The sequence below is a fragment of the Aotus nancymaae genome, unplaced genomic scaffold, assembly GCF_030222135.1.
Source record: "Aotus nancymaae isolate 86718 unplaced genomic scaffold, 86718_ANA_hifiasm-v0.15.2.pri h1tg000087l, whole genome shotgun sequence".
Taxonomy (NCBI): domain Eukaryota; kingdom Metazoa; phylum Chordata; class Mammalia; order Primates; family Aotidae; genus Aotus; species Aotus nancymaae.
Window position 1 is genome coordinate 557,444 of NW_026988502.1, and position 71,466 is coordinate 628,909.

Genomic DNA, 71,466 nt, shown 5'->3' on the forward strand with positions numbered 1-71,466 from the left:
ACCGCTGGACATGGGGCCTGTCCTCACTGTGTGTCCTGCTGTGATGTGGAGGTGTGGACACCGGGCGCAGCCTTCCTCCCTCTATTTCCTGGTGTAATGTGGACCCCTGGACATGGGGCCAGTCCTCCCTCTGTGTCCTGGTGTGATGTGGAACCATGGAGACGGGGCCTGTCCTCCCTCTAAGTCCTGGTGTGATGCGGACCACTGGACACAGGGACTGTCCTCCCTCTATTTCCTGGTGTGACGTGGACCTCTGGACATGGGGCCTGTCCTCCCTCTGTGGCCTGGTGTGATATGGAACCCTGGACACGGGGCCTGTCCTCTCTCTAAGTCCTGGTGTGCTGTGGACCCCTGGACATGGGGCCTCTCCTCCCTCTGTGTCCTGGTGTGATGTGGACCACTGGACATGGGGCCTGTCCTCCCTCTGTGTCCTGGTGTGATGTGGACATGTGGACACAGGGCCCAGCCTTCCTCCCTCTATGTCATGGTGTGACGTGGACCCCTGGACACGGGGCCTGTCCTCCCTCTGTGTCCTGGTGTGATGTGGAACCCTGGACACAGTGCCTGTGCTCCCTCTAAGTCCTGGTGTGACGTGGGCACCTGGTCATGGGCCCTGTCCTCCCTCTGTGTCCTGGTGTGATGTGGACATGTGGACACAGGGCCCAGCCTTCCCCTTCTATGTCATGGTGTGACGTGGACCCCTCAACATGGGGCCTGTCCTCCCTGTGTGTCCTGGTGTGATGTGGACCCCTGTATATGGGACCTGTCCTCCCTCTATATCCTCATGTGACGTGGACCTCTGGACATTAGGCCAGTCCTCCCTCTGTATCCTAGTGTGATGTGGACCCCTGGACACGTGGCCTGTCCTCCCTGTATGTCCTGGTGTGATGTGGACCCCTGGACACAGGCTCCAGCCTTCCTCCTTCTATGCTCTGGTGTGACCTGGACCCTGGGACACGTGGCCTGTTCTTCCTCTGTGTCCTGGTGTGACATGGACACCTGGATACATGGCCTGTCCTCCCTCACTGTCCTGTGTGTGATGTGGACGTGTGGACACATGGCCCAGTCTTCCTCCCTCTGTGTCCTGGTGTTACGTGGACCCCTGGACACGGGGCCTGTCCTCCCTCTGTGTCCTGGCATGAGGTGGACCCCTGAACACCTGGCCTGTCCGCTGTCGGTGTCCTGTTGTGATGTCGACCCCTGGACACGGGGCCTATCCCCCCTCTGTGCCCTGGTGTGAGGTGCACTCCTGGACACGGGGCCTGTCCTTCCTCTGTGTCCTGGTGTGACGTGGAACTCTGGACATGGGGCCTGTCCTCCCTCTGTGTCCTCGTGTGATGTGGAACTCTGGACATGGGGCCTGTCCTCCCTCTCTATCTTGGTGTGATGTGGATGTGTGAAGACAGGGTCCAGCCTTCCTCCTTCTGTGTCCTGGTGTGACGTGGACCCCTAGACACGAGGCTTGTCGTCCCTCTATGTCCTAGTGTGCTGTGGACCCCTGGACATAGGGCCTGTCCTCCCTCTGTATCCTGGTGTGATGTGGACGTGTGAACACAGGGCCCAGCCCTCCTCCCTCTATATCCTGGTGTGACCTGGACTCCTGGACACCTGTCCTGTCCTCTGTCTGTATCCTGGTGTGATGTGGACCCCGGACACAGGGCCAGTCCTCCTTCTGTGTCCTCGTGTGATGCGTACCCCTGGACATGGGGCCTCTCCTTCCTTTGTGTCCTAGTGTGATGTCGACCCCAGGACACGGGGCCTGTCCTTCCTCTATCTCCTGGTGTAACAATCACCCCTGGACACAGGGCCTGTCCTCTCTTTCTGTCCTGGTGTGATGTGGACATGTGGACAGAGTGCCCGCTCTTCCTCCCTCTATGTCCTGGTATGATGTGGACCCCTGAATACCTGGCCTGTCCTCCATCTGTGTCCTGGTGTGATTTGTACCCCTGGACACGGTGGGGGGGGTTGGGAAGCTGAGGCAGGAGAATTGCTTGAACCCAGGAGGTGGACGTTGCAGTTTCACCTCACACCAGGACAGTTCGAGGAAGGCTGGGCCACGCATCCGCACTTCCACATCACATCAGGACACAGAAGGAGGACAATCCATGTGTCCAGGGGTTCATGTCACATCAGGAGACAGAGGAAGGACAGACCCCGTGTCCAGGGGTCCACATCACACCAGGACACAAAGGAAGGACAGACCCCACGTCCAGGGGTCCGCATCACACCAGGACATAGAGGGAGTAAGGGCCCCGTGTCCAGGGGTCCACATCACACCAGGGCACAGAGGTAAGACAGGCCTCATGTCCAGGGGTCCTGGTAACACCATGACATAGAGGGAGGAAGGCTGGGCATTGTGTCCACATGTTCACATCACACTATGACATAGAGTGAGGACAGGCCCCACGTCCAGGCATCCACGTCACACCAGGACATTGAAGGAGGACAGACCCGGTCTCCAGGGGTCCACATCACATCAGGACACAGAGGGAGAACAGGCCCCGCGTCCAGGGGTCCACATCACACCAGGACACAGAGGTAGGACAGGCCTTGTGTCCGGGGGTCCACATCACACCAGGACACCGAGGGAGGACAGGCCCCCATGTCCAGGGTTTCACGACACACCAGGACATAGAGGGAGGAAATCTGGGCCCTGTGTCCACACGTCCACATCACACCATGACACTCAGAGAGAATAGTCCATGTGTCCAGGGGTCCATGTCACACCAGTACACAGAGGAAGGACAGGCCCCGTGTCCAGGGGTCCACATCACACCAGGATACAGACAGAGGTCAGGCCAGGTGTCCAGGATTCCATGTGAAACTAGGATATAGAGGGGGGAAGTCTGCGCCCTGTGTCCATACTTCCACATCACACCAGGATACAGAGGGAGGACAGGCCCCATGTCCAGAGGTTCACATCACACTAGGACATAGAGGGAGGACTGGCCCCATGTCCAGGGGTCCACATCACACCAGGATACAGACAGAGAACTGGCCAGTTGTCCAGGAGTCCATGTCACACCAGGACATAGAGGGAGGAAGGCTGGGCCCTGTGTCCACACATCCACATCACACCAGAATACGGAGGGAGGACAGGCCCCATGTGCAGGGGTGCACGTGACACCAGGACACAGTGAGAGGAAGGCTGGGCCGTGCGTCCACACTTACACATCAAACCAGGACACAGAGAGCGGACAGTCTATCTTTCCAGGGGTCCGTGTCACACCAGGACACAAAGAAAGGACAGGCCCCATGTCCAGGAGTCCACATCACACGAGGACAAAGAGGGAGGTCTGGCCCCATGTCCAGGGGTCCACATCACACCAGGATACAGACGGAGGACCAGCCAGTTGTCCAGGATTCCATGTCACACCAGGACATAGAGGGAGAAAGGCTGGGCCCTGAGTCCACACGTGCACTTCACACCAGGACATAGAGGGAGGACAGGCCCTGTGTCCAGGGGTACACATTACACCCGGACACAGAGGGAGGACAGGCCCCATGTTGAGGTGTCCACGTCACACCAGGACATAGAGAGAGGACAGGTCCAGTGTCCAGGGGTCCACATCACACCAGCACACAGAGGGAGAAAATGCCCCATGTCCAGGTGTCCACATCACATCAGGACAGAGAGGTAGGACAGGCCCCATGTCCAGGGGTCGACATCACGCCAGGACAGAGAGGGAGGACAGGCCCCATGTCCAGGGGTCCACATCACACTAGTACACAGAGGGAGGACTGGCCCCGTGTCCAGTGGTCCACATCACACCCGGATACAGATGGAGGACAGGCCAGGTGTCCAGGAGTCCATTTCACACCAGGATACAAAGGAAGTAAGGCTGGGCCCTGTGTCCACACGTCCACAACACACCAAGATACAGAGGGAGGACAGCCCCCATGTCCAGGGGTCCGCATCACACTAGTACACAGAGGGAAGACAGGTCTGATGTCCAGGGGTCGACGTCACACGAGGACATAGAGGGAGGAAGACTGGGCCCTGTGTCTACACATCCACATCACACCAGGAAACACAGGCAGGACAGTCCCCGTGTCAACGTGTTCACATCACACCACGACATAGAGGGAGGAAGGCTGGGCCCTGTGTCCACACGTCCACATCACACCAGGACACAGAGGAAGGACAGGCACTGTGTCCAAGGGTCCACCTCACACCAGGACACAGACGGGGGACAGGCCCCGTGTCCAGGGGTCAACATCTCACCAGGACACAGACGGAGGACAGGCCCCGTGTTCAGGGGTCCACCTCACACCAGGACAGAGAGGGAGGACAGGCCCCGTGTCCTCGGGTCGACATCACACTAGGACACAAAGGAAGGAGAGGCCCCATGTCCAGGGGTCCGCATCACACCAGGATACAGACAGAGGACAGGACAGGTGTCCAGGAGTCCAGGGCACACCAGGCATAGAGGGAGGAAGGCTGGGCCCTGTGTTCACACGTCCACATCACACCAGGATACAGAGGGAGGAAAGGCCCTATGTCCAGGGGTCCATAGCACACTAGGACATAGAGGGACGACAAGCCTCGTGTCTAGGGGTCCACGTCACACCAGGACACAGAAGGAGGAAGGCTGGACGCTGTCTTCACACATCCACATCACACCAAGATAGAGAGGGAGGACAGGCCCCATGTCCAGAATTCCACATCACACGAGGACACAGAGGGAGGACAGGCCCCATGTCCAGAGTTCCACGTCACACCAGGACACAGAGGAAGGACAGGCCCCATGTCCAGGAGTGCACCTCACACCAGGGCACAGAGGGGGGATAGGCCCCGTGTCCAGGGGTCGACATCACACCAGGACACAGACAGCGGACAGGCCAGGTGTTCAGGGGTCCACCTCACGCCAGGACACAGAGGGAGGACAGGCCCCGTGTCCAGGGGTCCACGTAACACCAGGACACAGAGGGAGGAAGACTGGGCCGTGTGTCCACACGTCCACATCACACACACGACAGTGAGGGAGGACAGGCCATGTATCCAGGTGTCCATGTCACACCAGGACACAGAGGAAGAACAGGCCACGTGTCCCAGGGTCCAGGTCACACCAGAGCATAGAAGGAGGAAGGCTGGAGCCTGTGTCCAGGGGTCCACATCACACCAGGACATACAGGGAGGACAGGCCACGTGTCCAGGGGTCCACATCACACTAGGATACAGAGGGAGGACAGGCCTAATGTCCAGAGGTCCACGTCACATGAGGATATAGAGGGAGGACAGGTCCCATATACAGGGGTCCACATCACACCAGGACACACAGGGAGGACAGGCCCCATGTTGAGGGGTCCACGTCACACCATGACATAGAAGGGGAAGGCTGGGCCCTGTGTCCACATGTCCACATCACACCAGGACACAGAGGGAGGACAGGGCCCATGACCAGGTGCCCACGTCACACCAGGACTTAGAGGGAGCACAGGCACTGTGTCCAGGGTTCCACATCACACCAGGACACAGAGGGAGGACAGGCCCCGTGTCCAGGGGTCCACGTCACACCATGACATAGAGGGAGGAAGGCTGGGCCCTGTGTCCACATGTCCACATCACACCAGGACACAGAGGGAGGACAGGCCCCATGTCCAGTGGTCCACATCACACCAGGACACAGAGGGAGGAGAGGCCCCATGTCCAGGGGTCCACAGCACACCAGGACTTAGAGAGAGGACAGGCCCCGTGTCCAGGGTTCCATATCACACCAGGCCACAGAGGGAGGACAGGCCCCATGTCCAGAGGTCCACGTCACACCAGGAAATAGAGGGAGGACAGTCCCTGTGTCCAGTGGTCCGCATCACACCAGGACTTAGAGGGAGGACAGGCCCCGTCTCCATGGTTCCACATCACACCAGGACACAGAGGGAAGTGAGAACCCATGTCCAGGGGTCCACATTACACCAGGAAATAGAGGGAGGAAGGCTGCGCCAAGTGTCCACACCTCCACATCACAGCAGGACACACAGTGAGGACAGGCCCCATGTCCAGCGGTACACGTCACACCAGGAGATAGAGGGAGAACAGGCCCCGTGTCCAGGGGTCCACATCACAGCAGGACACAGAGGGAGGATAAGCCCCATGTCCAGTGGTCCCTGTCACACCATGACATAGAGGGAGGAAGGCTAGGCCCTGTGTCCACACGTCCACATCATACCAGGACACAGAGGGAGGACAGGCCCCATGTCCAGGGTTTCATGACACACCAGGACATAGAGGGAGGAAGGCTGGGCCCTGTGTCCACACGTCCACATCACACCAGGACACAGAGCGAGGACAGGCCCTGTGTTCAGGCGTGATTGTTACACCAGGAGACAGAGGAAGGACAGGTCCCTTGTCCAGGGGTCCATATCACACCAGGACACAGAGGAATGACAGGTCCCATGTCCAGGGGTCCACATCACACGAGGACACTGAGGGAGGACTGGCCCCATGTCCAGGGGTCTACATCACAACAAGACACAGACAGAGGACAGGCCAGGTGTCCAGGAGTCCACGTCACACCAGTCCATAGAGGGAGGAAGGCTGGGCCCTGTGTCCACACGTCCACATCACACCAGGACACAGAGGGAGGAGAGGCCCCATGTCCAGGGTTACACATCACACCAGGACACAGAGGGAGGAGAAGCCCCGTGTCCAGGGGTCCACACCAAGACACAGTGGGAGGACAGCTGGGCCGTGTGTGCACACTGCCACATCACACCAGGACACAGAGGGAGGACAGGCCATGTGTCCAGCGGTCCATGTCACAGCAGGACACAGAGGAAAGACAGGCCCCGTTTCCAGGTGTCCATGTCACACCATGACATAGAGGGAGGAAGGCCAGGTCCTGTGTTCACACGTCCACATCACACCAGGACACAGAGGGAGTAAATGCTCCATGTCCAGGGGATCACGTCACACCAGGACAGAGATGGATGAAGGCTGCGCCCTGTGTCCACACGTCCACATCAGACCAGGACACAGAGAGAGGAAAGGCCCCATGTCCAAGGGTCAAGGTCCCACCAGGGCACAGAGGGAGGACAGGCCCCGTGTCCACGGGTCCACATCACACCAGGACACAGAGGGAGGACAGTCCCCATGTCCAGGTGTCAACGTCACACCAGGACATAGAGGGAAGAAGGCTGGGCTCTTTGTCCACACGTCCGCATGACACCAGGACACAGAGGGAGGACAGGCCCCATGTCCACGGGTTCATGCCACACCAAGACATGGTGGGAGGAAGGCTGGGCCCTGTCTCCACACGTCCACATCACACCAGGACACGGAGGGATGACAGGCCCCATGTCTAGGTGTCCGCGTCACACCAGGACATAGAGGGAGGAAGGCTGGGCTCTTTGTCCACACTTCCATATCACACCAGGACATAGAGGGAGGACTCTTTGTCCACACTTCCATATCACACCAGGACACAGAGGGAGGACAGACCGCATGTCCATGGGTTCACACCACACCAGGACATAGAGGGAGGAAGGCTGGGCCCTGTGTCCACACGTCCATATCACACCAGGACACAGAGGGAGGACAGGCCCCGTGTCCAGGGGTCCACATCACACCAGGACATAGAGGGAGAAAAGGCCCCGTGTCCATTGTGGAAGACCGTGTGGCGCTTTCTCAAGGATCTAGAAATAGAAATTCCATCTGACCCAACAATCCCACTCTTGGGAATATACCCTAAAAAACTACAAATCCTTCGACTCTAAAGACACATGCACACGTATGTTCATTGCAGCCCTGTGTACCATAGCAAAGACCTGGAACCAACCCAAATGCCCACCAATGATAGACTGGACAAAGAAACTGTGGTACATGTACACCATGGAATACTAAGCAGCTATAAAAAACGATGAGTTCGTGTCCTTTGTAAGGACTTGGAGGAATCTGGAAACCATCATTCTCAGCCAACTGACCCAAGAACAGAAAGCCAAGCACCGTATGTTCTCACTCATAGGTGGGTGTTGAACAACGAGAACACGTGGACTCAGGGAGAGGAGCATCACACACAGGGGACAGTTGGGGGGGGTAGGGGAGAGACAATGGTGGGTGGGGAGGGAGCCAGCCAGTGTGCCACATTCCTCTAAACAAGGTGTGAGGTGACACCCACTGAAAACCCCAAACCCCTCCCGAGGAAAGGCCTGCAGCCCACAGCTGGAACAGAGAAGGGGAGGCCTACCTGGTCCGGGCCGGTGTCCTCGTCAGCCTTCTGGGGTGTGGTCTCAGGCTCAGGGTCCTCACCCACATCGCTATCGGCCTCGTCCTGGGGGGTGACCTTCGGGACCTGGCTGTGCAGGGCCGTCTCTGGGTGCGCCCCCCGCAAAGTGGGGCTTGGGCCAGCCTCTGAGCCCTCCTCACAGTGGAAGGCTCGCAGCCCAGCCCCGTGATCCAGCTTCCTCAGTATTCGCGCTGTGCACCACTGAGGACGACTTGTGGCTTACGTCCCAGGACAAAGGGGGCATGTCCTTTCTTGACAGTCTTGGCCGGGCACGGTGGCTCACGCCTGTAATCCAAGCACTTTGGAGGCCAAGGCGGGCGGATCACCTGAGGTCGAGAGTTCAAGACCAGCTTGACCAACATGGTGAAACCACGTCTTAACACCAAAAAAAAAAAAAAAAAAAAAAAAAAAAAGAAAGTCCTACTGTTTGAAAACGAAAACGAAGCCGTTCTCCGGCTGCCTGCCCTCCAGGAGAAGCTGCGCCCCCTCAGGCTCCAGGGCTCCGGCCGCTTGCCGCCGCGCATTGCCGGCGCGCACCTGGAAGTCTGGAGTTCGGGCCCCGCCTTAGCCGCCCCCTCCATCGCCCCGCCCCACCGCCCCGCCCCGCCCCGCCCCACCGCGCCTGCGCCCCGCTCCACCGCCCCGCCCCGCTTCACCGCGCCTGCGCCCCGCTCCACCGCCCCGCCCCGCTCCAGCGCGCCTGCGCCTCGCTCCACCGCCCCGCCCCGCTCCACTGCGCCGGCGTAGCGGGCGCCGGGGCTGCAGTTGCAGTCGGTCGGGCGCAGTGCGCGGTTTCGCTGCCGGCTAAGGAGCCGGCGGCGTCCGCGGCGACGGAGCGGGATCCAGCAGGCGCCTTTTGGCTCGGGCTGGGGCCGGCGGAAACGCGAACGTGCGACGGCGGCAACCGCGGGCCTGTGGACGGCGGCCTCAGCGGCCAGCAGGTAAGGTCCGCGCGGGGCGAGCGTGGGTCGTGCAGGCCCGTGAGGGGGTGCGGGTTGCGAGCGGGCCAGGGGTGCGGCGGCCTGGCCGGGGGCGCAGGTGAGTGCGGCTTGCGCGGCGCCCGGCGGAGCATTGTTTTTCCAGCGGCGCCCGCACCGCGCCCACTGCCGGCCGGGCCGCGGCGGGGACCCGGGCGGGGCGGGCCTGGGTCTCGGGGCGGGCGCGCGCTCCTTTTTCGCCGGCCCATACTCCTCCATCCCCCCATCTCCGCCGCCCCCCGCCAACGTAGCCGCCACCCTCCTGTCCCCACTTTCCTGGCCGCTTTCGGCCCGTTAGCTCGCGCTTTGTTTGAAGCAGAGCTGGGAGGCCCGCGGGCTGGGGGCGGCGGCGCTGTGCAGTCGGGCGCGGGGACGGGGAGCGTTGCAGAATCCCGGGGCGGGGGGAGGGGCGGGTAGGGTCACCCTGGGGACTCGGGCCTGCCCTCGGACCACCCTTCCTAGGCCCGGGGGATGGCCGTGGTCCTTGCAAGCTGTAGGTTGCCGGAACGCCCACCGGCCAGTCCTCGCGCCGGCGCAGCCCCCTTCCTGATGCGCGGGGCGAAACTTGCATGCTCTAGAGAGCCAGGCACTTTTCTTCTTCTTAGTGAGTGACCTTGGATGTATTCGTCTAGGAATGAATGTGTTGACATTTGCAATGCGGGACTGCGCGGCCCCTCTGGTTTGGCTTTCTCCAGCATCTTATTGCTTTGATTGTGCGTTCTCGATTTTACAGAGGTTTCTTTTGAGTAATGGCTTCAGTAATGTCAACCCATAGGCATTTCCAAGTTTGTTTATGCAATTGTTTTTACATTTCTCTTTTTTTTTTTTTAAATTGCATTTTAGGTTTTGGGGTACATGTGAAAATCATGCAAGGCTGTTGCATAGGTGCATACGTGGCAGTGTGATTTGCTGCCTTCCTCCCCTTCACCTATATCTGGCATTTCTCCCCATGCTACCACTCCCCAACTCCCCACCCCTCCACTGTCCCCCCCCCACTCCCCCGCAACAGACCCCAGTGTACAGTGCTCCCCTCCCTGTGTCCACGTGTTCCCTTTGTTCAACACCCGTCTATGAGTGAGAACATGCGATGTTTGATTTTGTGTTCTTGTGTCAGTTTGCTGAGAATGATGGTTTCCAGGTTCATCCATGTCCCTACAAAGGACGCGAACTCATCGTTTTTGATGGCTGCGTAATATTCCATGGTGCATATGTGCCACATTTTTCCTGTCCATTCTATCATCGATGGGCATTTGGGTTGGTTCCAGGTCTTTGCTATTGTAAACTGTGCTGCAGTGAACGTTCGTGTGCATGTGTCCTTATAGTAGAACGATTTATAATCCTTTGGATATATGCCCGGTAATGGGATTGCTGGGTCAAATGGAATTTCTATTTCTAGGTCCTTGAGGAATCGCCACACTGTCTTCCACAACGGTTGAACTAATTTACACTCCCACCAACGGTGTAAAAGTGTTCCTATTTCTCCACATCCTCTCCAGCATCTGTTTTCTCCAGATTTTTTAATGATCGCCATTCTAACTGGCGTGAGATGGTATCTCAATGTAGTTTTGATTTGCATTTCTCTAATGACCAGTGATGATGAGCATTTTTCATATGCTTGTTGGCCTCATGTATGTCTTCTTTTGTAAAGTATCTGTTCGTATCCTTCGCCCATTTTTGAATGGGCTTGTTTGTTTTTTTCTTGTAAATCTGTTTTAGCTCATTGTAAACTCTGAATATCAGCCCTTTGTCAGACGGGTAGGCTGCAAAAATTTTTTCCCATTCTGTTGGTTGCCGATTCACTCTATTGACTGTTTCTTTCGCCGTGCGGAAGCTGTGGAGTTTGATTAGGTCCCGTTTGTCTGTTTTGGCTTCTGTTGCCAATGCTTTTGGTGTTTTGGTCATAAAGTCCTTGCCTACGCCTATGTCCTGAATGGTTTTGCCTAGGTTTCCTTCTAGGGTTTCTATGGTGTTAGGTCTTATGCTTAAGTCTTTAATCCATCTGGAGTCAATTTTAGTGTAAGGTGTCAGGAAGGGGTCGAGTTTCTGCTTTCTGCATATGGCTAGCCAGTTTTCCCAACACCACTTCTTGAACAGGGAATCCTTTCCCCATTGCTTGTTTTTATCAGGTTTGTCAAAGATCAGATGGTTGTAGATATGTTGTGTTGCCTCTGACGCCTCTGTTCTGTTCCATTGGTCTATATCTCTGTTTCGGTACCAGTACCATGCTGTTTCGATTACTGTAGCCTTGTAGTAGAGTTTGATGTCCGGTAGTGTGATGCCTCCCGCTTTGTCCTTTTTGCTTAGAATTGACTTGGCTATGCGGGCTCTCTTTTGGTTCCATATGAAGTTTAAGGTGGTTTTTTCCAGTTCTGCGAAGAAGGTCATTGGTAGCTTGATGGGGATAGCGTTGAATCTGTAAATTACTTTGGGCAGTATGGCCATTTTCACGATAGTGATTCTTCCTAAGCATGAACATGGAATGTTTCTCCATCTGTTTGTGTCCTCTCTTATTTCGTTGAGCAGTGGTTTGTAGTTCTCCTTGAAGAGGTCCTTTACATTCCTTGTTAGTTGTATTCCTAGGTATTTTATTCTCTTTGTAGCAATTGTGAATGGCAGTTCGTTCTTGATTTGGCTCTCTTTAAGTCTGTTATTGGTGTATAGGAATGCCTGTGATTTTTGCACATTGATTTTGTATCCTGAGACTTTGCTGAAGTTGCTTATCAGTTTCAGGAGATTTTGGGCTGAGATGACGGGGTCTTCTAGGTATACAATCATGTCGTCTGCAAATAGAGACAATTTGACTTCCTCCTTTCCTAATTGAATACCCTTTATTTCTTTTTCTTGCCTGATTGCTCTGGCTAGAACTTCCTGTACTATATTGAATAGGAGTGGTGAGAGAGGGCATCCTTTTCCAGTGCCAGACTTCAAGGGGAATGCTTCCAGTTTTTGCCCATTCAGTATGATATTGGCTGTTGGTTTGTCGTAAATAGCTTTTATTATTTTGAGATACGTTCCGTCGATACCTAGTTAATTGAGAGTTTTTAGCATGAAGGGCTGTTGAATTTTGTCGAAGGCCTTCTCTGCATCAATTGAGATAATCATGTGGTTTTTGTCTTTGGTTCCGTTTATGTGGTGAATTACATTGATAGACTTGCGTATATTAAACCAGCCTTGCATCCCCGGGATGAAGCCTGCTTGATCATGGTGGATAAGCTTTTTGATGTGCTGTTGCAGTCGGCTTGCCAGTATTTTATTGAAGATTTTTGCATCTATGTTCATCATGGATATTGGCCTGTAGTTTCCTTTTCTTGTTGAGTCTCTGCCGGGTTTTGGTATCAGGATGATGTTGGTCTCATAAAATGATTTGGGAAGGATTCCCTCTTTTTGGATTATTTGGAATCGTTTCAGTAGGAATGGTACCAGTTCCTCTTTGTATGTCTGGTAGAATTCGGCTGTGAACCCATCTGGACCTGGGCGTTTTTTGGGTGGTAGGCTCTTAATTGCTGCCTCGACTTCAGACGACCTTGTTATTGGTCTATTCAGGGTTTCGACTTCTTCCTGGTTTAGGCTTGGGAGGAGGCAAGTGTCCAGGAATTTATCCATTTCTTCCAGGTTTTCTAGTTTATGTGCATAGAGTTGTTTGTGATAATCTCTGATGACGGTTTGAATTTCTGTGGCATCTGTGGTGATATCCCCTTTATCATTTTTTATTGCATCTATTTGGTTATTCTCTCTTTTCTTTTTTTTTTTTTATTAATCTGGTTACTGGTCTATTTTGTTGATCTTTTCAAAAAACCAGCTCCTGGATTTATTGATTTTTTTTTTGTAGGGTTTTTCGTGTCTCTATCTCCCATCAGTTCTGCTCTGATCTTATTTATTTCTTGTCTTCTGCTAGGTTTTGAGTTTTTTTGATCTTGCTCCTCTAGCTCTTTCAATTTTGACGATAGGGTGTCAATTTTAGATCTCTCCTTTCTTCTCATGTGGGCACTTATTGCTATATATTTTCCTCTAGAGACGGCTTTAAATGTGTCCCAGAGATTCTGGTATGTGGTGTCTTTGTTCTCGTTGGTTTCGAAGAGCATCTTTATTTCCGCCTTCATTTCGTTGTTTATCCAGTCAACATTCAGGAGAAAGTTGTTGATTTTCCATGAGGCTGTGCGGTTCTGGGTTGGTTTCTGAATTCTGAGTTCTAACTTGATTGCACTGTGGTCCGAGAGACTGTTTGTTATATGGTTTCCGTTCTTTTGTATTTGCTGAGGGGTGATTTACTTCCAATTATGTGGTCAGTTTTTGAGTAGGTGTGATGTGGTGCTGAGAAGAATGTATATTCTGTGGATCTGGGGTGGAGAGTTCTGTAAATGTCTATTAGGTTTGCTTGTTCCAGTCTGAGTTCAAGCCCTGGATGTCCTTGTTAATTTTCAGTCTCGTCGATCTGTCTAATATTGACAATGGTGTGTTGAAGTCTCCCACTATTATTGTGTGGGAGTCTAGATCTCTTTGTAAGTCTTTAAGAACTTGCCTTATGTATCTGGGTGCTCCTGTATTAGGTGCATATATATTTAGGATCGTTAGCTCTTCTTGTTGCATTGATCCTTTTACCATTATGTAATGTCCTTCTTTGTCTCTTTTGATCTTTGTTGCTTTCAAGTCTATTTTGTCAGAGGTGAGAATTGCAGCTCCGGCTTTTTTTTTGCTCTCCATTTGCTTGGTAAATCTTCCTCCATCCCTTTATTTTGAGCCTTTGTGTATCCTTGCATGTGAGGTGGGTTTCCTGGATACAGCACACTGATGGGTTTTGGCTTTTTATCCAATTTGCCAGTCTGTGTCTTTTGATTGGGGCATTTAGTCCGTTTACATTTAGGGTTAATATTGTTAGGTGTGAATTTGATCCTGTCATTTTGATGCTAGCTGGCTGTTTTGCCCACTGGTTGATGCTCTTTACCATTTCGTGTGTTTTTGGAGTGGCTGGTACTGGTTGTTCTTTTCTGTGTGTAGTGCCTCCTTGAGGAGCTCTTGTAAAGCTAGTGTGGTGGTGATGAAATCTCTGAGTACTTGCTTGTTCACAAAGGATTTTATTTTTCCTTCACTTAGGAAGCTTAGTTTGGCTGGATATGAAATTCTGGGTTGGAAGTTCTTTTCTTTAAGGATGTTGAATATCGGCCCCCACTCTCTTCTGGCCTGTAGGGTTTCTGCTGAGAGATGTGCTGTGAGTCTGATGGGCTTCCCTTTGTGGGTAACCCGACCTTTCTCTCTGGCTGCCCTTAGTATTGTCTCCTTCATTTCAACCCTGGTGAATCTGACGATTATGTGCCTTGGGGTTGCTCTTCTAGAAGAGTATGTATCTTTGTGGTGTTCTCTGTATTTCCTGGACTTGAATATTGGCCTGCCTTGCTAGGTTGGGGAAGTTTTCCTGGATAATATCCTGAAGAGCATTTTCCAGCTCGGATACATTCTCTTCATCACATTCAGGTACACCTATCAAACGTAGATTAGGTCTTTTCACATAGTCCCATATTTCTTGTTGACTTTGTTCATTCCTTTTTACGCTGTTTTCTCTAATCTTGCCTTCTTGTTTTATTTCATCGAGTTGATCTTCGACCTCTGATATCCTTTCTTCTGCTTGGTCAATTCGCCTGTTGAAACTTGTGCATGCTTCGCGAAGTTCTCGTGTTGTGTTTTTCGGCTCCCATCAGTTCACTCCTATTCCTCTCTAAGTTGTCCATTCTCGTTAGCATTTCGTCAAGTCTTTTTTCAAGGTTCTTAGTTTCTTTGCATTGGGTTCGAACATGTTCTTTTAGCTCGCGGAAGTTTCTTATTATCCACTTTCTGAAAGCTGATTCTGTCATTTCATCACACTCATTCTCCATCCAGTCTTGTTCCCTTGCTGGTGAGGAGTTGTGCTCCCTTGGAGGAGGAGAGGTGTTCTGGTTTCTGGTGTTTTCATCCTTTTTGCACTGGTTTCTTCCCATCTTTGTGGATTTATCCACCTATCGACTTTGTAGTTGCTGTCTTTCTGATTTTGGTAATTTTAAGTCTGCGGCAGCAGAACTCATAAACCCCTTTTTTCTTTCCCCAGGTGTTCTGTCCCGGGGAGTTAGGGCTGTATGATTTTCCGCTGTCTTGCTGCCGTTTTTCCTGCCCACAAGGTGGCAGCCTAGTCACACTCAGCCTGCAGAGGCTTCGCTGAGCTGCTGTGGGCTCCGCCCAGCTTCCGTGTGAACTTCCCTGCAGTCCTGTTTATATGGGTGTAGTTAGAACTGCTTCCGCTATGTTGGCCCGCCCCTGTAGTGACGGAGTCTCTGTAGTGGCGGGTTGCCTTGGTTGCTGCAAATTGCCCTGGGAACTGCAGGGTGTTTCCGTAATGGAGGACGCCCCTCCTCCACAGAGCTGGACCATCCCGGGTTCAGTTGTGTTTCCCGTGGCGCGTTTTTGCCCGGGAATCTCCTGGCTTGACTCCCCGTTTCAGCTCCCCTTGCTGGCTTAGAGGGGACTCAGTCTCACTCACTCTGCACATGGAGCCGCTGCCCCGGGGAGCAGGTCGAGCGGCCGCGCCGGTCAAACCAGCGGCGCTGGCGACCCGTGGGGCTCCTCCGCCTGTGAATCCCCTGGTCTGTGGGCAGTAAAAATCCATCTGGAAATGCGGCGTCCACTCACCCTCTGCACTTTCTCTTGGAGCTGCAATCCCGAGTTCCTCCTAACCGGCCATCTTGGATCGATCCCTCTCTTTTTAGTTATAAATTTTGAATTAGATTCTGTGTTTTTGGAGAGATTTTCCATACGTGGTGGAAGTGTTTTTAATCTTGGTAAATATGGATTATTTGTCTATTTTATCACGTTCGTCGGAAAGCTATACCGAGAACATTTTGATGTTTTAAAGGCTTTCACTCTCCGATGACTTGTGTGAAAGACGACGTACATACTAAAACGGGAATGCCTGTCTTTTTTTCTATTGGAATTTTCAGGAGGGAATTCTGTGCAATCTGAAAAGATTGATGGAGGTTACAGTAATTGCTTTCTACATCGCTTTTGTTAAGCAGTGAAAATTAGACCCACTTGGAGATTTAGACCTGGACACACTGAGTTTTTGAACACTCTCGAAGTGCAATTTGGGAAAGGGCAGGTGAAATGAGGCTTCTTCCAACCTCCCCCTTCCCTCCTCAGCTTGGTTAACAGGCAAACACCAAAATTTGGTAATAGCTGGTAATTTACAGAACGTTGGTTATCACATTTGATAATTATATGTTAAGGTTGTACAATATGTGTATGTCAGAGTTAGGGGTAGTAGGTCATAGAGTCTCATGAAAAATACAACTTCTATATAATCTTCTGAGTAGCGAGATGGTAAGTGTTACGACGGTTATGAATTGTCCAGGCAGTAGGGCCGGTATATGTCTTCAGTCATGTTTTTACGCCTGCAATCCAGGAAACAGTGTAAATGGATGTTTCCTGAAACAGCCATAGTCGCCTGCCAACATGCCCAGCTAATTTTTGTATTTTTAGTGGAGACAGTGTTTCACCCAACTTGGCCAGGCTGATCTTGAACTCCTGACCTCGTGATCCACCTGCCTCAGTTTCCCAAAGTGCTGGGATTACAGGCGTGAGCTACCGTGCCTGGCCGAGATTTATCATCTCTGTGTGCTGGTAACAATTCTAGCCTTCTCTTTTAGCTACTTTGAAATATACAATACGTATTTGCTAACATATTGCAAATACGTCGCACCATTGCACTCCAAGCCTGAGCTAACTATGGTGACCGTACTCTGCTATAGAACGTTAGAACTTACTGTTTCTAACTGTATGTTTGTACCCGTTAACCAACCTCTCTTCCTCACCCCCATCCCTTCCCAGCCTCTGATACCTGTCATTGTATTCTTTGTTTCCATGAGGTCAACTTTTTTTTTGTTGTCGTTGTTGTTTTTAGCTCCCACATGTTTGTGAGAATGTGTGATGTTTTTCTTCCTATGGCTGGCCTGGCTTATTTCACTTAACATAATGACCTGCAGCTTCATCCATGTTGCTGCAAACAAGGTGATTTCATGGTTTTTTCTGGCTGAATAGCGTTCCATCGTGTATATATGCCACGCTTTCCTTGTCTGCTCATTGTTGGATACTTGGGTCGATTCCATATCTTTGCTGTTGTCAATAGCGCTGTGATAAACATGTGAGTGTATACTGATTTGATATACCGATTTCTTTTATGTTGGTTAAATAGCCAGTAGTGGGATGGCTGGATCAAGTAGTGGTTTTGTTTTTAGTATTTTGAGAAATCTCCATACTGGTTTTCATAACGACGTTACTAATTTCCAGTCCCGCCTCAGTGTGTAAGAGTTCCCTTTCCTCCGCATCATGTCAGCATCCGCTGTTTGTATTTTTAAGAATAGTTATCCTAGCTGTGGTGAGGTGGTAGGTATCTCGTTGTAGTTTTGATTGGCACTTACCTGGTGATTACTGATGTGATCATTTTTTCATATATCAGTTGGCCATTTGTATGTTTTTTGATGTCCTTTGCCCGTTTTTTAGTGGGATTATTTGTTGTTTTTCATCGTTGGTTATTTGAGCTCGTTACGTATTCTGGATTTTAGTCCTTTGTCGTGAACAGTTTGCACACGTCGTTTCCCATTCAGCAGGTTGTCTCTTTGCTCTGTCGTTTGTTTCCTTTGCTGTGCAGAAGCTTATTGAAAGAGATGGATGGAGCATGGTGGCTCACGCCTGTAATCCCAGCACTTTGGGAGGCTGAAGCGGGTGGATTACCCGAGATCGGGAGTTTGAGACCAGCCCGGCCAACGTAGTGAAACCCCATGTTTACAAATAATGGCGAAAAATTAGCTGGGTGAGATGGTGGGCGTCTCCTGGTTTCAAGCAATTCTCCTGCCTCAGCCTCCCAAGTAGCTGGGACTACAGGAGCATGCCACTATGCCTGGATCATTATTTTTTTCTTTTTTTTTTTTTTTTTGGTAGGAGTTTTGCTCTTGCCGCCCAGGCTGGAGTGCAATGGCGCCATCTGGGCTCACTGCAACCTCTGCCTCCCAGGTTCAAGTGATTATCCTGCCTCAGCAGCTGGGATTAGCCCAGCTAATTTATTTTTATTTTTATTTTTGAGGTGGAGTTTTGCCGTTGTTGCCCAGGCTTGAGTACAATGGTGCTATCCCGGCTCACTGCAACATCCACCTCTTGGGTTCAAATCTGTGTCTGCATCAGTTCCACACAAGAGTTCCGTCATCATATGGGAAGGGAATCATAGGTGTGGGGGCCTCCATGCAGGACCCCGTGTGCCCCGAGGCCAGTCCCTGTGACAGCCGCAGCAAGGAGCATCTGCTTCCGCCAGTTGGACAAGATTCTTTCCTGACCAGAAACCAGCAGAAGGACTTCCCCTGCTCCCCACACACCGTCGTATCCCAAACACACCTGTGTGGACGGATGCCTCGACATCTCCCCTCGGCCCAGGGCCTGAGCTCTTCCTGATGAGGGTTAAGCAAGAGTGACCGCCTCTCCCCGTGTCCATGTTGCGGGCAGCTGCCTTCTCCTCAGCTCCCACGGGGCAGAACAAGAGCCAGCCAGCTCTCAACATCCCAGGATTTTCCAGGGATGCTGATAACTAAAGCAGTCAGGGCCTTGTGAGTGGTTGGTGGGAGGGATCAGGGTCTCCTCAGCATCCGTCAGTTCCTGGAGCATCTGAAGGGGCAGCCTACACCTGGAGGAAGGCGTGGGGCTGGCCCCCGTGGGTACCCAGTGCCTGGCATCTCCCAGGCCCTCTGTACTCCCTCACAGACCCCCTCCACTGAGCAGCACAGCCCTGAGGACAGAGGCAGCAGCCCGGAGAGCATTTCCAACACAACTGTGTTTATTCAGATTTACACATGAGCCCTCCAAGGTTTTGCTCCCCGCCCCCTACCCCTAGGCCCTCCCTTCCGGTTGAGCCACCCTCTCCCTCCCCTCCCTCCTGCCCCTTCCTTCCCCCACCCTCCCCCATCAAGCTAAGGCCCAGCAAGATCAGCACTGGGGGAGAAGTCTTTGCTTTGAGGCACCTGATGGCCTGAGGGTCCGAGAGTTGAGAGCCCCACCCTTGGGGATTGGCACCAGAGAGCCTGCCCTGTCCCTCTACTGACTACAATGCTGCATTTTCTTCCTCTTAGAGAAGAAGGGGTCACCCTTTCTCTTTTTAGACTGCGAGGGGCCACCCAGCCCCCAAGCCAGGGACTGCGCCCCAGAGACTCTGAGCCCAGGCCTTAGGTGGGGCATCTGAACAGGGGATGGGCCTCTGAAGAGAGCTCGCTTCTTGGACTTGGTGGCAGGAGCGGGTGCTGGGCTGAGGTCTCTTCTCTTTACAGATTGGGACTGAAGAGCTCCCTGGGGTTCCCGCCCTTCTAGGCTGAGAAGGCCCGAGGCAGGGACAGGGCTCTGGGACAGCTTCCAGGGCCACAGCCTGTAGTTGGTACCCACGGCAGAAACTATGCCAGGGATTTCCCTCTCCTCCTCACTTGACCCCTTAGACAGCCTGCGTGACTCCTGACAGCAGAGGCTCCAGGGAGACCCCAGGTGTCCTTGGTCCCCACACCTGGGCAGGTGGGTCTATGGTCCTGGGGAGGAGAGTCTGGCCGGGCAGCCCTCAGCCAGCGGGAATCCAGTCTCTCCAAAACCACAACAGGGTTTATGGACCTGACCATCCCAGTGCGCACCCTGCCTCGTCCCTGAGGGTCCCGGGAAGCCCTCTGGGGGGTGGGTCTGTGATCCTGGGAAGGAGAGTTTGGCAGGGCAGCCCTCGGCCTGTGAGAATCCAGCCTCTCCAAAAGCACAACAGGGTTTTTGGACCTGGCCATCCCAGTGCACACACTGCCTTGTCTCTGAGCGTCCCGGGCAGCCGTCTGGGGTGGGCAGGCCAGGCACATCTCTCTCTGCTCCTTGGCCCGCTGCAGACTTAGAAGAGATTGAGTCCAGCTGGGTGGTGCCATGACTAGGGACTGCCCTCTCACACCGTTCCTCCTTCAAGGATAGGAGGTGCTTCTCTGCTACCTGCGGGAGTAAAGGGGGCACTTACTGGCTCTGCCTCAAGTGTGAACAGGGCCCAGGGTGGTGAAGACCAAGGCGCTTGGGTGGCAGGCAGGGAAGCCTGAGGCAGCTGGGCTTCCTGTCAAAGACAGAGGGTGTGGCTCCGCTGGGCATCCCGCTGGGCCTCACTGCAGTTTGCATCCTGACTCCCCTCCCTGGCTCCTCTCCATCCTACTCCATCTGAACCCGCACCTCCCCGCCTCGGAGTGGCTCCCCAAGAAGCCGAGCATCCCCCGCAGGGTGGGGTGGACAATCAGGTGGGGCTTATGTGCCGGGTCCCTCCTGCCCCCAGGGTACCTGGGTTCCCCTCCCTCCCTGCTCTACCTGGGCAAGGGTGAGTCCTTCCTCCTGCTCCAGCTCCTGGCTTAGGGCCAAGAAATCCATGTGTGGATCTGGGGAAAGCAATTCTTCCAGGAATCGGGGGTGAATGACGGCCTCCACCTGGAAACAGAAGGGAGACGGTGTGAGCTTCCCGGGCAGGGAGTAACCTGGAGCCAAGGACACCTGGAGGAGATGCAGAAAGCAGTGAGCGCCCCGTCCCCACCCTTCTGGAGCTGTCTCATATCATGGCGACCACAGCTACACACACAGACCATAGACCTGGTAGCGTACACACATGCAGACAGAGACACACAAACCACACACAGACACACAAAGAGACCCACATATGGCACAGGAAAATGGACACAAGTAATTTCCACACTCCACACTCACGCCCACACAGACACAGAGTAACCGATCACAGACACAAAGACACAGACACAATCACATACGCAGACAGTCAAATCGATGGCAACACACACAGCCATCTACTGCGGAGGAGCTAAGGAACAGAGCTTAATTCCAAGGACCTGTGAGTGCCACCCCCTCGAATTCTGCAGACTCCAGCACTTGAGGCTAGCCCACCTTGGTGATGAAGTCTTTCTGGGAACACAGATTGTCAGCGTAGCTCAGGACACCTGGGTCTAGAAGCATCCCGTCCCCTTCCTGCTCCACTTCGCCCTCTTCCCATTCTCCGTTGAGCTCCCCCATGGCCCCAACGGGAGGCCCCAGCAGCTCCTGTACGATGTCCACATACTCCTGCACCACTTCAGGGGGGATCTCCTCGGGGGCCTTGGTCTCCGCTGGCTGCTGCGGCCTGGGTGATGTCAGGTGGGCCTTGGTCTCCGCTGGCCGCTGGGGCCTGGGTGGTGGCAGGCAGGCAGGTGGGGCCTTGGGGCCGGCCTTGCTGGGAAGGTACACTGAGGCAGGGAGGGAGGAGGATGGGCGTGGTGAGGGCTGCTCCTCCTGCCTGCATCACACAGGGGAGGGCAGGGCTCAGGGAGCTGAAGTGGGTCCCAGCTGGGTCAGGACCACCTAAACCACAGCGCCCCTGGAAGAGACGCCACAGGAGGGGCACATGTGAGACAGCATCCTTTTGGAGGAAGCTTGGAGTCACTGATATATGCTGAGTACTCCACCCGCTCATCCCTGCTTCCTGGGCAGATTGTTGAGTTTTGGAATGGCGAGGGGAGAGAGTAGCTAGGAAACCTGACCAGGTGAATACCCACTTGATGAGCACGGGCCGCCCAGCCCCCCAGCTCCCCTGAGCTGTCTTGTTGGAAGGAACAAATCCCTCTCTTGAAGGGAGGCATGGGGTGTGGGGACAGTGGCCTCCCTCGGCCCCTCTGGACTTTGCCGTGGCTCCTGTGGGAATGTGGGAAGCCATACCTGGCTGCTTGACCACCTCAGGGGCCGACGGTCCCTGAGGTTCAAGCCTCGGCAGGGCTGGAGGAGGCAGGCACTGGGGCCCCTTCATCCACTGCGACTTCTGAATCTGCATCTCCTCCTCAGCCTCAAACTCCAGGAACCTGGGGTGAAGAAGGTGTAGGCCATCCTGAGAGGGTCCAGGCCCTCTGCCCCCAGGACCAGGCAGCAGCCGATGGCAGGGATGGGAAGGCATGCCTCAGGCAGGCTGTCCAGGCCCTCCTTGGGGCCCATCCCCCAGTCCCAGAGGGAACTACTCCCAGAGTTCTGGGCTCTCCCTCCCTCACCCGGCCCCTGCAGAGCCCATGGCATCAACAGGGCTTTCTGACTTAAGTCAGGGCCACGAGGCCCAGGAGGGCACCAGGGGTGGGGTTTATGGCAGAAGGCGTCCATGATGTTGCCCAGTTGCATGAGTCCTGAGGTTGGGACTGTGGGTCCCTGAAGGATAACCCAGGAAGATGAAGCGTGGGAGACCCCGGTCGGGAGGAAGCAAAAGCTGGGTGCAAAAGACAGGGCCCCTTTCCCCTGAGGCTGCCATCTTTCTGTCTTAAGGGAAGGGACTACGAGGAGCAAAGGCGGGCAGGCCAGAGATGGGTCTCATGGTGTCCTGGACGCAGGTCTCCCCTGACCCAGCGCAGGTTTCTCCAATCCTGGCCAGGCTGGGATGGGCGAAAACCGACTTCTGGCCACTGCTGTGAAGAGAGTGCACCCCGCTCTGTCTATAGTCCCCAGCGCCCCTTCTCCCCATCCTCACAGCTGGCAGTGATCTCCTTTGGGCTGTGATGCTGGCTCCTCCGTCCCTGACCCTTAGTGTCTGGCAGGGGTTGGCCCGAGGCCAAGCAGGGCGTGGCTTCCCACCAGGGCCGGATAGAGACCCCAGAGCACTCCAGGAGGGAGGAGCAGCTTCCTGAGGGAGTCAGGGGCCCAGGAGGGCCTTCGTTTGTCCTCACCCTCCTCATGCTCCACACTGAGAAGCCACCATGGCCATCCGGCTTCTGTCACCCTCTGTCACCCTGCCATGTGGGCTCTGCCCCTGCACCCCAGACTCACTTTCCCGCCATCTAGTAGAAGATCATCCGGTCAAACGTGCTCGTGTGCTGCCATTCCTGCACGGCTCGCCACAGTCCCTCCTCCAGGATCATGGTGGGCTTCCGCCGGGCCAGGGATCTGAGAACTGGGCTGTAAGGCAGTGCAGTCAGTCCCAGTCCATAAGCCCACCCTCCGTCCCAAGCCCACTGGTCCCAACACCCGGCCCCTGTCCCCCCCACACATGTCCTGCCATCTGTCCCTGTCCTGTTCTCCCCCACGTGGGCAGGATATGCCCCCAAGATCAGTCATCAACACAAGCCACCGGCTGGTCTCTCCAACTGCCCCTCGAGTCCTCAGTGTTACAGTGTTGACAAATGAACTCAGTACTATGTGTGGAACTTGAGTGTCCCCGGCATTCCTGTGCTGAAGCCCTAATCCGTCCGTGGTGTGTCAGTTCTTGGAGTTAATCAGGGTTAGAGCAGGTCATGAGGGTGAGTTCCCATCATGGCATCCGAGCCCCGATAAGGGCAGTAGGAGACACCAGGGCTCTCCCTCTCACCCGCAAGAGGACACAGCCAGAGGCAGCCCTCTCCACCCAGGACACCAATATGCTGTTGCTTTGATCTGGTACTTCCGATCTCTGGAACTGGGAGACGTGAGTGTGTCCTGATAAAGCACCCAGTCTATAGGATTAGTAATGGCGGAGCCCGAGCTGACTGAGACAGCGCACACACAGAATGACCGGGGAGCGAGGGTTAACATGCAGGTTCCAAGGCCCCAGGACTGAGCATTTAACCAGCTTTCTGGAGACTCTGGAGCAAGGCAGCCCCTGGGGATGCAGCCTCAGAGTCCTGGAGACGAGTAGAAAGCAGAACTAAAGCAGAACGGCATTGAAGCCCACTCCACGCCAAGCCTGTGAGCCTGGGGCAACTCTACTCCACGAATCAGGGTCCCCAGTGCACTGGGACTCAGCTCCAAGGGAGAATGCAACCAGTTCCAGGATGCAGGGGCAGCAAGATTTTTTGGGACAAAGATGGGGCCTCCTTACACCTACACCCTGGGCAGGGGACTTGCCTAGGGGAGTGGCTAGTGTGTTGCCTGGTGGATGTGCTCAAGCTCCCGTGGAGTACGGGTTTGCTCATCAGCGGGGGACACAGGATCACGGAGGCACCGCAGGATGGAGAGAGGCAGAACTGGGACTGAATCGACAAACTCTCAGATGCTGGCATTGCTGCCTCAGTCACCACAGTCCGTGGCCCTGGGCTGCTGGGCTCGTGATGCCCTCAGAGCCATCACTGGAGCCCGTGGCTTTGGGGAACACTGTCCTAGATAGCCTAGTCCTGATAACGATAGCAGTAGGGACAGTAATCATTAACAGTTATCATGTAACGTGTCCCAGCATGTGCCGGGCACTGTGCTGTGTGCCTCATGTGTGAGCTCAAGTCACCTCTTCACCATCCTCTGAATGAAGGAACGTCGTCCCTTTTTCTAGAAGGGATCGAGGGCAAAGCTGCAAATACCTGCCCAGTAAGGATTGGCTGGACTCACGGGACAGTGAGGGGCAGGTGAGATGAGGCCCCTGAGAGTCTGTCCTGAGCGGCAGCCAGATGAATTTTGCCGAAAATGTGCCCTTCCATAGCTCAACCTGTCGCCTTCAAGACTACCCTGCAAGCTCCCCTGAACAGCGTGACCTTCCGTCCATCCAGCAGCCTCTTTATGGGTGAGCTTCAGGGTGAGCTCCGGTGCCCCGAGGACACTCACATGAAGAAACAGGAAAGCGCTTCCGTGTTCGGACTCTGGGGAAGGTGCCTCCGGGCCAGGGGCTTGTAGTGCTGCCAGAGTCGGAAGTTCTCATACACGCTCTGGGGGTTGCAGGAGTTGTCTGGCGGGGCCTTCGCCTGGGAGGGAGCCAGGCTGCCCTCTCCATGAACCCCTTGTGACCATGGATGAGCATTCCCTGGAGCCATGATGGGGCCCAGCTGGGGAGCAGGTGGTGGTGCTGGAGGAGGAAGGCCCTGGGACCAGCCTCCGTCACAGGCCTGGGTGCCCCCAATGATGTGGACAGCCATAGCGGGCACCACAGGGACAGCTGCCAGGGGTGAGGGAAGTGGACATGCCACTCCCTCACAGATGGCACCTGGAGCCTGCCAGACGAGGGGAGCCTGAGGTAGGACCAAGGTCTGTGCCTGAGGGGCCTTCACAGGCCCCACTTCTGTCTTCATCTGGACAAGGACGTTGGAAGCCCGGGCCCAATTGAGGCCTTGGCCATCCTGTCCTGCCACCAGAGGGGTCCTGGGGAAGGCAGACAGCACCGGAGGGCCGCCTGGAGGAACCACTGCCGTCACGAGTTGCGGCCCATCTGCTGGGCCAGGAGCAGGTGTGGCAAAGGACAGAGCCGTGAACACTGGCATGGAGGCGCCAGAGTTCTTGGTGACACCCGGTTCCAGCTCTGGGCATGCTGTGGAGATGAAGGAAAGAGGTGAATGAGCTGGGGTCTCCAGGTCTGCCCTAGTCACTGGGGAATCAGAGGGGTGTCGTACAACTGAGGGCATGTGACAGGGAAACTGCAGCTTGCAAGTGTCCCTGATTGTGCATCGCATGCTCTGTTCCTCCGTAGGAGGGTCCCTTCACTAGAGAGCCTGGCAGTTAACCCAGATTGCACCACTGCATTCTAGCCTGTGTGACAGAGCAAGACTCCATCTTGAAAAAGAAACAATGAAAGAAAACCACTGGATGGAAATCTCTCCCAAGCCAGCACCCTGTGAGCCCTGAAGAGAACCCATACGCATCACACCCAGTGTGCAAGTGATTGTTCTGGCACCATGCCCAGCAAGTGCTAAACATGGGTCAGAGTCAGGCGACACTTTCCTCAGTGCTCGGTGGTCCTGGCTGCCACTCAGGAAGCTCCGTTGCCAGGGAGCAGGTCTGAGAAGCAGTGGTGGAGTTCCCTGAGATACTGTCATTGCACAGCCAGCAAGAGCGGCACACGATTAGAGCACAGCCAGCAAGCGGTGAGCAGTGGGGCTGTCGGGGGGGAGGGGGGGTGTCTGGAGATTTTCACAGCTGCTGGTCATGTTACGGTAGGTCGTGGGACAACGAGCCCATCTCTGGTCCTTTTCCTTTGAGCTCCCAATAACTGAATAGAGTGACCAACCAAGAACCAGAGGTTCTTGGGCCACAGGCCAGGTGTGGCAAAGTTGTCTGGAGCTCATCCCTGTTCGCTAGGACTTCATGCAGTCTCCAGTCAAGGGGAATAGGGATACAGCACATGCACCTCATCAGTCAGGACACACATCCTAACTTGAATAATAATAATAATAAGAGGACCATCTTCCTATTTGTGTTCTACTCTCCTTCCTCTACTGAAAAGGAAAACAGTCTTTCCAGACCTTTCCACTGAGAACCAGCAAGAGTCCACACCTGTCCCCTGTTCATGAGGTAGTAGACATGGAATAGAGGCAAATTGTTGATCTCCACAGAAACACAAAGTGCAGAGGACAGGCCGTGAGCTAGCAGACAAGAGGAAGTGGGTCTGAAGACCTGCGCTTCCACAAAAGGACGAACAATTCAGAACAACCTGGGAAGCCCAGGCCGTGTTGCCTGAACTTCCCCACTGCCCCCACCCCTGTTAAAGCCAACAGGTACCTGAACTGACTGAGAAGCCACCTCTGGGGAGCGAGCTGAGAGGCTGCGGCAGTTACAGTAGCCCCAGGCTCGCCCACCCAGAGGCTGTCACTGCATGCTCTGTCCCAGCCATCACACCCAACAGTCGTCTCTGGCTGAGACGACTTCTCCTCACTCCTCCCTAAGATCTAGAAAAGTCCAGTCCAAATCCCTCTGAACACTATGGAAGGGCACCGTCCAGCTGCCCAAAGACATAACGCAGGGCTCAGGCTTGCCCGCCATCTTCATTGGGCCACCGGCACAACACGATCCCACCACTCCCTACAAACACACGGTGACGTGACCCGTCCCCCTCTAGAAAGAATCAGTACATCCACTCCATCCTTTCCCCTACACGGTGTATTCCCCCAGGCATCTTGGTCCACCTCCAAGGAGCCGTCCTCCCTAACCACAGACTCAGGGTGCCATGGCCCTCTCCAGGTGTGATGTCTCTGGGGACATCCAGTGCTCCCTCCGTCCTCGACACTAGCCCTATCAGCTGTCCCTGGGGCGGTGTCAAATTTGAATTCCCAAGGATTTGAAACGTGACAGAGACTTGGATAATGCCCCTGTCCCTACAGACTCACCTCCATTTGAAGCCATCCCCTCAGGCTGGGTGCTGATCACCGCTGTCTGACAGTTTCCACGATGAGAAAAGTCAAGAGCAGGACCCAGAGAGTGACCTGCCTCAACAGATTCTCCTGAGTCAGGTAGGTCCGGTAAAATTTGAAAGTAAAGCAGTTTAGAACTTAGGACCCCAGACATTCTGCAGAGGGGGAGGGGCAGTGCAGCAGGTACTGGAAGGGGTGGGGGACATTCTGTGAAGGGCTCCAGCCAATAGGAAAGAACTGAGATTCCCTTCCAGCTGGAGGGCAGCAGCGCAGACTGTGTGCACCTCTTCAGGCAACTTTTTTTTTTTTTTTCCCTTGGGACGGAGTTTCGCTCTTGTTACCCAGGCTGAAGTGCAATGGCACGATCTCGGCTCACTGCAACCTCTGCCTCCTGGGTTCAGGCAATTCTCCTGCCTCAGCCTCCTGAGTAGCTGGGATTACAGGCACGCGCCACCATGTCCAGCTAATTTTCTTTTTGTATTTTTAGTAGAGACAGGGTTTCACCATGTTGACCGGGACGGCCTCCATATCTTGACCTCGTGATCCACCCGCCTCGACCTCCCAAAGTGCTGGCATTACAGGCGTGAGCACCTGCACCCAGCTAAGAGCACCAATTCCTAACTCCCCCTGTGTTTGGGGCCCAAGGTGGGTTTGCAGTTTGAAGTCTGCTGAGGTGAGCCTCTTCTCTAGGAGATGGGGGCTCCTTCCCTTCCTCCACATCCCATTTCTTTTTTTTTTTTTTTTTTGGAGACAGGGTCTCCCTCTGTCAGCCAGGCTGGAAAGCGGTGACGCGATCTCAGCTCACTGCAACCTCCGCCTTCCGGCTTCAAATGATTCTCCTCCCTCAGCCTCCCAAGAAGCTGGGATCGCAGGCATGTGCCACGATGCCCGGCTACATTTTGTAGTTTTAGTAGAGACGAAGTTTCACCATGTTGGCCAGGCTGGTCTTGAACTCCTAACCTCAGGCCTTGGCCTCTGAAAGTGCTGGGATTACAGGCGTGAGCCACTATGCCCTGCCCCTCTGGGTCCCATTTCTGAGAGGAGACCCCAGGTCCATCTGGAACATTCCTCAGATCTGAAACTGTCAACAGGCTAATTTAGTCCTTAAAAATCTTACATAATACCAAGCACAGTGGCTCACGCCTGTAATCCCAACACAATGGGAGGCCAAGATGGGTGGATCACCTGATGTCGGAAGTTGAAGACCAGCCTGGCCAACATGGTGAAAGCTCTTTCTACCAAACATACAAAAATTAGCTGGGCGTGGTTGCGTGTGCCTGTAATCCTAGCTACTTGGGAAGCTGAGGCAGGAGAATCGCCTGAACCTGAAGGCAGAGGTTGCAGTGAGCTGTGATTGCGCCACTGCACTCCAGCCTGGGCAACAGAGCAAGACTGCATCTCTAAAAGAAAGAAAGAAAGAAAGAAAAAAAAAAGTAGGAACAGAATGGCAATTTTCCTGCTGATGGGACAATATCGAGACTCAAATGTGGCTACAGAAGCCATCTTCCTCCTAACTGTTGAAAGCAGAGCTCTCCCATCAGAGAAGTAGCTTAGAGCCTGATTTATTTTAATTTAATTTAATTTTATTTTATTTTATAGGGACGGGTTTCTCCATGTTGGTTAGGTCGGTCTTGAACTCCCGACCTCAGGTGATCTGCCTACCTTGGCATCACAAAATGCTGGGATTACAGGTGTGCGCTACCATGCCTGGCCTTATTTAATTTTATTTTTTTATTTTATTATTTTTTTTTAAATAAATTTTTTAGGGGCTTTCCGGCAAAAAAACGGAAAGGCTGCTAGACAAATTCTAAAAGAGCTGTAACACTTTTTATTTTATTTTGAGACAGAATCTCACTCTGTCCCCCAGGCTGGAGTGCAGTGGTGCAATCTCGGCTCACTGCAACCTCCGCCTCCCTGGTTCAAGGCATTCTCCTGCCTCAGCCTCCCGAGTAGCAGGGTCTACAGGTGCCCGCCACCACGCCTGGCTAATTTTCCTACTTTTAGTAGAGACGGGGTTTCACCATGTTGGCCAGGCTGGTCTCGAACTGTTGACCTCGTGATCCGCCCACCACGGCCTCCCAAGGTGCTGGGATGACAGGCATGAGCCACGGCGCGGCCAGACCCTCCCGTTTAACGGTATGAGAGGGGAATGAAGGGGATGGCAGAGGACTGGCGATGTGTGTTATGAAGAGGATTTCTGTTTCCACTAGGTGGTGCTGTTGGCTTAGGAATACCACGCGCTGGTCAGAGCATGAGCAAGTTTAGGTGAAATGACCGGGACGCAGGTGGAGTGGTTTTAAGGAGCAGAGTTGATTAGGCCAGAAAGGAGGAGGGGAGAAGAAAAGAGCTCCTGGCTACAGAGGCATAGGGGGATTCTGATAACGAGAAACCCTGTCCAGGTGCGCTGCCTCACGCCTGTCATCCCAGCACTTTGGGATGCTGAGGTGGGTAGATCACCTGAGGTCACGAGTTCATGACCAGCCTGGCCAACATGGCGCAAAACCTCGTTTCTACTAAAAATACAAAAGAAAATATAGCCTGGTGTGGTGGTGTGCACCTGTAATCCCAGCTACTTGGGAGGCTGAGGCAGGAGGATCGCTGGAACCCAAGATCGTGCTACTGCACTCCAGCCTGGGCAACACAGCGAGACGTCATCTCAAAACAGAACAAAACACAAAAACGTGTTTTCCATGGTTTTTTTTTTTTTTTTTTTTTTTTTTTTGAGACAGAGTCTCACTCCATCACCAGGCGCCAGGCTGGAGTACAGTGGTGTGACCTTGGCTCACTGAAACTTCTGCCTCCCGGGTTCAAGCAATTCTGCCTCAGCCTCCTGAGTAGCTGGGAAAACAGGTGCTCACCACCAGGCCCAGCTAAGTTTTTTGTATTTTCACTAGAGACGGGGTTTCACCATGTTGGCCAGGCTGGTCTCGATCTCTTGACCTTGTGATCCGCCCGCCTCGGCCTCGCAGAGTGCTGGGATTACAGGCGTGAGGCACCGTGCCTGGCCTTGTTTCCTTGTTTTATAAGCCTGGGAACCTTCATCAGAGAGATTTCCCACACCAGGGCTCGATACCCCAACAGATGGAGGCGGAGCCCCTGTGGGGGCCAGGCTGGGAGGTGCAGGACCTGGGCCCCCCCAGGCAGTGCGTTACGTGGCTCTGACACACCCAGAATTTAGGCCCCCGTGCCTGGTAGACCCCACAGCTGGGAGACCCCACGGAATCACCTGTGGGGACCTTTTCACTGTCCTAGGCTGGAGGGTTTAATGTATGATCTCAGGGTGGGGGCTCCCCAGAAGGCAAGAGACATGCTGCAGTCACCCCAGGAAAGAGGCTTTGTGAACTCCTTGTTGGGGTGGGGGTTGCCCTGGGTGGCTCTGAACCTCCTGTTTCTCTCTCTCTCTCTCTCTCTCTCTCTGTCTGTCTGTCTCTCTCTCTCTCTCTCTCTTTCTCTCTCCCCTCTCTCCCTCTCTCTCCTCTCTCTCTCTTTCGGTTCCATATGCATGGAAGGAAAGAGAACTCTTCTGCTACACTGTTGGGTTCTGCAACCGGGGCCCTGCAAATTAAACTGTGGGAAGGAAAAAAGAATTCCTCCTCAAAGTTTTGTTTCTTGTTTAGGAAAGATCCATAAATGTTAGGAATAATCATTTTAAACACTTCCTTCAAAAGCCTTCTTGCCTTTTTGCTAGAAGCCCTATCCTAAGTAGCTGTTAGACATGCCGTGCTCACAGGCACGTAGTACATTCTATGTCCTTGTATTTTAACGGAGATAGCTGTGCTGGACGTGCTCACAGGCATGTCCCTGCTCTGCATGGCTTTCACCTGTTTAGAAAAGTCTTAAGTTATCAGCCAGTCGGGTTTTAGTTTAGATGGTGAGGTCTGGCTCCAGCCAACGGAGATGAGACACAGCAGTAAGGACGACCCCAAATGTGTCAGGGAGAAATGTGTATGTTTTCCTTTGTTCATTGTACTCTTCGTGCCACGACGGCTAGTGGGAGTACCCTTTCTGCAGGAACTTGGCTAATTTTTGCATTTTTAGTAGAGATGGGGTTTCAACATGTTGGCCAGGCTGGTCTTGAACTCCTAGCTTCGTGATCCGCCCGCCTCGGCCTCCCAAAGTGCTAGGATGACAGACAGGAGCCACTGTGCCTGCCAACAGCACAAATTTCACCACGGAAAACCTCTTTTCCTCTTCTTCTTCCTCAGGTTGCTTCCCAGGGTTCACCTCTGATGGTCGGTCAGGCGAGTGCTTCCAGCAGCTTCTCAGGCCTGCGCTGCAGAAATGCGAATGAGGACTGGATGTCGGCGCTGTGTCCCCAGCTCTGGGATGTGCCCCTCCACCACCTCTCCATCCCAGGTGAGGGTGGGAGGGGCAGGGGCTATTGCCCCTGTGTTCCCCAGTGGAGGTGCCAGCTGTAGGAGCAATCCTGGGTATAGGGAAATCCCACAAAGCCCGCTGATGCGGACACACATATATGCACAGTGCACACGTGCGCGTATACATACACACATAGGCATGGGTGTGCACACACATACACACGTGCACACAGGTACTCACATGTATACACGCACACACGCAGGTATGCACACACATGCACATGTGCACATATGTACATGCACACGTATACACACACAGACACAGGCTCATGTGCATAGAAGAATGCACACATGAGCACACATGTATACACATGTATATACACACAGATAGGTGTGCACATATGCACACATATATATATACACATACACATATGCACATAGGCATGAGTATCCGAACACATGCATGCAAGTACACGCACATATGCATGCCTGTGCTCATGTACATATGCACACACACAAGTATGCACACATGCTCATAAGTACACAAGCACACACATGTACATGTGCATCGAATGAGCACATATGTATACACATGTATGTACTCACATGTATATCCACACAGGTACACATGCACACATGTATACACACAGGCACACATAAACAGGTACACATGTACACATGCACACATTTAATACATAGCATGCACAGGCACACATAGGTATGCACAAACATGCACATGTGCACATAGGCACACGCCCACACATGCACATACACACATGCCCACGCATATACACACATACACGTGTGTACTGTGTGGGTCTGTTCTCACGCTGCTAATAAAGGCATACCTGCAGCCAGGCATGGTGGATCCCAGCCTGTCATTCCAGCACTTTGGGAGACTGAGGCGGGTGGGTCACCTGAGGTCAGGAGTTCGAGACCAGCCTGATCAACGTGGAGAAACCCCATCTCTACTAAAAACACAAAATTGACTAGGCGTGGTGGCCCATGCCTGTAATCCCAGCTACTCGGGAGACTGAGGCAGGAGAATCACTTCAACCCGGGAGGCGGAGGTTGTGATGAGCCAAGATTGCCCCATTGCACTCCAGCCTGGTCAACAAGAGCAAAACTCCATCTCAAACTAATAATTCCTTATTCTCGCATTGCCACCCCAGTCTCAGTCAACCACAAATCCACATTGTGTCACTGTGGATTTCTCTGTTCTCCACATTTTATGTTAATGTAATCTTAGGATATGTGGTCTTTCATATCTGGCTTCTTAACATCCTCAAGGTTCATCCACGTTGCAGCCTATGTCAGAGCCTCGTTCCTTTTTCATGGCTGAGTAATGTTCCACAGCACGAGGGGACAACACTGTTTATCTACTCATCCGTCAACAGACACCTGGACTGTTTCCACGTTTTCCCTACAGCTGAAGGTGTGGTCCATCTGTGCAATGTTTACGCTGGGGGCTTTAACCATAGGCATTGAGGGTCAGAAATTAAAAATACATTCAGGCCCGGCGCGGTGGCTCACACCTCTAATCCCCGCACTTTGGGAGGCTGAGGCGGGAGGATCACTTGAGCCCAGGAGTTTGAGACCAGCCTGGGCAACATAGTGAGACTCTATCTCTGCGAATATACTTGTATATATTTATATGTATATATTTGTAGGTGTGTTTATGTATATATATTTACATGTTATTTACATATAATTATATGTATCTTATATGTTTATATATGTATATTTGCATGTTATATGCCGATAGCATGCATATTTATATACACGTTTACATATTATATGTATATATGTTCCCACATTTACGTACATATATTTGTATGTTATATGTACATATATTCATATATGTGTATGTTACATATACATATATTTAACATATATTTATATGTATTTAAATGTATATATATATTTAAGAAATAACGCATATGTTTCACAGGCAGGAAATGCAGGTGCCCAGCCCTTGGTCAGACTGCACAAAGGTCCCCATAAAGGTCTGTGTTTCCTGCGGCCACCGTAACCAGTGACCACACATTATGAGGCCACAAACGACCGAAATTTACTCTCTCCCACCTCTGGATACAGGAGTCTGACATCAAGTTGTGGGCAGGACCACACCCCCTCCTGAGGCTCTGGTGGGAGGCTGTTCCCCTCCTCTCACAGCTCCTAGGGGCTCCAGGTGTCCTGGGCTCGTGGCCCCATCACTCCAGCTCTGCGTCCATCTTCATGAGGTCTTCTCTGTGTCTCTGTTTCCTCCTGTTTTTTTTTTTTTTTGAGACAGAGTTTTGCTCTGTCACCCAGGTTGCAGTGCAATGGTGCAATCTCAGCTCCCCGCGACCACCCCGTCCTGGGTTCAAGTGATTCTCCTGCCTCAGCCCCCTGAGTAGCTGGGACTGCAGGCACCCGCCACCACGTCCAGCGAATTTTTGTACTTTTAATAGAGACGGGGTTTCACCATGTTGGTCAGGATGGTCTCAATCTCTCGAATTTGTGATCCACCTGCCTCGGTCTCCCAGAGTGCTGGGATTACAGGTGTGAGCCACCGTGCCCAGGCTATCTGTCTCTCAGATAGATACCTGTGACTGGATTTGCGACGTGCCCTACTCAAGCATGACTTCACTTGAACTTAATGACATCCCAGGGGACCCTGTTTCCACACAGGTCTTGTCCTGAGGTTCCAGTGGACGTGAGTTTCTGGGGATAGCATCCACCCAGCCCCGCCATGCCTGTACCTGCGCTGTAAACATGATGCTGAGGGATGCACAGCAGGTGGCGGGGATGGGGCTGATGGGTGACGTGCCTGCATGTGCTCTGCCCGCAGGGAGCTACGACACCATGATGTACTGACTCAACAAGAAGTCACCCATTTCCCAGGAGGAGTCCCGGCTGCTGCAGCTGCTCAACAAGGCGTTCCCCTGCATCACGTGCACCGTGGTGCTGAAATGGTCCGTCACCCAGGTAGGCTCTGCACCCCATGATACTGATGTGCTCCCTGTCCCAGGTAGGGACTGAGTGATGCTGACATGGCCCCTCTCCCAGATAGGGTATGAGTGATGCTGACACAGTCCCTCTCCCAGGTAGGATGTGAGTGATGCTGAGATGCTCCCTCTCCCAGGTAGGATGTAAGTGCTGCTGATATGATCCCTGCCCCACGTAGAGTGTCAGTGATGCTTAGATGCTCCCTGTCACAGGTAGGGTGTCAGTGATGCTGAGATGCTCCCTGACCCAGGTAGGATGTCAGTGATGCTGAGATGCTCCCTGATCCAGGTAGGGACTGAGTGATGCTGACACAGTCCCTGTCCCACGTAGGGTGTGAGTGATGCTGAGATGCTCCCTCTCCCAGGTAGGGTGTCAGTGATGCTGATATGATCCATGTCCCAGGTAGGGTGTCAGTGATGCTGATATGATCCATGTCCCAGGTAGGGTGTCAGTGATGCTGAGATGCTCCCTGTCCCACGTAGGGTGTCAGTGATGCTGAGATGCTCCCTGAGCCAGGTAGGGAGTGAGTGATGCTGACATAGTCCCTCTCCCAGGTAGGGTGTGAGTAATGCTGAGATGCTCCCTGTCCCAGGTAGGATGTCAGTGATGCTGAGATGCTCCCTGAGCCAGGTAGGGAGTGAGTGATGCTGACATAGTCCCTCTCCCAGGTAGGGTGTGAGTGATATTGAGATACTCCCTGTCCCAGGAAAGGACTGAGTGATGCTGCCACAGTCCCTCTCCCAGGTAGGGTGTGAGTAATGCTGAGATGGTCCCTGTCCCAGGTAGGGTGTGAGTGATATTGAGATGCTCCTTGTCCCAGGTAGGGTGTCAGTGATGCTGAGATTCTCCCTGTCCCAGGTAGTGTCAGTGATGCTTAGATGCTCCCTGTCCCACGTAGGGTTTCAGTGATGCTGAGATGCTCCCTGTCCCAGGTAGGGTGTCAGTGATGCTGAGATGCTCCCTCTCACAGGTAGGGTGTGAGTGATGCTGAGATGCTCCCTGCCCCAGGTAGGGTGTCAGTGGTGCTGAGATGCTCCCTGTCCCAGGTAGGGTGTCAGTGATACTGACATGGTCCTTCTCCCAGGTAGGGTGTGAGTGATGCTGACATAGTTTCTGTCCCAAGTGTGGAATGAGTGATGCTGAGATGCTCACTCTCCCACGAAGGGTGTTAGTGACGCTGATATGCGTAGGATGTGAGTGATGCTGACATGGTCCCTCTTCCAGGTAGGGTGTTAGTGATGCTGTGATGCTCCCTGTCCCAGGTCGGGACTGAGTGATGCTGACATGGTCCCTCTCCCAGGTAGGGTGTGAGTCATGCAGTCATGGTCTGTCTTCCAGGTAGGGTGTCAGTGATGCTGACATGGTCCCTCTCCCAGGTAGGGTGTGAGTGTTGCTGATATTGTCATTACCCAGGTAGGGTCTGCAGCCCGTGATGCTGAAATGCTCCGTCACTCAGGTAAGGTCTGAGTGAGTCCCCAGGAGCTCAGGAGGCAGAGTGTGGCTGCACATTTGCAGGGAGACAGGATTAAACACAGAACCTCTGCCCACCCAGAGCCCCCTCCCCAAAGGAAGAAGAGTGGGTCATCATGTTGCTACGTTGTATTATGTTAAGTCGTTTTTGAGATGGAATTTCGCTCTGTGGCCCAGGCTGGAGTGTAGTGGCTCGATCTCGGCTCACTGCAACCTCCGCCTCCTGGGTTCAAGCAGTTATGTGCGTCAGCCTCCCAAGTAGCTTGGATTGCAGGCGTGCACCACCACACCCGGCTGATTTTTGTATTTTTTAGTAGAGACAGAGTTTCACCATCTTGCCCAGGCTGGTCTTGAAATCCTGACCTCATGATCCACCAAGCTCAGCCTCCCAAAGGTCCTGGGATTACAGACATGAGCCACGGCACCTGGCCTCTTTTCTTTCTTGCATTTTTATTTGTTTGTTTATTTTTCTTCTGAGATGGAATACTGCTCCGTTCCCCAGGCGGGAGTGCAATGGCACGATCTCAGCTCACTGTAACCTCCGCCTCCCAGGTTCAAGTGGTTCTCTCCTACGTCAGCCTCCTGAGTAGCTGGGACTACAGGTGCCCACCACCATGCCCACCTAGCATTCTTTTGGTATTTTTAGTAGAGATTGGGTTTTAGCATGTTGGCAAGGCTGATTTTGAACTCCTGACCTCATGTGATCCACCCGCCTCGTCCTCCCAAAGTGCCAGGATTACAGATGTGAGCCACTGCACCCAGCCTGCATTTATTTTCTTGGGAATATGGCCTTGTTCTGTCGTCCAGGCTGGAGTACATGGTGCGATCTGAGCTCACTGCAGCCTTCACCTTCCCAGTTGACACGATCCTCCTGCCTCAGCCTCCTGAGTAGCTGGGATTATGGGCATGTGCCCTGCCTGGCTACCTTTCTTTAATTTAAAAATTTTTTTTTTTATACAGACGGAGTTTTGCTCTGTTGCCCAGGCTGGTCTCGAACTCCTGACCTCAGGTGATCCTCCAACCTCGGCCTCCCAAAGTGCTGGGATTACAGGCGTGAGTCATGGTACCCGGCCAGTTTTGGCTTTTTAAATTAATATTTTGTGTAGAGGATATAGCACGACACTCTTTCAACTTTTTTGTTTCTTTTGGAGACGGAGTCTCTCTCTGTCTGCAGGCTGGAGTGCCATTGCTCACTACAACCTCCGCCTCCTGGGTTCAAGTGATTCTCCTGCCTCAGCCTCCCGAGTATCTGGAATTACAGGCATCCACCACCACACGTGGTTGTTTTTTGTATTTTTGTAGAGACGGGGTTTCTTCATGTTGGCCAGGCTGGTCTTGAACTTCTGACCTCGTGATCCACCCACCTCGGCCTCCCAAAGTGCTGGGATTACAGGCCTGAGCCGTCGCACCCAGCCCCTCTTTCACCTTTTTATGTTAATAATTTTGCCACTCCTAGCCATGCATGGAGGTTCATGTCTGTAATCCCAGTACTTTGGGAGGCCGAGGCAGGTGGATCACCTGAGGTCAGAAGTTCGAGACCAGCCTGACCAACACGGCGAAACCCTGTCTCTATTAAAAATAGAAAAATTAGCCAGGCGTGGTGGCAGGTGCCTGTAATCCCAGCTACTCGGGAGGGTGAGGCAGGAGAATCGCTTGAACCTGGAGGGTGGAGGTTGCATGGAGCCGAGATCATGCCACTGCAATCCAGCCTGGATGAGAGAGCCAGACTCCATCTGAAGAAAATAAAAGAAACCAGCCTGTGCAATATGAGCTTTGACGCCACGGCAACCAGCAGGGAGACGTGACAGCCCTTCTGCCCACAGGTGCTGGACATCACGGAGCAGCTGGATGCTGGCGTGCGATACTTAGACCTGCAGATTGCCCTCATGCTGTTCGGCTCTGAGAAGAACCTGCAGTTTGTTCACATGGTATACACCATGGCACTGGTGAAGGTACGACCAGGCTGGGGGGATGCATGGGGAGCGCTCAGGAGGCGGCCGGCCTCCCATGGGGAACTAGACTGCCATGGGGACAGGAGGTTCCTGACCTTTAGTGGGATGACGATGTCAGCTTCAGGGCCAGACAAGAGACCAGGAGTTGCTGACGTCTGCTGATCTGTTAGGAGCACTTACATTTTTTTCTTTTGGGGATGGAGTGTCGCTCTGTCACCCAGGCTGGAGTGCAGTGGCTCAATCTCGGCTCACTACAACTTCCGCCCACCAAGTTCAAGCGATTCTCCTGCCTCACCCTCCCAAGTACCCGGGATTACAGGCGTCCACCACCACACCCGGCTAATTTTCATATTTTTAGTAGAGATGGGGTTTCACCAGGTTGGCCAGGCTGGTCTCGAACTCTTGACCTCAGGTGATCCGCCTGCCTCAGCCTCTCAAAATGCTGGGATTACAGGCGTGAGCCACCACACCTGGCATTCGGGGGGTTCTTGACCGATGTGAATTTCTTCATTTCTTTTTGTTTTCCTTCTGTTTTTTTGAGACAGAGTCTTGCTCTGTCGCCCAGGCTGCAGTACAGTGGCGCAATCTCAGCTCACTGCAACGTCTTCCTTCCTGTTCAAGCAATTCTCCTGCTTCAGCCTCTGGAGTAGCTGGGATTATAAGCATGCACCACCACGCCAGGCTAATTTTTTGTATTTTTAGTAGAGATGGGTTTTTACGGTATTAGCCAGGATGGTCTTGATCTCCTGACCTCGTGATCCATCCACGTTGGCCTCCCAAAGTCCTAGGATTATAGGCGTGAGCCACTGTACCTGGCTTACGGGGACTTCTCCACCAATGTGTGTTTCTGAGCTTGCATGGGTTCCTCCTGCATTTTTCACCAGTTACTTTGGCTAGCTCTGGTCCCCCGGGCTTTGTCAGGCTGTCTGCACTTTTTTTTTTTGAGACGGAGTCTTGCTCTGTTGCCCAGGCTGGAAAGCAATTGCACCATCTCGGCTCACTGCAACCTCCGCCTCCCGGGTTTAAGCGATTCTTCCGCCTCAGCCTCCCGAGTAGCTGGGATTACAGGTGCCCGCCATCATGCCCAGCTAATATTTGTATTTTTAATAGAGATGGGGTTTCTCCAGCTTGACCCAGCTGGTCTCAAACTGCTAAGCTCAGGGGATCTGCCCGCCTCGGCCTCCCAAAGTGCCAGGATAACAGGCGTGAGCGTCCGTGTCCAGCCCTCTTGGTCTTTTGCACAACGGAGTCAGTTATCTCCCTGACCCCAGTCCAGGCTTTTTTCAATGTGTTCTGTTCCTGGATGCCAGAGGGGCTTCTAAAATCTGAACGTGAGAAGTCACTGTCCTAAGGCCTGCCTGTGGCTCCCTGTGACACCATGGCAGGCACCCAGAGGCCTCGGTGCAAAGGCATTGTCCCACACCATCCCCCTCACTTACTCTGCACCTGCTGTATCTGACTCATTCCCTGGAGTTTCCAGACATCACAAGTCTGCCTGTGAAGTGGCTTCCGGTCGAGGTGTGCACAGACAAATGGACATTTGTGCAGAAACACAGACATGCCTGCACACACACACACGTGCATATAGACAGGTGTGTGTGCAGAGACACACGCATGAAGACAGACACACATGTGCACACAGAATCGGGCAGAGACCCCAGGAGCTAAGGCTCACACCTGTGATCCCAGCACTTTGGGAGGCTGAGGCAGGTGGATCACCCCAGGGTGGGAGTTGAAGACCAGCCTGGCCAACATTGCGAAACCCCGTCTCTACTGAAAATACAAAAATTAGCCGGGTGTTGTGGCGCGCACCTGTAGTCCCAGCTACTTGGGAGGCTGAGGCAGGAGAATAGTTTGAACCTGGCGGGGGGAGGTTGCAGTGAGTGGAGATGGCGCCATTGCACTCGAGCCTTGGCGACAGAGCAGGACTCCATCTCAAAAAAAAAAATGTGCAAAGACACCCACACAGACACACACATATTCATGCACACACACATACATGCACACGTGCACACATCCACATGCTTGCTTTTTTTGAGACAGGGTCTTGCTCTGTCACCCAGGCTGGCATAGGGTGGTGTAATGGTAGCTCACTGCAGCCTCAGCCTCCTGGGCTGAAGCAATCTGCCTGCCTCAGCCTCCTGAGTAGCTGGGACTGCAGGCACACACCACCACACTGGGCTCGTTTTCCAGGTTTTTGTAGAGATGGGCTCTTCTCATGTTGCCCAGGCGGGTCTTGAGCTCCTGGGCTCATGCAGTCCTCCCACCTCTGGCCTCCCACAGTCCTCCCGCCTTGGCCTCCCACAGTGCTGGGATTGTAGGTGTGACCACTAGCACCCAGACCAGTTCCCCCTTTCTCCACTTGCTCTGCCCCCTACGCTGGCCCCTTCCTGCGCTGCCCACCTCTTCCTTCCCCCCCAGAGCTTGGTAGGGTTCCTGGACTTTTTGTTTTTTTGAGACAGTCTTTCTCTTTTGCCAGGCTGGGGTGCAATGGCGCCATCTCGGCTCACTGCAGCCTCCGCCTCCCACTTCAAGAGATTCTCCTGCGTCAGCCTCCCAAGTAGCTGGGATTACAGGCACCAGCCACCACGCCCAGCTAATTTTTGTATTTTTAGTAGAGACGGGGTTTCACCATGTTGGTCAGGCTGGTCTCGAACTCCTGACCTCAGGCGATTCGCCTGCCTCGGCCTCCCAAAGTGCTGGGATGACAGGCATGAGCCACTGAGCCGGGCTGAGTTGGCTCACTGCAGCCTCCTGTCTGCAGGAGGATCCACCTGTCTAAGCTTACCAACTACCTCTAGCTTGGACTAGAGGTGTGAACCACCACACCTAATTCTTTAATTCTTCTTTTTTGTAGCCATGTTGCCCAGGCTCTTTTCAAACTCTTGGACTGAAGCCAATTCTCTGGGATCGGCCTCAGCCTCCTCGCAAAGCACTGGGACTGCCACTGTTCTGGCCTCATCTTTTCTCCTTTTTTGAGACAGAGTTTTGCTCTTTTGCCCAGGCTGGAGTGCAGTGGCTTGATCTCGGCTCACTGCAACCTCCGCCTCCTGGGTTCAGACGATTCTCCTGCCTCGGCCTGCTGAGTAGCTGGGATTACTGGTGCATACCACCATGCCCGGCTAATTTTTGTATTTTTAGTAGAGACAGAGGTTTTGCCGTGTTGGCCAGGATGGTCTTGAACTCCTGACCTTAGGTGATCTGTCCCCTCTCGGCCTCCTGAAGTGCCGGGATTACAGCTATGAGCCAACGTGCCTGGCCGACATGGCTGGCTGCAGCCTCCACCTTCCAGGTTCAAGCAATTCTCTTGACTCAGCCTCCCAAGTAGCTGGGATTACAGGCACCCACCACCACACCCAGCTAATTTTTTTGTATGTTTTTAGCATAGATGGGGTTTCGCCATGTTGGCCAGGCTGGTCTTGAACTCCTGACCTCAGGTGATCCACCCGCCTTGGCCTCCCAAAGCACTGGAATGACAGGTGTGACCCACAGAGCCCAGCCTTCCCCGAGCTGTGGGACTCATGAAGGACTGTGCCTCGCCCCCTCCCTCCCCCCAGGACACGCTCCCGGAGATCTCAGAGTGGCTGGAGCAGCACCCTTGTGAGGTGGTCATCCTGGCCTGCAGGAACTTGCAGGGACTGAGTGAGGACCTGCACGACTACCTGATCTCCTGCATCAAGACCATCTTTGGGGAGATGCTGTGTCCCCGCGGGGTGAGTGACGAGGGAGAAGGATGGCCACAGGTCTCTCCCAGGGCTGGGGGATCCTCACCCTCACCCTGCATTTGCTTACCTGGTACCCCCGGGTGTGGCTGCTGCCGTGATCCCTGCAGCAGGTGGAGTTTGGAACAACAGCAGCTCCCGGCTCTCCTGCAGGCCGACGTGGAGCTGGGGGTGGCTCCTAGTGAGAACTGCTTCCTGTGATGGGTTTAGAAATCTGCATAGCAGAGCCGGACGTGGGGGCTCACACCTGTAATCCCAGCACTTTGGGAGGCCGAGGCGGGCGGATCACAAGGTCAGGAGTTCGAGGCCAGCCTGGTCAATACGGTGAAACCCTGTCTCTAAAAATACAAAAATTAGCCGGGCATGGTGGCGGGCGCCTGTAATCCCAGCTACTTGGGAGGCTGAGGCAGGAGAATTGCTTGAACCCGGGAGGCAGAGGTTGCAGTGAGCTGAGATTGTGCCACTGCACTCCAGCCTGGGTGACAGAGTGAGACTCCGTCTCAAGAAAAATCAACAAAAAATTAGGCTGGGCGCAGTGGGTCACGCCTGTCATCCCAGCACTTTGGGAGGCTGAGGCAGGTGGATCACCTGAAGTCTGGAGTTCGAGACCAGCCTGGCCAACGTGGTGAAACTCTGCCTCTACTAAAAATAAAACAATTGGTCTGGCGTGGTGGCGAGTGCCTGTAGTCCTAGCTACTTGGGAGGCTGAGGCAGGAGAATCGCTTGAACCCGGGAGGCAGAGGTTGCAGTGAGCTGAGATTGTGCCACTGCACTCCAGCTTGGGTGACAGAGCGAGACTCCATCTCAAAATACAACAAAACAGGGGGTTAGGGGAGGGATAACACGGGGTGGGGGGATTGGGGAGGGATAGCATTAGGAGATACCACGCCATGTGTATACCTCTGTAACAATCCTGCAAGATGTGCACATGTATCCCAGAACTTAAAATAAAATTAAAAACAAAAAGGAAAAATGGCCCGGCGTGGCCAAAAAGGATATGTGAGCAGCATCTTCCTGGCTCCATGATCACCCCCGTCAGGGTCTGTGTTATTTTACCGGGGTTGCAGGCACCCGGGAGCCCAGACAGCAGCCTCAGAAGGGCTGAGACGTGAGCTGACCAGCTCCCGCTCTGCAGGCTGCAGGCCACGGTCACCGCGTCCTGAAGGCACCCAGACAGGGTGCCCCGGCCTCCCCACAGGTCTGTTCCTGGCTACATGTGTTCCCCCAACCCCCTTGTAAAAAGTTTTTAAATTTTTAAATGTTTTATTTATTTATTTACTTATATATATATATTTTTGAGATGGTGTTTCCCTCTGTCACCCAGGCTGGAGTGCAGTGGCGCAATCTCGGCTCACCGCAACCTCTGCCTCCCAGATTCAAGCGATTCTCCTGCCTCAGCTGCCACAGTAACTGGGATTACAGGCACCTGCCACTGGGCCTGACTAGATTTTTGTATTTTTAGTAGAGACGAGCTTTCATCATTTTGGCCACGCTGGTCTTGACCTCCTGACTTTGTGACCCACATGCCTCAGCCTCCTAAAGTGCTGGGATTACAGGTGTAAGCCACTGCATCTGGCCATCAATTGCCTTTTTGAGACCGAGTCTTCCTCTGTCACCCAGGCTGGAGTGTAGTGATGTGATCTGGGCTCACTGCACCCTCCGCCTCCCAGGTGCAAGCGATTCTCCTTCCTCAGCCTCCTGAGTAGCTGGGACCACAGGCACCAAATACCATGCCGGGCCACTTTTTTTTTTTTTTTTTCATTTTTAGTAGAGACGAGGTTTCATCGCGTTTGTCAGGTGGGTCTGGAACTCTTGAAGTGGGGCCTGTCCTCCCTCTGTGTCCTGGTGTGAGATTCACACCTGAACCCAGGGCCTGTCCTCCCACTGTGTCCTGGTGTGATGTGGGACCCTGGACACAGGTCCTGTCCTTCCTCTGTGTCCTGGTGCGAGATTCACACCAGGACACAGGGCCTGTCCTCCCTCTGTGTGCCGGTGTGATGTGGACGTGTGGACACAGGGGCCAGACTTCCTCCCTCTATATCCTGGTGTGACGTGAACCTGTGGACATACGGCCTGCCCTCCCTCTGTGTCTTGGTGTGATGTGGATCCCTGGACATGGGGCCTGTCCTCCCTCTGTGTCCTGCTGTGACGTGGACCCCAGGACATGGGGCCTCTCATCCCTCTGTGTCCTGGTGTGATATGGACATGTGGACAGAGGGCCCACCCTTCCTCCCTCTATGTCCTGGTGTGATGTGGACCCGTGAACACCTGGTCTGTCTTCCCTCTGTGTCCTGGTGTGATGTGGACCCCTGGACATGGGGCCTGTCCTCCCTCTGTGTCCTGGTGTGAGGTGGATCCTTGGACACGGGGCCTGTACTGCCTCTGTGTACTAGTGTGATGTGTACCCCTGGACACGAGGCCTCTCCCTCCTCTCTCTCCTGGTGTAACAATCACCCCTGGAAACAGGGCCTGTCCTCCCTCTGTGTCCTGGTGTGATGTGAACCCCTGGACACAGGGCCTGTCCTCCTCGTATGTCCTGGTGTGACGTGGACCCCTGGATATGGGGCCTGTCCTCACTGTGTCTTGCTGTGATGTGGACGTGTGGACACAGGGTGCTGCCTTCCTCCGTCTATTTCCTCGTGTGACATGGACCCCTGGACATGGGGCCTGTCCTCCCACTGTGTCCTGGTGTGATGTGGAACCCTGGACACAGGTCCTGTCCTTCCTCTGAGTCCTGGTGTGACATTCACCCCTGGAAACAGGTCCTGTCCTCCCTCTGTGTCCCGGTGTGCTGTGGACGTGTGGACACAGGGACGAAAGTTCCTCCCTCTATATCCTGGTGTGTCATGAAACCCTGGACATGGGGCCTGCCCTCCCTCTGTGTCTTGGTGTGATGTGGACCCCTGGATATGGGGCCTGTCCTACCTCGGTGTCCTGGTATGATGTGGACCCCTGGACACGGGGCCTGTTCTCCCTCTCTGTCCTGGTGTGATGTAGACCCCGGACACCTGGTCTGTCCTCCTTCTATGTCCTGGTTTGACGTGCACGCCTGGACACGGGGCCTGTCCTCCCTCTGTGTCCTGGTGTGATGTGGACGTGTGGACACAGGGCCCAGCTTTCCTCCCTCTATGTCCTGGTGTGACGTGAACCCGTGGACATGGGTCGTGTCCTCCCTCTGTGTCCTCGTGTGACGTGGATCCCTGGACATGGGGCCTGTCCTCCCTGTGTGTCCTGGTATGATGTGGACATGTGGAAACAGGGCCCAGCCTTCCCTTTCTATATCCTGATGTGAGGTGGACCTCTCGACATGGGGCTTGTCCTCCCTCTGTGTCCTGGTATGACGTGGACGCCTGGATACAAGGCCTGTCCTCCCTCTATATCCTGGTGAGAGGTAGACCCCTGGACATGGGGTCACTCCTCCCTCTGTGTCCTGGTGCCATGTGGACATGTGGACATAGGGCTCACCCTTTCTCCCTCTATGTCCTGGTGTGATGTGGACTCCTGAACACCTGGCCTGTCCTCCGTCTGTCTCCTGGTGTGATGTGGACCCCTGAACACGGGGCCTGTTCTCCCTCTGTGTCCTGGTGTGACGTGAACCCATGGACATGGGGCCTGTCCTCCCTCTGTGTCCTGGTGTGATGTGGACCCCTCGACACGGGGCCTGTCTTCCCTCTATGTCCTGGTGTGACGTGGACCCCTGGACATTGGGCCTGTCCTCACTGTGTGTGTTCCTGTGATGTGGACGTCTGGACACGGCGCAGCCGTCCTCCCGGTATTTGCTGGTGTGACGTGGACCCCTCAACATGGGGCTTGTCCTCCCTCTGTGTGCTGATGTGACGTGGACCCCTGGATACAGGGCCAGTCCTCCCTGTATATCCTGGTGTGGCGTGGACCCCTTCACATGGGGCCTCTCCTCCCTCTGTGTCCTGGTGTGATGTGGACATGTGGACAGAGGGCCCACCCTTCTTCCCTCTATGTCCTGGTGTGATGTGGACCCCTGAAAACCTGGCCTGTCCCCTGTCTATGTCCTGGTGTGATGTGGATCCCTGAACATGGGGCCTTTCCTCCCTCTGTGTCCTGGTGTGAGGTGGACCCCAGGACACGGGGCCTGTACTTCCTCTGTGTACTGGTTTGATGTGTACCCCTGGACACAGGGCCTGTCCTCCCTCTGTGTCCCCGTGTGATGTGGATGTGTGGACACAGGGCCCAGACTTCCTCCATCTATGTCCTGGTGTGTCATGAAACCCTGGACATGGGGCCTGTCCTCCCTCTGTGTCCTGGTGTGATGTGGACGTGTGGACACAGGGCCCAGCCTTCCTCCCTCTATGTCCTGGTGTGATGTGGACCCCTGGACATGGGGCCTATCCTCCCTCTGTGTCCTGGTGTGAGGTGGACCCCTGGACACGGGGCCTGTTCTTCCTCTGTGTACTGGTTTGACGTGTACCCCTGGACACAGGGCCTGTCCTTCTTCTGTGTCCTGGTGTGACATTCACACCTGGACACAGGGCCTGTCCTCCCTCTGTTTCCCTGTGTGATGTGGATGTGTGGACACAGGGCCCAGCCTTCCTCCCTCTGTGTCCTGGTGTGACATGAACCCGTGGACATGGGGTCTGTGCTCCCTCTGTGTCCTGGTGTGATGTGAACGTGTGGACACAGGGCCCAGCCTTCCTCCCTCTATGTCCTGGTGTGACGTGGACCCCTAGACATGGGGCCTGTCCTCCCACTGTGTCCTGGTGTGATGTGGGACCCTGGATACAGGTCCTGTCCTTCCTCTGTGTCCTGGTGTGTCATTGACACCAGGACACAGGGCCTATCCTCCCTCTGTGTCCTGGTGTGATGGGGACGTGTGGACACAGGGCCCAGCCTTACTCCCTCTATGTCCTGGTGTGACGTGAACCTGTGGACATGGGGCCTGTCCTCCCTCTGTGTCCTCTTGTGACATGGACCCCTGGACATGGGGACTGTCCTCCCTCTGTGTCCTTGTCTGTTGTGGACGTGTGGACATAGGGCCCAGCCTTCCTGCATCTCTGACCTGGTGTAACGTGCACCACTGGACATGGGGCCTTTCCTGCCTCTGTGTCCTGGTGTTACGTGGACGTGTGGACACTGGACCCAGCCTTCCTCCCTCTGTCATGGTGTGACGTCGACCCTTGGACACGGGGCCTCTCCTTCCTCTGTCTCCTGGTGTAACTATCACCCCTGGACACAGGGCCTGTCCTCCCTCTGTGTCCTGGTGTGATGTGGACCCCTGGACACAGGGCGTGTCCTCCCTCTATGTCCTGGTGTGACCTTCACACCTGGAAACAGGGCCTGTCCTCCCTCTATGTCCTGGTGTGACGTGGACCCCTGGATATGGGGCCTGTCCTCACTGTGTGTCTTGCTGTGATGTGGACGTGTGGACACAGGGCGCTGCCTTCCCCCGTCTATTTCCTCTTGTGATGTGGACCCCTGGACATGGGGCCTGTCCTCCTACTGTGTCCTGGTATGATGTGGAACGCTGGACACAGGTCGTGTCCTTCCTCTGTGTCCTGGTGTGACCTTCCCACCTGGAAATAGGGCCTGTCCTCCCTCTGTGTCCTGGTGTGACGTGGACCCCTGGATATGGGGCTTGTCCTCACTGTGAGTCTTGCTGTGATGTGGACGTGTGGACACAGGGCGCTGCCTTTCTCCGTCCATTTCCTCGTGTGACGTGGACCCCTCGACATGGGGCCTGTCCTCCCACTGTGTCCTGGTGTGATGTGGAACCGTGGACACAGGTCCTGTCCTTCCTCTGTGTCCTTGTGTGACTTTCACACCTGGAAACAGGGCCTGTCCTCCCTCTGTGTCCTGGTGTGATGTGGACATGTGGAAACAGGGCCCAACATTCCCCTTCTGTGTCCTGGTGTGATGTGGACCTCTCGACATGGCGCTTGTCCTCCGTCTGTGTCCTGGTGTGATGTGGAACCCTGGATACGGGGCCTGTCCTCCCTCTATGTCCTGGTGTGACGTGGACCCCTAGACATGGGGCCTCTCCTCCCTCTGTTTCCTGGTGTGATGTGCACATGTGGAAAGAGGGCCCACCCTTCCTCCCTCTATGTCGTGATGTGATGTGGACCCCTGGACATGGGGTCTCACCTCCCTCTGTGTCCTGGTGTGATGTGGACCCCTGGACACCTGGTCTGTCCTCCTTCTATGTCCTTGTTTGACGTGGACGCATGAACATGGGGCCTGTCCTCACTGCATGTCTTGCTGTGATGTGGACGTCTGAACACGGCGCAGCCGTCCTCCCTCTATTTCCTGGTGTGACGTGGACTTATCAACATGGGGTTTGTCCTCCCTCTGTGTCCTGGTGTGATGTCGACTCCTGGATACGGGGCCTGTCCTCCGTCTATATCCTGTTGTGATGTGGAACCCTGGACATGGGGACTGTACTCCCACTGTGTCCTGGTCTGTTGTGGACGTGTGGACACAGGGCCCAGCCTTCCTCCTGCTATGTCCTGGTGTGACGTGAACCAGTGGACATGGGGCCTGTCCTCCCTCTGTGTTCTGGTGCAATGTGAATGTGTGGACACAGGGCCCAGCCTTTCTCCCTCTATGTGCTGGTGTGACGTGAACCCATGGACATGGGGCTGGTCCTCCCTCTGTGTTCTGGTGTGATGTGGACCTGTGGACAGAGGGCCCACCCTTCCTCCCTCTGTGTCCTGGTGTGATGTGGGCGCCTGGACACGGTGCCTGTCCTCCCTCTGTGTACTGGTGTCATGTGGACCCCTGGACATGGGGCCAGTCCTCCCTCTGTGTCCTGGTGTGATGTGGACCCGTAGACACGGGGCCTGTCCTTCCTCTTTCTCCTGGTGTAACAATCTCCCCTGGACACAGGGCCTTTCCTCCCTCTGTGTCCTCATGTGATGTGGACATGTGGACACAGGGCACAGCCTTCCTCCCTCTATGTCCTGGTGTGTCGTGAACCCCTGGACATGGGGCCTGTCCTCCCACTGTGTCCTGGTGTGAAGTGGACTCCAGGACACTTGGCCCGTCCGACCTCTGTGTCCTGATGTGATGTGGACCCCTGGATACGGGGCCTTTTCTCCCTCGGTGTCCTGGTGTGATTTGGACCCCTGGACACCGGGCCTTTCCTCCCTCTATGTCCTGGTGTGACGTGGACATGGGGCCTGTGCTCCCTCTATGTCCTGGTATGATGTGGATGTGTAGACACTGGGCCCAGCCTTCGTCCCTCTATGTCATGGTGTGATGTGGGATCCTGGACACGGGGCCTGTCCTCCCTCTGTGTCTTGGTGTGATGTGGACCCCTGGACACGGTGCCTGTCCTCCCTTTGTGTCCTAGTGTCATGTGGACACCTGTACATGCATCCTGTCGTCCCTCTGTGTCCTGGTGTGATGTGGACCACTGGACACGGGGCCTTTAGTACCTCTGGGTCCTGGTGAGATGTAGACCCCTGGACATGGGGCCTGTCCTCTCTCTGTGTCCTGGTGTGATATGGACCCCTAGACATGGGGCCTTTCCGCCCTCTGTGTCCTGGTGTGATGCGGACGTGTGGAAACAGGCCCCAGCCTTTCTCCCTCTATATCCTGGTGTGACCTGGACCCTGGGACACGGGGCCTCTGCTTCCTCTGTGTCCTGGTGTGCCATGAACCCCTGGACTCATGGCCTCTCCTCCCTCACTGTCCTGGTGTGATGTGGACGTGTGGACACACGGCCTAGGCTTTCTCCCTCTGTGTCCTGGTGTTACGTGTTCCCTTGGACACGGGGCTTGTCCTCCTGTGTCCTGGTGTGACGTGGACCCCTGGACATGGGGCCTGTCCTCCCTCTGTGTTCTGGTGTGATGTGGACATGTGGTCAGAGGGCCCACCCTTCATCCTTCTATGTCCTCGTGTGGTCTGGACGCCTGAAGAGCTGGCCCGTCCTCCGTCTGTGTCCTAGTGTGAGGTAGACCCCTGGACAAGGGGCCTGTCCTTCCTCTGTTTCCTGGTGTGACATTCACAACTGGACACAGGGCCTATCCTCCCTCTGTGTCCTGGTGTGACGTGGACCCCTGGACATGGGGCCTGCCCTCCCTGTATGTCCTGCTGTGACGTGGACCCCGGGACAGGGGATCTGTCCCCTCTCTGTGTCGTGGTCTGATGTGGACATGTTGACACAGGGCCCAGCCTTCGTCCATCTCTGTCCTGGTGTGACGTGAATCCCTGGACACGTAGCCTGTCCTCCCTCTGGGTCCTGGTGTGATGTGGACGTGTGGACACAGCAGCCAGCCTTCCTCCGTCTATGTCATGGTGTGACATGGACACCTGGAAATGACGCCTGTCTATCCTCTGTGTCCTGGTGTGACATGGACCCCTGGACACATGGCCTGTCGTCTCTCTGTGCTCTGGTGTGATATGACAGTGTGCACAAACAGCCCAGCCATCCTCCCACTGTGTCCTGGTGTGGTGTGAAGCCCTGGACACGGAGCTTGTCCTCCCTCTGTGTTCTGGTGTCATGTGGACCCGTGGACATGGGGCCTCTCCTCTCTCTTTTTCCTGCTGTGATGTGGACCTGTGGACACAGGGCCCAGCCTTCCTCCCTCTATGTCCTGGTGTGTCGTGAAACCCTGGATATGGGGCCTGTCCTACCTCTGTATCCTGGTGTGATGTGGATGCCTGGACATGGGTTCTGTCCTCCCTCTTTGTCTTGGTATGATATGGTCATATGGACACAGGGCCCAGGCTTCCTCTCTCTATGTCATAGTGTGAAAAGGACCCCTGGACATGGGGTCTGTCCTCCCTCTGTGTCCTGGTGTGACTTGGACCCCTGGACATGGGGCCTCTCCTCCCTCTGTGTCCTGGTGTGATGTGGACCTGTGGACAGAGGGCCCACCCTTCCTCCCTCTATGCCCTGGTGTGATGTGTACCCCTGAACACCTGGCCTGTCCTCCGTGTGTGTCCTGGTGTGATGTGGACCCCTGCACACGGGGCCTGTCCTCCCTCTGTGTCCTGGTGTGAGGTGGACCCCTAGACACAGAGCCTGTCCTTCCTCTGTGTCCTGGTGAGATGTGGCCCCTGGACACAGGGTCTGTCCTTCCTCTGTGTCCAGGTGTGAATGTCACACCAGAGGAATGTCCAGAGGAATGTCACACTTCCTCTGTGTCCTGGTGTGACATTCACACCTGGACACAGGTCCTGTCCTCCCTCTGTGTCCCGATGTGATATGGACATGTAGAAACAGGGCCGAGCCTTCCTCCCTCTATGTCATGGTGTGGCGTGGACCCCGGGACAAGGGGCCTGTCCTTCCTCTGTGTCGTGCTGTGATGTGTACATGTGGACACAGGGCCCAGCCTTCCTCCCTCTATGTCCTGTTGTGATGTGGACCCCTGAACACCTGGCCTGACCTCCGTCTGTGTCCTGGTGTGATGTGGACCCCTGTACACGGGGCCTGTCCTCCCTCTGTGTCCTGGTGTGATGTGGACATGTGGACACGGGGCCCTGCCTTCCTCCATCTCTGTCCTGGTGTGTCGTGGACCACTGGACATGGAGCCTGTCCTCCCTCTTTGTCCCCGTCTGATGTGGATGTGTGGACACAGGGCCCTGCCTTCCTCCATCTCTGTCCTGGTGTGACGGGGACCCCTGGACATGGGGTTTGTCCTCCCTCTGTGTTCTGGTGTGATGTGGACTTCTGGACACAGGACCTGGCCTGCCTTCCTCTATGTTAGGGTGTGACGTGGACCCCTGGACAAAGGGCCGGTCCTTCCTCTGTATCCTGGGGTGACATGGACCCCTGGACACATGGCCTGTCCTCTCTCTGTGTACTAGTGTGATGTGGCAGTGTGTACACACGGTCGAGCCTTCATCCCACTGTGTCCTGGTGTGACGTGGAGCCGTGAACACAGGGCTTATTCTCCCTCTGTATCCTGGCGTGATGTGGACCCCTGGACATGGGGCCTGTCCTCCCACTGTGTCCTGGTGTGATGTGGACGTGTGGACACAGGTCCCAGCCTTCCTCCGTCTATGTCCTGGTGTGACGTGGACTGCTGGTCACCTGGCCTGTCCTTCATCTGTGTCCTAGTGTGATGTGGACGTGTGGACACAGGGCCCAGCCTTTCTCCCTCTATGTCCTGGTGTGACGTGAACCCGTGGACATGGGGCTGGTCCTCCCTGTGTGTTCTGGTGTGATGTGGACCTGTGGACAGAGGGCCCACCCTTCCTCCCTCTGTGTCCTGTTGTGATGTGGGCGCCTGGACACGGTGCCTGTCCTCCGTGTACTGGTGTCACGTGGACCCCTGGACATGGGGCCAGTCCTCCCTCTGTGTCCTGGTGTGATGTGGACCCCTGGACACGGGGCCTGTCCTTCCTCTTTCTCCTGGTGTAACAATCTCCCCTGGGCACAGGGCCTTTCCTCCCTCTGTGTCCTCATGTGATGTGGACATGTGGACACAGGGCACAGCCTTCCTCCCTCTATGTCCTGGTGTGTTGTGAACCCCTGGACGTGGGGCCTGTCCTCCCACTGTGTCCTGGTGTGAAGTGGACTCCAGGACACTTGGCCCGTCCGACCTCTGTGTCCTGATGTGATGTGGACCCCAGGATATGGGGCCTTTTCTCCCTCGGTGTCCTGGTGTGATTTGGACCCCTGGACACCGGGCCTTTCCTCCCTCTATGTCCTGGTGTGACGTGGACATGGGGCCTGTGCTCCCTCTATGTCCTGGTGTGATGTGGATGTGTAGACACTGGGCCCAGCCTTCGTCCCTCTATGTCATGGTGTGATGTGGGATCCTGGACACGGGGCCTGTCCTCCCTCTGTGTCTTGGTGTGATGTGGACCCCTGGACACGGTGCCTGTCCTCCCTTTGTGTCCTAGTGTCATGTGGACACCTGTACATACATCCTGTCGTCCCTCTGTGTCCTGGTGTGATGTGGACCACTGGACACGGGGCCTTTAGTACCTCAGGGTCCTGGTGAGACGTAGACCCCTGGACATGGGGCCTGTCCTCCCTCTGTGTCCTGGTGTGATATGGACCCCTAGACATGGGGCCTTTCCACCCTCTGTGTCCTGGTGTGATGCGGACGTGTGGAAACAGGCCCCAGCCTTTCTCCCTCTATATCCTGGTGTAACCTGGACCCCGGGACACGGGGCCTGTGCTTCCTCTGTGTCCTGGTGTGCCATGAACCCCTGGACTCATGGCCTCTCCTCCCTCACTGTCCTGGTGTGATGTGGACGTGTGGACACACGGCCTAGGCTTTCTCCCTCTGTGTCCTGGTGTTACGTGTTCCCTTGGACACGGGGCTTGTCCTCCTGTGTCCTGGTGTGACGTGGACCCCTGGACATGGGGCCTGTCCTCCCTCTGTGTTCTGGTGTGATGTGGACATGTGGTCAGAGGGCCCACCCTTCATCCCTCTATGTCCTGGTGTGGTCTGGACGCCTGAAGAGCTGGCCTGTCCTCCGTCTGTGTCCTAGTGTGAGGTAGACCCCTGGACAAGGGGCCTGTCCTTCCTCTGTTTCCTGGTGTGACATTCACACCTGGACACAGGGCCTATCCTCCCTCTGTGTCCTGGTGTGACGTGGACCCCTGGACACGGGGCCTGCCCTCCCTGTATGTCCTGCTGTGACGTGGACCCCGGGACAGGTGACCTGTCCCCTCTCTGTGTCATGGTCTGATGTGGACATGTTGACACAGGGCCCAGCCTTCGTCCATCTCTGTCCTGGTGTGACGTGAATCCCTGGACATGTAGCCTGTCCTCCCTCTGGGTCCTGGTGTGATGTGGACGTGTGGACACAGCACCCAGCCTGCCTCCCATGTCATGGTGTGACATGGACACCTGGAAACGACGCCTGTCCATCCTCTGTGTCCTGGTATGACATGGACCCCTGGACACATGGCCTGTCGTCCCTCTGTGCCCTGGTGTGATATGACAGTGTGCACAAACAGCCCAGCCATCCTCCCACTGTGTCCTGGTGTGGTGTGAAGCCCTGGACATGGAGCTTGTCCTCCCTCTGTGTTCTGGTGTCATGTGGATGCCTGGACATGGGGTCTGTCCTCCCTCTTTGTCCTGGTATGATATGGTCATGTGGACACAGGGCCCAGCCTTCCTCTCTCTATGTCATAGGGCGAAAAGGACCCCTGGACATGGGGTCTGTCCTCCCTCTGTGTCCTGGTGTTATGTGGACCCCTGGACACAGTGCGTGTTCTCCCTCTGTGTCTTGGTGTCACGTGGACTGCTGTACATGGGGCCTGTCGTCTATCTGTGTCCTGCTGTGATGTGGACGTGTGGACACAGGGCCCAGCCTTCCTCCCTCTATGTCCTGGTGTGACGTGGACCCCTGGCCATGGGGCCCGTGCTCCGTGTCCTGGAGTGATATGGACACGTGGACACACGACCCAGCCTTCCTCCTTCTGTGTCCTAGTGTTACGTGGACCCTTGGACACGGCGCTTGTCCTCCCTCTGTGTCCTGGTGTGACTTGGACCCCTGGACATGGGACCTCTCCTCCCTCTGTGTCCTGGTGTGATGTGGACCTGTGGACAGAGGGCCCACCCTTCCTCCCTCTATGCCCTGGTGTGATGTGTACCCCTGAACACCTGGCCTGTCCTCCGTGTGTGTCCTGGTGTGATGTGGACCCCTGGACACGGGGCCTGTCCTCCCTATGTGTCCTGGTGTGAGGTGGAACCCTAGACACAGAGCCTGTCCTTCCTCTGTGTCCTGGTGAGATGTGGCCCCTGGACACAGGGTCTGTCCTTCCTCTGTGTCGTGGTGTGACATTCACACCTGAACACAGGTCCTGTCCTCCCTCTGTGTCCCGATGTGATATGGACATGTGGACACAGGGCCCAGCCTTCCTCCCTCTATGTCATGGTGTGACGTGGACCCCGGGACAGGGGGCCTGTCCTTCCTCTGTGTCGTGCTGTGATGTGTACATGTGGACACAGGACCTAGCCTTCCTCCCTCTATGTCCTGTTGTGATGCGGACCCCTGAACACCTGGCCTGACCTCCGTCTGTGTCCTGGTGTGATGTGGACCCCTGTACACGGGGCCTGTCCTCCCTCTGTGTCCTGGTGTGATGTGGACATGTGGACACGGGGCCCTGCCTTCCTCCATCTCTGTCCTGGTGTGTCGTGGACCACTGGACATGGGGCCTGTCCTCCTTCTTTGTCCCCGTCTGATGTGGATGTGTGGACACAGGGCCCTGCCTTCCTCCATCTCTGTCCTGGTGTGACGGGGACCCCTGGACATGGGGTTTGTCCTCCCTCTGTGTTCTGGTGTGATGTGGACTTCTGGACACAGGACCTGGCCTTCCTTCCTGTATGTTAGGGTGTGACGTGGACCCCTGGACACAGGGCCGGTCCTTCCTCTGTATCCTGGGGTGACATGGACCCCTGGACACATGGCCTGTCCTCTCTCTGTGTACTGGTGTGATGTGGCAGTGTGTACACACGGCCGAGCCTTCATCCCACTGTGTCCTGGTGTGACGTGGAGCCGTGAACACAGGGCTCGTTCTCCCTCTGTGTCCTGGCGTGATGTGGACCCCTGGACATGGGGCCTGTCCTCCCACTGTGTCCTGGTGTGATGTGGACGTGTGGACACAGGTCCCAGCCTTCCTCTATGTCCTGGTGTGACGTGGACTGCTGGTCACCTGGCCTGTCCTTCATCTGTGTCCTAGTGTGATGTGGACGTGTGGACACAGGGCCCAGCCTTCCTCCATGTCCTGGTGTGACGTTGTCCCTGGACATGGGGCCTGTACTCCCTCTGTGTCCTGGTGTGATGTGGACCCCTGGAAAATGGGCCTTTTCTCCCTCTGTGTCCTCGTGTGGTGTGGACCCCTGGACACGGAGCCTGTCCTCCCTTTGTGTCCTGCTGTGATATAGACGTGTGGACACAGGGCCCAGCCTTCCTCCCTCTATGTCATGTTGTGACGAGGACCCCTGGACATGGGGCCAGTCCTCCCTCTGTATCCTGGTGTGATGTGGACGTGTGGACACAGGACCCGGACTTCCTCGCGCTGTCATGGTGGGACATGGACCCCTGGACACGCGGCCTGTCCTTCCTCTGTGTCCTGGTGTAATGGACCCCTAGACACATGGCCTCTCCTCCTTCTGTGTCCTGGTGTGATTTGGCAGTGTGCACACACGGCACAGCCGTCCTTCCACTGTGTCGTGATGTGATGTGGTCTCCTGGACACGGGGCTTGTTCTCCCTCTGTGTCCTGGTGTGATGTGGAACCCTGGACATGGGGCTTGTCCTCCCTCTGTGTCCTGGTGTGAGGTGGATGTGTGGACACAGGGCCCAGCCTTCCTCCCTCTATGTCCTCTTGGGACGTGGACTCCTGAACACCTGGCCAGTCCTCTGTCTGTGTCCTGGTGTGATATGGACCCCTGGACATGGGTCCAGTCCTCCCTCTGTGTCCTCGTGAGATGTGGACCCCTGCACATGGGGCCTGTACGCCCTCTGTGTCCCGGTGTGATGTGGAACCCTGTTGACGGGGCCTGTCCTCCCTCTAAGTCCTGGTGTCACGTGGACCCCTGGTCTTCGGGCCTGTCCTCCCTCTGGGTCCTGGTGTGATGTGGACACAGGGCCCTGCCTTCCTTCTTCTATATCCTGGTGTGACGTGGACCCGTAAACATGGGGCCTGTCCTCCCTCTATGTCCTGGTGTGATTTGGACCCCTGGACATGGGGTCTATCCTCCCTCTGTGTCCTGATGTCATGTGGACCCCTGTACATGGGGACTGTCGTCCTTCTGTGTCCTAGTGTGATGTGGACTTGTGGACACAGGGCCGAGCCTTCCTCCCTCTGTGTCCCAGTGTGACGCGGACCCCTGGACATGGGGCAAGTCCTATCTCTGTGTCCTGGTGTGATGTGGACCCCTGAACACGGTGCCTGTCCTCCCTCTATGTCATGGTGTGACATGGACCACTGGACACGGGACATGTCCTTCCTCTGTGTCCTGGTGTGATGTGGACCCCTGAACACGGGGCCTGTCCTCCCTCTATGTCCTGGTGTGATTTGGACTCCTGGACTTGGAGCCTGTCCTGCCTCTGTGTCCTGATGTGATGTGGACGTGTGGACACAGAGCCCAGCCTTCTTCCCTGTATGTCTTGGTTTGACGTGGACTCCTGGACATGGGGCCTGTCCTCCCTCTGTGTCCTGGTGTCATATGGCCCCTGGACACAGGGCCTGTCCTCCCTATAAGTTCTGGTGTGACGTGGACTCCTGGACATGGGGCCTGTCCTCCCTCTGTGTCCTGGTGTGATGTGGACCCCTGGACACGGGGCCTGTCTTCCCTCTATGTCCTGGTGTGACATGGACCCGTGGACATGGGGCCTGTCCTCCCTCTGTGTCCTGCTCTGATGTGGAAGTGTGGACACAGGGCCCAGCCTTCCTTCCTCTCTGTCCTGGTGTGACGTGGACCACTGGACATGGGGCCTGTCCTCCCTCTATGTCCTGGTCTGATGTGGACGTGTGGACACAGGACCCGGTCTTCCTCCCTCTATGTCCTGGTATGACATGGACCCCTGGAAATGCGGCCTGTCCTTCCTCTGTTTCCTGTTGTGATGGGGCAGTGTGCACACGCGGCCCAGCCATCCTCCCACTGTGTCCTGATGTGATGTGGACTCCTGGACGTGGGGCTTGTCCTCCCTCTGTGTCCTGGTGTGATGTGGAACCCTGGACATGGGGCCTGTCCTCCCTCTGTGTCCTCATGTGATGTGGACGTGTGGACACAGGTCCCACCCTTTCTCCCTCTATGTCCTCTTGTGGCGTGGACTCCTGAACACCTGGGCTGTCCTCCGTCTGTATCCTGGTGTGATGTGGAATCCTGGAGAAGGGGCCTGTCCTCCCTCTAAGTCCTGGTGTCCCGTGGACCCTTGGTCATGGGACCTGTCCTCCCTCTGTGCCCTGGTGTGACGTGGACATGTGGACACAGGGCCCTGCCTTCCTCCTTCTATATCCTGCTGTGACATACACCCGTCGACATGGGGCCTGTGCTCCCTCTATGTCCTGGTGTGATTTGGATACCTGGACATGGGGACTGTCCTACCTCTGTGTCCTAGTGTGATACGGACGTGTGGACACAGGCCACAGCCTTCCTCCCTCTATGTCCTGGTGTGACCTGGACCCCGGGACATGGGGCCTGTATTTCCTCTGTGTCCTCGTGTGAAATGGACCCCTGGATACATGGCCTGTCCTCCCTCTCTGTCCTTTTGTGATATCGACGTGTGGGTACATGGCCCAGCCTTCCTCCCTCTGTGTCCTGGGGTTATGTGCACCCTTGGACACAGGGCTTGTCCTCCCTCTGTGTCCTAGTGTGACGTGCACCTCTGGACGTGGGGCCTCTCCTTCTCTCGGTGTCCTGGTGTGATGTGGACATGTGAACAGAGGGCCCACCCTTCCTCCGTCTATGTCCTGGTGTGATGTGGACCTCTGAACACCAGGCCCGTCCTCTGTCTGTGTCCTGGTGTGATGTGGACCCCTGGACATGGGGCCTGTCCCTCCTCTGTCTCCTGGTGTGACATTCACACCTGGACACAGGGCCTGTCCTACCTCTGTCTTCTGATGTGAGTTGGACATGTGGACACAGGGCCCAGCCTTCCTCCCTCTATGTCCTGGTGTGGCGTGGACCCCTGGACATGGGGCCTGTCCTCCCTCTGTGTCCTGGTATGATGTGGACACCTGGGAAAGGGGCCTTTTCTCCCTCTGTGTCCTGGTGTGATGTGGACCCCTAGACACGGTGCCTGTCCTCCCTCTGTGTCCTGGTGTGATATAGACGTGTGGACACAGGGCGCAGCCTTCCTCCCTCTATGTCATGGTGTGACGAGGACCCCTGGACTTGGGGCCTGCCCTCCCTCTGTGTCCTGGTGTGATGAGGACCCCTAGACACGGGGCCTGTCCTCCCTCTGAGTCCTGATGTGGCGTGGAACCCTGGACATGGGACCTGTCCTCTCTCTTTGTCCTGGTCTGATGTAGACGTGTGGACACAGGGCCGTGCCTTCCTCCCTCTTATTTCCTGGTGTGATGTGGACCCCCAGATATGGGGCCTGTCCTCCGTCTGTGTCCTGGTGTGATGTGGACCCCTGGTTCCTGTGGAACCAGTGTCCTGGTGTGACATGGACATGGTTCCTGTCCTCCCTCTGTGTCCTTGTGTCACGTCGACCCCTGTACATGGGGCCTGTCATCCCTCTGTGTCATGGTGTGATGTGGACCCCTGGACACGGGGCGTGTCATACTTCTGTGTGCTGCTGTGACGTGGACCCCTGGACAGGGGGCCTGTCCTCCCTCTGTGTCATGGGGTGATGTGGACCCCTTGACATGGGGCCAGTCCACCCTCTATGTCCAGGTGTGACATAGACAACTGGCCATGCGGCCTGTCTGGCCTCTGTGTCTTGGTGTGATGTGGACGTATGGACATGGGGACCAGCCTTCCTCCCTCTATGTCCTGGTGTGACGTGGATGCCTGGACATGGGTCCTATCCTCCATCTGTGTCCTGGTGTGACGTGAACCCCTGGACACGGGGCCTGTCCTCCCTCTGTGTCCTGGTGTGATGTGGAACACTGGACACGGGGCCTGTTCCCCCTCTGTGTCCTGGTGTGATGGGAACCCCTGGACACGGGACCTGTCTTCTGACTGTGTCCTGGTGTGATTTGGACGAGTCACGCAGGGCCCAGCCTTCCTGCCTCTATATCCTGGTGTCACGTGCAACCCTGGACATGGGCCCTGTCCTCCCTCTGTGTCCTGGTGTGATGTGGATGTGTGGAAACAGGCCCCAGCCTTCCTCTCTCTATGTCCCAGTGTGACATGGACCCCTGGACATCGGACACATCCTCTCTGTGTCCTCGTGTGATGTGGATATGTGGACACAGGGCCCTGCCTGCCTCCTCCTATATCCTGGTGTGACGTCGACCCGTCGACATGGGGCCTGTCCTCCCTCCATGTCCTGGTGTGATGTCGACCCCTGGAATTTGCGCGTGTCCTCCCTGTATGTCCTGGTGTGATGTGGACACCTGGACATGAAGCCTGTCCTTCCTCTTTGTCCTGGTGTGATGTGGACCCGTGGACACAGCGCTTTTCCTCCGTCTTTGTCCTGTTGTGATGTGGAGCCCTGGACTTGGGGCTTGTCCTGCCCCTGTGTCCTGGTGTGATGTGGACCTATGGACATGCGGCCTGTCCTCCCTCTCTGTCCTGGTGTCACATGGACCCCTGAACACGGGGCCTGTCCTCCCTCTAAGTTCTGGTGTGACGTGGACCCCTGGACATGGGGCCTGTTCTCCCTCTGTGTCCTGGTGTGATGTGGACCCCTGGACACGGGGCCTGTCCTCCCTCTAAGTTCTGGTGTGACGTGGACCCCTGGACATGGGGCCTGTTCTCCCTCTGTGTCCAGGTGTGATGTGGACCCCTGGACACGGGGCCTGTCCTCCCTCTATGTCCTGGTGTGACGTGGACCCATGGACATGGGGCCTGTCCTCCCTCTGAGTCCTGATCTGATGTGGACTTGTGGACACAGGGCCCAGCCATCTTTCCTCTATGGCCTGGTGTGACGGGCAACTCTGGACAAGGAGCCTGTCCTCCCTCTGTGTCCTGGTGTGATGTGGACCCCTGGACATGGGTCCTGTCCTACATATGTGTCCTGTTGTGATCTGGATCCCTGGACACTGGGCCTGTTCTCCCTCTTTGTCCGGGTGTGATGTGTGCCCCTGGACACTGGGCCTGTCCTCCCTCTATGTCCTGGTGTGATGTGGATGCCTGGACATAGGGCCTGTCCTCCCTCTGTGTCCTGGTGTGATGTGGATGTGTGGACAAAGGGCCCAGCCTTCATCCCTCTATGTCATGGTGTGATGAGGACCTCTGGACATGGGGCCTGTCCTCCCTCTGTGTCCCAATTTGATATGGACATGTGGACACAGGGCCTAGCCTTCCTCCTTCTATGTCCTGTTGTGACCTGGACCCCTCCACATGGGGCCTGTCCTTCTGTGTCCTCGTGTAATGTGGACCTCTGGACATGGGGCCTGTCCTCCTCTGTGTCCTGGTGTGATGTGGACCCCTGGACACGGTGCCTGTCCTCCCTCTCTGTCCTGGTGTGACGTGGACCCCTGACCATGGGGCCTGTCCTCCCTCTGTGTCCTGGTCTCATTTGGATGTGTGGACACAGGGCCCAGCCTTCGTCCATCTCTATCCTGATGTGATGTTAACCCCTCGACATGGAGTCTGTCCTCCCCTCTGTGTCCTGGTGTGATGTGGAAGTGTGGACCTAGGACCCAGCCTTCCTCCGTCTATGTCATGGTGTGACATGGACTCTTAGACACGGAGCCTGTCGTTCCTCTGTGTCCTGGTGCGATGTGGACCCCTGGACACGGGGAGTGTCCTTCCTCTGTCTCCTGATGTAACAATCACCCCTGGACACAGGGCCTGTCCTTGCTCTATATCCTGGTGTGACTTGGATGCTTGCACATGGTTCCTGTCCTCCTCCTGTGTCCTGGTGTGATGTGAATGTGTAGACACGGGGCCCAGCCTTCCTCCCTCTATGTCATGGTATGAGAAGGACCTCTGGACATGGGGCCTGTCCTTCCTCTGTGTCCTGATGTGATGTGGACCCCTGAACACGGTGCTTGTTCTCCCTCTGTCTCCTGATGTCACATGGACACCTGTACAAGGGGCCTTTCGTCTATCTGTGTCCTGGTGTGGTGTGTAACCCTGGACACGGGGCCAGTTCTCCCTCTGTCTCCTGCTGTGATATGGAACCCTGGACATGGGGCGTGTACTCTCTCTGTGTCCTATTGTGACGTGAACCCCTAGACACGGGGCCTGTCCTCCCTCTGTGTCCTGGTGTGATGTGGACATATGGACACAGTGACCACCCTTCCTCCCTCTCTGTCCTGGTGTGACGTGTACCCCTGGACATGGGGCGTGTACTCTCTCTGTGTCCTATTGTGACGTGAACCCCTAGACACGGGGCCTGTCCTCCCTCTGTGTCCTGGTGTGATGTGGACATATGGACACAGTGACCATCCTTCCTCCCTCTCTGTCCTGGTGTGACGTTGACCCCTGGACATGGGGCGTGTACTCTCTCTGTGTCCTATTGTGACGTGAACCCCTAGACACGGGGCCTGTCCTCCCTCTGTGTCCTGGTGTGATGTGGACCCCTGGACACAGGGTGTTTTCTCCCTCTGTGTCCTGGTATAATTGGAACACCTGGACACGGGGCCTGTCTTCTGACTGTGTCCTGGTATGATGTGGACGAATGGACACAGGACCCAGCCTTCCTCCCTCTATGTCCTGGTGTGATGTGGACCCCTGGACATGGTGCCTGTCCTCTGTCTCTGTCCTGGTGTGACGTGGACCCCTGACCATGGGGCCTGTCCTCCCTCTGTCCTGGTCTGATTTGGATGTGTGGACACAGGGCCCAGCCTTCGTCCATCTCTATCCTGATGTGATGTTAACCCCTCAACATGGAGTCTGTCCTCCCCTCTGTGTCCTGGTGTGATGTGGAAGTGTGGACCTAGGACCCAGCCTTCCTCCGTCTATGTCATGGTGTGACATGGACTCTTAGACACGGAGCCTGTCGTTCCTCTGTGTCCTGGTGCGATGTGGACCCCTGGACACGGGGAGTGTCCTTCCTCTGTCTCCTGATGTAACAATCACCCCTGGACACAGGGCATGTCCTCCCTCTGTATCCTGGTGTGATGTGGACATATGGACACAGTGACCACCCTTCCTCCCTCTCTGTCCTGGTGTGACGTTGACCCCTGGACATGGGGCGTGTACTCTCTCTGTGTCCTATTGTGATGTGAACCCCTAGACATGGGGCCTGTCCTCCCTCTGTGTCCTGGTGTGATGTGGACCCCTGGACACAGGGTGTTTTCTCCCTCTGTGTCCTGGTATAATGGGAACCCCTGGACACGGGGCCTGTCTTCTGACTGTGTCCTGGTATGATGTGGACGAATGGACACAGGACCCAGCCTTCCTCCCTCTATGTCCTGGTGTGATGAGGACACCTGGACGTGGGTCCTATCCTCCCTATTTGTCCTGGTGTGATGTGGACCCCTGGACAGGCGGCCTGTACTCCCTCTATGTCCTGGTGTCATGTGGACTCCTGGACACGGGGCCTGTCCTCCCTCTGTGTCCTGGTGTGATGTGGACCCCTGGACACGGTGCCTGTCCTTCCTCTGTGTCTTCGTGTGACATGGACCCCTGGAACCAGGGCCTGTCTTCTCGCTGTGTCCTGGTGTGATGTGGACGTGTGGACACAATGCCCAGCCTTCGTCGCTCTATGTCCTCTTGTGATGTGGACCGTTGGACACGGGGCCTGTCCTCCCTCTGTGTCCTGGTGTGATGTGGACATACGGACACAGGGCCCAGCTTTCTTCCCTCTATGTCCTGGTGTGACTTGGAACCCTGGACACAGGGCCTGTCCTCCGTCTTTGTCCTCATGTGCTGTGAACCTGTGGTCATGGCACCCAGCCCCTCCTCCTCCTCTGTGTCCTGTGCCGCCGCGTGTGGGCCGGACAGTGGGCGGGGACCTCCAGCCGGCTGAGGGATGTCTCGTCCATGCCTTGGAGCTGCCTCTCTTGTGTGAGCCGAGGGTTTTGAAAGGTGCTTGAGTTAAGTGGGCTGGGTGTGGGGCCCTGGAAATGCTCGGACTTCCCTGTTGACAGTGCCCTTGTGTGCCGCAAGGTGCGTTTGCCAACCCCTCGCGATGCCCGGTACGGAAGCTCTTGGTCGGAGCGCTACCTGTGATGCAAAGACCTCTTCTCCACTGGAACATTCCATCACCCCGTGATTGAGTTTCAAATACTGAGGACGGGGAGCACCCCCTCCAATGGCAAGGAGGGACACCAGGTGGAGATAAATATTTATTTATTTATTTATTTATTTATTTATTTTGATATGGAGTCTTGCTCTGTCGCCCAGGCTGGAGAGCAGTGGTGTGATCTCGGCTCACTGCAAACTTTGCCTCCCAAGCTCAAGAGATTCTCCTGCCTCAGGTTCCCAAGTATCTGGGATCACAACACCCGCCACCACTCCTAAGTTTTTGTATTTTCAGTAGAGATGGGGTTTCACTATGTTGGCAAGGCTGGTCTCAAACTCCTGACCTCATGTGATCTGCCCGCCTCAGCCTCCCAAAGTGCTGGGATTACAGGTGTCAGCCACTGTGCCCGGCCTGAGCTGGCTTCTTTTAAACCATCACCAATTCCATTCCCCCTCTCCTTCCTGAGAAGCAAAAAGGCTACGGACTGGTGTCTCCAAAGGTGGGTCTTACCCCTTTACTAGAGAAAAGAGACAACTTTGAGAGGCCGAGGCAGGCGGATTCCTTGAAATCAGGAGTTCAAGAGCAGTATGGCGAACAAGGTAAAACCTTGTCTCTACTAAGAATGTACAAAATGTAGGCCAGGGTTGGTGACTGGTGCCTGTAATCCCAGCTACTCAGGAGGCTGAGGCAGGAGAATTGCTTCAACCCGGGAGGCAGAGGCTGCAGTGAGGTGAGATTGTGCCACTGCACTCCAGCATGGGTGACAGAGAGACTCCGTCTCAAAAATAAATAAATGAAGCTGGGCATGGTGCCTCACGCCTGTAATGCCAGCACTTTGGGATCACAAGGTCAGGAGTTCAAGACCAGCCTGACCAACATGGTGAAACCACGTCCCTACTTAAAACATAAAAAATTAGCTGGGTGTGTTGGCGGGTGCCTGTAATCCCAGCTACTCGGGAGGCTGTGGCAGGAGAATCGCTTGAGCCCAGGAGGCGGAGGTTGCAGTGAGCCGAGGTGATGGCACTGCACTCCAGCCTGGGTGACAGAGTGAGACTCTGTCTCAAAACAAATAGATAACTAAATAGGACAGGCACAGTGGCTCAGTCCTGTAATCCCAGCACTTTGGGAGGGCAAAGTAGGCAAATCACTTTAGATCACGGGTTCAAGACCAGCCTAGCCAACAGGGTGAAACTCCATCTGTACCAGATACATAAAAAATTAGCCAGGCATGGTGGCAGGCGCCTGTAATCTCAGCTGCTGGGGAGGCTGAGGCAGGACGATCACTTGAACCGAGGAGGCAGAGGTTGCACTGAGCCGAGATGGTGCCACTGCACTCCAGCCTGGGAGACACAGGAAAACTCCATCTCAAAAACTAACTAACTAAAATAAAATAAAGCACTGACCTGGAGTTAGGAAGTCAGGGATGAAGGGCAGAGTCAGGGATGAGGGCTCCTCACCGAGGTCCCAGCTGCACTTGTCCACCTGCTAGTCATTTATGCTCCAAATCCCCATGCTCAAAATCGTAACACAGGCCTTCGAATACCAAAATCACCTCTGATCAGACATACGGCAGGAAACTCACTTGGCTTTGTATGGCATTCTCAAAACGCATGTGAGGAGACACCACTATTCAGCATTAAAATAGATGACCATTTTCCACCGATCAAGTAAGCAGAGATTGAAATACTAGGACTACGGGAGGCCTAGCTAGGCAGATCGCTTCAGCCCAGGAGTTCCAGACCAGCCTGGGTAGTGTACCCAGCCCCTGTCTCTACAGAAAAAATAGAAATTAGCTGGGCATAATGGCATGCACTTGTAGTACCAGCAACAGCGATGTCACACCTCCTCCTGTACTCCCAGCTACTTGGGAGGCTGAGCGGGGAGGATCACTTGAGCCTGGGAGGTCAAGGCTACATTGAGTTATGATCATACAACTGCACTCTAGCCTGGGTGACACAGTGACATCTTGTCTGTAAACAAGAAAAAAGGAAAATCAAAACTGCATTGAGATACCATCTCACGCCAGTTAGAATGGTGATCATTAAAAAATCTGGAGACAACAGATGCTGGAGAGGATGTGGAGAAATAGGAACACTTTTACACTGTTGGTGGGAGTGTAAATTAGTTCAACCATTGTGGAAGACAGTGTGGCGATTCCTCAAGGATCTAGAAATAGAAATTCCATTTGACCCAGCAATCCCATTACTGGGTATATATCCAAAGGATTATACATCGTTCTACTATAAGGACATATGCACAGGAATGTTCATTGCAGCACAGTTTACAATAGCAATGACCTGGAACCAACCCAAATGCCCATCGATGATAGACCGGACAGGAAAAATGTGGCACATATACACCATGGAATATTATGCAGCCATCAAAATCGGTGAGTTCGCATCCTTTGTAGGGACATGGATGAACCTGGAAACCATCATTCTCAGCAAACTGACACAAGAACACAAAATCAAACATCAAATGTTCTCACTCATAGACGGGTGTTGAACAAAGGGAACATGTGGACACAGAGAGGGGAGCACTATACACTGGGGTCTGTTGGAGGGGATTGGGGGGACAGCGGGGGGTGGGGAGTTGGAGAGAGAGAGGATGGGGAGAAGTGCCACATATAGGTGAAGGGGAGGAAGGCAGCAAATCACACTGCCACGTATGCACCTATGCAACAATTTTGCATGTTTTTCACATATACCCCAAAACCTAAAATGCAATTAAAAAAAAAGGAAAGGAAAAAAGGCCAGGCATGGTGGCTCACACCTGTAATTCCAGCACTTTGGGAGGCCGAGGTAGGGAGATCACATGAGGTCAGGAGTTCGAAACCAGCCTGACCAACATGGTGAAACCCCATCTCTACTGAAAACACAAAAATTATCTGGGTGTGGTGGCAGGCGCCTGTAATCCCTGCTTCTCGGGAGGCTGAGGCAGGAGAGTCGCTTGAACCCGGGAGGCAGACGCTGCAGTGAGTTGAGATCGCACCACTGCACTCCAGCCTGGGCGACGGAGCAAGATCACATCTCAAAAAGAAAAAAACAAGAAACATTTACGGTTCCTGAAATTGCCTCCTGACATATTTTCAGTTCGCCCTAAAGATTTCTCTGTACACAGTGAACTGTGAGGTAACAAAGTGTAAATAGACCAGAACCTACTCTTCTACCTACCGCTGAGTTTCAGCCAAAGGCAGCCAAATGTTGAAACCGGGTTCAAATAAGGTAAACGCCAAGCTGCCAACAATGCGGCTGTTTCTGTGCCTGGCTTCTGCATCCCCTCCCTCCCTCCCTTTTTTCCTTTCTCCCTTCTTCCTTCTTTTTTCCTTTCACTTCCCTTCCCTTCTTCCCTTCCCTCCCCTCCCATCCCCTCCCTTTTCTTCTCCTCCTTCCCTTCTCGGCTTCTCTTCCCTCCCATCCCCTCCCATTCCCCCTTCCCTTCCCCCTTCCCTCCCCTCCCCTTTCTTCCCCTTCCCCTTTCCCTCCCCTTCTCCTTCGCTTCCCTCTTCTCCCCTTCCCTCCTCTCCCCTTCCCTCCTCTTCCTCCGTTCCCTCCTGTCCTCTTTCGTTCCCTTCCCTCACCTCCCCTCCCTTTCCCCCTTCCCCCTTCCCCTCCCTCCCCTCCCCTCCCCTCTACTCACTCTTCCTTCCCTGTTCTTTTTTCCTTCCCTGCTTCCCTCCCCTCCCGTCCCCCTTCCCTCCCGTCCCCTCCCCTCTGCTCCGCTTTCCTTCCCCCTTCACTTCCCCATTCCCTTCTTTGCTTTGCTTCTTTCCTTCGCTTCTTCCCCTCCCTTCCCCCCTTCCCTCCCCCCTTCCCTTCCCTTCTCCCCTCAACTTCCTTTGCTTTCCTGAGATGGAGATTCTCTCTTGTCATCCAGGCTGGAGTGCAGTGGTACAATGTCAGCTCATGGCAGCCTCCACCTCCCAGTTTCAAGGAATTCTCCTGCCTCAGCCTCCCGAGTAGCTGGAATCACAGGCACGTGCCACCGCACCCAGCTAATTTTTGTATTTTTAGTAGAGACAGGGTTTCATGATATTGCTCAGTCTGGTCTCGCAGTCCTGACCTCAGGTGATCTGCCTACCTCGACCTCCCAAAGTACTGGGATGACAGGCGTGGGCCACCATGCCTGGCCAAGAACAGATTTTAATCAGCAAGAAGGATGAGGATCTAGTGTGCCCTGACCTCACCCTGGATTCATGCATGGCTGAGTGGGAATTTCAAAGAAGGACGCTTGGCACAGTTGGCAAAGAAGGAGTTAAAGGTTTTCTTGGTGTAATTCCAGAGGCAGGCATCTGGGAGCCCAAGACATCAAAGCATGCTGTGCTCCCAGGAGGCCCAACTCAGAGGAGAGGCTTTCAGACATGCCTCAGCTGAAAAACGTCTCAAAGGGTTGGAGGAAGGACTCGACTTTAGCACCTTTCTGTAAACGCTCTGGGAGAGGGTGGTGGGGTAGGTGGTGTCTTGGCCTTGGCTGGAACAAACAGCAAATTATTTTGGAAAGTCTCTGGCAAGAACTTCCACGGGGCCTGGGGCCACCCCAGCAGTAAGGCCTGACCTGAAGCTGTTCATGTTGCTTCACGTCCTTTTTTGTTTTTGAGATGGAGTCTCACTCTTGTTGCCCAGGCGGGAGTGCAGTGATGTGATCTCGGCTCACTGTCACCTCCACTTCCCAGGTTCAAGCGATTCCCCTGCCTCAGCTGGGATGACAGGCACCTGACACCATGCACGGGCAATGTCTGTATTTTTATTCGAGACGGGGTTTCACCATGCTGGCCAGGCTGGTCTGGAACTCCTGACCTCATGATCTGCCTGCTTCAGCCTCCCAAACTGCTGGGATGACAGGTGTGAGCCACTGCACCTGGTGGTTTACGTCTTTTACTGGGGCGCAGGGAGGTGGAGATGAAATGCTCTGTGCTGGTGGAGGCTGAGGTCTGCTCGCAAAGGGCCTCGAGGACACCTGGTGGACATTTAGAGGAGGGCAGAGTGTCACAGGGACAGCAGAGGGCTCACCACGGATTCCATGAATTCAAGTCTGCTGAGACCAGGAATGCATGCAGTGGCTTCTGGGTGTGTTTGAAAGAATCCACCCAGCCGGGCACGGTGGCTCGCACCTGTAATCCCAGCACCTTGGGAGGCCGAGGAGGCCGGATCACCTGAGGTCAGGAGTTCGAGACCAGCCTGGCCAACATAGTGAAACCCCATCTCTACTAAAAATACCAAAATTAGCCAAGAGGTTGCAGTGAGCCGAGATCTTGTCACTGCACTCCAGCCTGGTCAACAGCACAAGACTCTGTCTGAAAAAAAGAAAAATTAAGAATTCACCCTATGGACATCGTCCTCGGACCCAGCAACCCCCGCCGTGACCCCTGTGAGCCCCGAGAATATGAGACAGGTCTCAGTTAATCTAGAAAGTTTTATTTCACCGAGTCATGACACACACCCGTGACCCAGCCTCAGAAGGTCCTGACCACAGGTGCCCAGGGTGGTCGGGGCCCATCTCAGTTTTATATGTTCTAGGGAGACAAGAGACATGAATATGCAAGGTGAACATGATTCGGTCAGGAAAAGCGGGACAGCTGGAACAACAGAAGGAAGACTGGAAGCCGGAGGGAGAAACTCTTTTGAGTTTCTGATGAGCCTTTCCAAAGGAGGCAATCAAATATGCATCTATCTCAGTGAGCAGAGGGTGACTGAACAGAACAAGAGGCAGGTTGGCCCTAATCAATTGCCAGCTTGAATTTTATTTTTAGCTTCATGATTTGGGGGTTTGGAAACTTCTTTTTCTTTCCTGCTTCCAAAACTACAGAGCCAGAATTGGTCTCAAAAAAAAAAAAACTATCTTCCCAACCTGTGACTGCCGCAAATACCACTGCAGTGCACACTTTGAAAAGGCAAGCTGACATTATATAATTTCACGTTTAATGATTAAATACAAAAACGCTGCTGGGCGCGGTGGCTCACGCCTGTAATCCCAGCACTTTGAGAGGTTGAGGTGGGTGGATCACCTGAGGTCAGGAGTTCAAGACCAGCCTGGCCATCATGGTGAAACCCCATCTTTAAAAAAATAAATGCAAGTTGAATGCAAAATTCAGTAATTAAATTGCAAATGAATGCTTAGAAATAAGTATTGAGTATGAACAGGTTACGTTTTCTGGAGAATAGGTGAGGTAACAAAATAATTATTTTTCCTTTTTTACTTTAGCAATCGCCATTGTTTTAAAATCTTTTTTAAAGTGAAACATTTTCAACATGCAGAAAGTACAAAATATAAATGGGCACATACAAAAACACTATCCCAACACACAGGTGTTAGCAGTTAGCCATATTCCTTTGAATTTTTCTTAAAATGACGAAAGACTGCCTTACTGATACAGGTGGGGCCTCCTTCCTACCTCTGCCCCCATCTGTCCTCACAGGCCAAGGCTTCCTTGGAGTCAGCGTTGCTCATGAGAAAGGGACATGCAGGGATTGGTGGCAGTGCCCTGGCCAGTGAGGTGCTGTGGCCAGATGCTCTGTGCCTGCTTCCCTGGGGAGCTAGGCCAAGCAGGGGCAGGCCAAAGGTTCCTTTGCACTGCACCTCTCATACAGCTAACACCGAGCTGCCTGGCAGACCATGGCTGGCACAAGCAGGGCCTGCTCTTTAGGGGGTGAGCTCATCTCTGGGCCTGCCTTACACGAGCAAGTAGACATCTTGTGGTGCAATACTCCTGGGCCCAAGGGTGCTGGCGGGGAGTGAGGGAGGGAGGCAGAATAAAGCTCCTCGGATCGTCCCTGCCTGTGTGTTTTTTGTGGACCTGCATTAAACTGCATTAAACTGGACATGAGTTCATACTGCGGTCTCCTCCAGGCCTCTCTTCTCTCAGGTGTGACCTGTGGGTGAGATTGCTGGGCCATGGGAAGGTGTGTGAGTCACCTTAGTCCTACCTGCTTGCTGCTCCTGGAATTTCCCCGGGGGTGGGGGAAAGCTGGGTCATTACCAACTGAGGGAAACGCCAGCCTGGTACAGAGCACAACTCTGTGACTTGGGGTGGTATGTATACACGTGTATGTGTGTGCGCACACACGCACTAAACCTTCATGCTTAGAATACCATCAGACACGCAGAGAAGCTGGGAGAAGGTTGCTGAGTTCCCACACACCCTACGCTAGGCTATCCTATTACCTACATCTGCCATTAGCATTGAGTATCTGTCGCAGTTAGTGGACTGATATGGATACCCTCGTATGAACTGAAGTCTCTGCTTTATTAACATTTCCCCTGTTTTTGCCCTAATGTCCTTTTGTGTTCCAGAATCCCACCCGGACACCACATCACATTCAGCTGCCATGTGTTTCCAGGCCTCCATAGCTCTGGCAGTTTCTCAGACTTTCCTCGGTTTTGAGAACCTTGACAGTTTGAGGGGTACTGATCGGGTATTTTGTAGAGTCTCCCTGGATTGGAACGTGTTTGGGGTTGTGGGTTTGGGGAGGAGATCACAGAGGCAAATGCCCTCCGCTCACATCATACCACGGGCAAGCAAGTCTTACCTCGGGCTGCTGGGACAAAATACCACAGGCTGGGAGGCTCATAAACCAGTTATTCCTCAGAGTTTTGGAGGCTGGAAGGTTAAGACCGAGGACACGCTGTCTCAGCTGGTGCCGTCCAGCTGTGTCCTCACAGGGTGGAGGGGTGAGGGGCCTGCTGGGGTCTCCTTTACAAGGCCACTCATCCTCATCCCACTAAGAAGAGCTCCACCCTCATGACTGAATCACCTTCCAGCCTTCCAAAGTCCCCACCTCCTAAATCAGCACCATGGGGGTTAGGCTGCATATGTGAATTGTGGGGGCCATAAACACTGGGACAGTGGCAGCGGCGAGCTATCCACATGATGGATGGCTGACTGATGTTGGATTTGGTCCTCAGGATGAGGTTGCGTCTGCGTGTTGTTTCTGCTTATAAGCTGCCCCACCCCATTCCCTTTTTATATTCCTTGGAAGGAAATCACCATGTGCAGCCAGCACTTGAGGAGTGGGGGGTTATGCTC

At 54.7% G+C, this 71,466-nt stretch overlaps 1 non-coding gene and 2 pseudogenes across 1 annotated transcript; 1 reads left to right on the forward strand and 2 right to left on the reverse strand.

Moving 5' to 3' along the window:
• Window positions 1-19,297: 19,297 nt before the first annotated feature.
• LOC135271601 (NUT family member 2G-like) lies at window positions 19,298-27,286 on the reverse strand (annotated as a pseudogene).
• A 1,772-nt stretch (window positions 27,287-29,058) lies between these two features.
• Window positions 29,059-29,121, reverse strand: LOC135271611 (U7 small nuclear RNA). Its single transcript, XR_010339729.1, has one exon. It is a non-coding gene; the product is annotated as a U7 small nuclear RNA (small nuclear RNA).
• Window positions 29,122-63,065: 33,944 nt separating this feature from the next.
• Window positions 63,066-71,466, forward strand: part of LOC105727613 (putative GTP-binding protein 6) — a 19,693-nt pseudogene continuing 11,292 nt past the window's right edge.